This window comes from Miscanthus floridulus, chromosome 11 (genome assembly GCF_019320115.1).
Source record: "Miscanthus floridulus cultivar M001 chromosome 11, ASM1932011v1, whole genome shotgun sequence".
Classification (NCBI taxonomy): domain Eukaryota; kingdom Viridiplantae; phylum Streptophyta; class Magnoliopsida; order Poales; family Poaceae; genus Miscanthus; species Miscanthus floridulus.
The window spans coordinates 98,557,577-98,629,665 of NC_089590.1; the positions used below are offsets into that span (position 1 = coordinate 98,557,577).

Below are 72,089 nucleotides of genomic sequence, written 5' to 3' on the forward strand. Positions count from 1 at the left end.
TGGTCTGACACCATTAATGCCTTCATCTTCGGCCATGGTATGATGACCATCACTCTAGCCGATGTGTTCATGATGACTGGCTTGAACGTGTCACTACCAGTATACCCTCATAAGTACAAGAGCAAAAGTAATCAAAGAGCCGTCAGCTCCGGATGTGGATGGGTCAAATACATCCAGAACTACATGAATGCATCTGGCACCATTTTTGACAAAGAGTTGAAAGCCTTCATGAATATGTGGCTATGCAGATTCATCTTCTGTGGAAAATCCAATGAACCAACTCTTAATCACATGGTGATGGCTGAAGACTTAGCTGTAGGCACTCAGATCCCACTAGGCAAATATCTCTTAGGGTCTATTTATCATATGATGCATCAGATTACTCTTCAGATGCGCCAAGGTGGAGAAATCTCTTGTGTGAATGGTCCCTGGTGGCTAATTCAAATGTGGCTCCAGCTATACATGCATCAGATAACCCCTGTGAGCTTCTTCAATCTAAGTTTTCCTTCAGTTAACTATGCTGAAGGCAGTACAGCAAAGGTTAAGGCTTGTCAGACTTATGGGGAAGCAGCATCATCTATCAGCATTGACATAGACATTGGTCATTTCTTCAAGCTGTTTTTCAAAGGATTCGGCAATGTACTCTGGTTCCCTTACAGAGAAAATGAAAATTTGACTTTGCCCTGCAAGTTTAGCTATGAAATTGGTTGTTCAGGTCAAGAATCCACGGAGATCTTTAACTCCTTTATCAAACCTTGCACTCTACCAGCCGAATTTCATCATGGGAGGTTAGTGCAGTCCACCTATGAATTCTACTATCCAAATATGGTGGCCAGACAATTAGGATGTGGCCAGCTGCCCCCAAGATTCCTCTTCTCAACAATCATAAAGTCAAGAGAAGTAATAACAGAAAGAATGGAAGCCAAGAAAATCTTTGAATTAGGATGGGAATTGCCAACATACGAACCATCTCCATTTGGGCTAATAGATGTTGCTCATCCCTTCTTTGTCTCTTGGTGGTAAGAATGGCATGCTCATATCTTCAATATATCAGTTCATCCTTTATGCAAAAACTTGCAGCCCGATTTTACTTCTGATAGTGAGGTAATTTCATTATGCTCATCATTTCCTGCTCTTGAATTCACTTCTTATTTTAACATCTAGTTATGCACAGGATCTTGATTCTACTCCCCCTGCCGAAGCAATCCAGTACTATTCGGCTGGTCCCAAGCCTGCTCTGGGGTTTGATGCTCCAAAATTAAAGGAATTCATGAAAATTCCTGCAACTTTGGATTCAGTACCTTTAAAGGCACTCATGAGAACTCCTGCTACTTCAGTTGCTGCATCTTGAAGAGGAAAAAGCAAAAGGAAAACACCTGAAAGTTTTCTCTTACCCAAGAAACCAAGGACCAAGAAAGCCAAATTATCTCTTAAGGTATGAACCTTTTATTCTCTATCAGGTTAACAACCCCACTTAGCAGTAAACCTAACCACCTCTATATTCATTACTTCCATTGCAGCCACAAGTCGAAATTCCCAGACTAGGCAGCACCTCAGCAGCTGTAAAACCAACTCCTGAAGTTTCCACCGAAAATGAAGAAATCCATGACAGTGAAGCTTCAGAGAGTCATGAGGCTGAAGGTTCAAAGGCTCATAAATCTGATGAGACTATAGGTAACATCGTTCAACCAATTCTCTTTTTTTCTTTTTTTTAAATAACATCTATCCCTTATGCTCATTATTATTTACTTTATTGAGAATAGATGAAATCTTAGATGAACTGGTAAGGGAAACTTCTCCTGATCAAGCTCCAAACCCGTCCCTTCTGAACATTTAGCCAAGTCCTCCAGCAAGCCAGGGTATAACCCATCCTGATGATCAATCAGTTCAGCAGGTAATGCCTTGTCTTACACTATATTTTAGCAAATTCACCCAATCGACTAACACCTCCTTTCTTCTCTTTTCTTTTAGAAGAACATCACTAAACCGACCACCAGCTACTCTTTCTCTATTAAGGACTACATCATTGAGAAAGGTGAAGAGATTACTTCTCAACAAACCTTATCGCTGGAAAATCAGGCTCGGCTAAAAGAGGTGATCATTCTGCTAAACAAGGATACCATTAGTCTGGTTCAGGATGCAGATCAGATAAGAGACCTCCTTGAACTCATTGATCAAGATATCCCTTCTGCTCTCAAGGCCCCCCTAGAATCTGTAGCCCATCTTGATGACCACTTTGCCATGGTGAGAAGGGCAACCAAGAACATATCTTCGAGGGCTGCTTTGTAGAAGGATAGATCTTTGAAGAAGCTGGAGATTAAAGATCTTCACTCTCATATCCAGACTACAAGAAATTCCTTGACAACCTTGGAGCCTGAACTGAAAGCCATGGAGGATGAAAAAAGCAGACTAGAAGCTCAACTAGCCGAACTGAACGCCAAAATTCAGTCTCACAGGGCCCATATAGCTAATTTGCCGAAGAACATAGAAGCAGCTTCACTAAAGATAACTTCGGCCATCAAAGAAGATCAGCAAATCAAAACTAAGTTATCCAGCATCCAGAGTTCTGAAGATGAGGATCAGAAAGTGCTAGATAATGTTAGCCGAATCAGGACTGAAGCCATAGAGGCAATCAATCAGCTTCTGAACAAGTAGACATTGGGCTTGTAATAAACTTAAGTGTGATATCCTCTGTCCCTTGATCAATCAACTTTATGTTTACATATTTTCATTCGTTTGAAAAAGCAATCAGCCATTTTCCCTTAAATTTCTCGATTAGAATATAGCCGATTGTCTTCATTCTTCCGATAGCCGAACGAATCCTAATTTAAATGTTGTGAGGGTATAGCCGAACAATGCTGGCTCCAACAAATCAGGGAGATAGTCGAACGACGCTCGACTTAATCCATGCCTGGCCCAGCCCAGTAGCGGTCCAGCTGAAAGGGAAAAACCCTACTCCATCGTTCGGCATTCTCACCCCACGACTCCGTGGAATTCACCACGATTCTTCGCCCCGGCTTATAATAGACCCTTCCATTAGCCTTCATCGCTATCTCTGTTTAGCGTTCTCATACCTGTCTCCTCCACTTCCTTTGTTCGATTCATTCCAAAAGAAAACCCTAACCTCCACCAAAGCAAATGGTGAACAGTGGTGACCGTGGCAAGCGACCTGCCGACGGAGAGGCGGAAGGAAGCAGAGCATCGCGCTGCCGGCGCTGTGGGTACGAATCGGCTTTTTGCCCCTTGCGATTTTCTCGTTCATCTCTTAGTTTCAATTTTTTCTTCCTCATTCATCAGGATAAGGGTCATCAGCTCCAGCCAATATCATCTCCTTCCTCTGGCAACAGCAGCTCAACTGAGAACTCTATCATCCGGCTCCTCCGGATCCTCCAGCTCTTCAAGCTCCTATCATCCCAATCCTTGGGGCCCGGCGGAACCAGCAGATGCACACCATCCATATTCTCACGAGGAAGCGCTCAAGTTTCGCCAGGAGAGGGACGAGGCCCAGGAGGAGCTAGGCGACGTCTCCAAGAAATTCGGCATCGAGCAAGCCGAATGGGAGGACCAGCGGAAGCACCTCTGCGACGCCATCACCGGTTTGATATCTTCATTTGGTTTTATCATTCTGGCTTCCCCCGCTTGCTGACCCATTTTTTTCTTTTCTGCCCAGCTCTTTCTGTGGAGAACGACCGCCTGAAGGCGGCGGCGAACAAGGTTGCCGACAAGGTGAATGCCCAGGGGAAGAAATCCGAGGCACGCCTTGATGCTGTGGACAGCCGTGTTGATCAGGCCATCATCCAAGGTGTGCACCTTGGTGTTTCTCTCAGGCTGGCGGCAATGACCTCCCGAACCAACGAAGACTACTCCTTCCAGCCAGTCGGCTTCGCTGGAGGACGCCCGGACGAGATCGACGACATCGATGAGCATCTGGAGGTCTACGATGATCATGCCGTCGCCCTTGCTGAGTCCACAAATCCCCAGTCCATCCTCAACAAGTTATTTGAGGAGTAGTTTGTATTAGGATGGACTTCTGTAAATAAACTTGTCTTTTGGAAGAATACTTATTTCTTTGATTCTTTTCGGTAAAACTCTACCTGCGACTGTCAGAAAAATGCTGAAAACACCCCGGTCTTGCATAAACATTCTTGTGCTAGAGGCAATGCAAACTGCATCGGCTATCTTGTGCTAAAGGCGATATGAACAATATCGGCTATTCTCAGTTTTATTTTTTAGGCTAAAGGCGATTTCCCTTTTATCGGCTTTTCTGATCTATGTTCATGAACCAACCTCAACACTGGGGTAATATTTCTTAAGAAATCTTCCATTGATAGCTCTGGTAAACTCCTCCCCAAATAAAGTCTTCAATATGTATGCATTGCCAGGTACACATTCTACTATTTAGAAAGGACCTTCCCAATTTGGAGACCATTTGCCGAACGCTCTATCCTTTGTTCCAACTGGCAATATAGTTTTCCAAACCAAGTCTCCTTCTGTGAATTGCTTCAGCCTAACCCTTTTGTTATAATACTTGGCAACGCGTATTTTATTTTTCTCAATATTTTCCAATGCCTTGAGATGAATCAAATGTAAATCTTCCAATTCATCCATCATCAGATTCTTATAATCTTCTTCTACCAATTCTTTCTATAACACAACTCGCCTTGAACCTGACCGTAATTCCCATGGTAATACAGCATGATGCCCATAAACCAGTTCATAGGGAGACGTTTGAGTGGACCCATGACAAGCCATTCGGTAAGCCCACAATGCTTCATTAAGAACCAAGTGCCATCTCCTTGGTTTTTCATCAATCTTCTTCTAGATGATTTTAATCATAATCTTATTTGATGCTTCTGCCTGACCATTAGCTTGTGCATAATAAGGAGAAGAATTATACAACTTAATCCCCATATCTTTGGCAAAATCACAGAATTTTGAAGAAGTAAACTGAGTTCCTTGATCACTTGTTATAGTTTGAGGAATCCCGAATCTGTGAATTATATGTTCCTTAACAAAACTGATCATATTTTCTGACGTTACCTTCTTCAAAGGGATAGCTTCAACCCACTTGGTGAAATAATCCGTGGCCAAGAGTACAAATTTGTGTCCCTTACTAGAAGGAGGATTGATCTGACCAATTAAATCTATACCCCATCCTCTGAACAGCCAAGGCTTGATTATGGGATTCATAGCAGACGCTGGAACTTTTTGAATATTGCCGAATTTTTGATAATTGTGACACCCTTTGTAATATTCAAAACAATCCTCCAACATAGTCGGCCAAAAATAACCAGTTCTCCTAATTATCCACTTCATCCGATAAGCTGACTGGTGTGCACCACACAATCCTTCGTGAACCTCATACATCACTTTCTTGGCCTCTTCTTGACTTAAACATTTGAGCAATACTCCATCGATGGACTTGTAATATAACTGATCATCAAGGAACACAAATTTGAGAGCTTTGTACCTGAGTTTTCGAGAAACTTTTTGAGATGGACCTTTCAGATAATTGGTAATTTCGTATCTCCAATCACTATCTACTTGATCAGTATTTAAAACACCTTCTTCTATAGCAAAAACTTCTCGACTCTCTCGATATCTAGAAGCAGCTTGAGCTAACTTATTTGCTTCTTCATTGTACTCTCTAGAGATATGATGCAAGGTTACTACCAGAAAATTCTTCAAAAGTTCTCTACACTCCTCATAATATTCTCTTAACACATTGTTCTTGCATTCATACTGACCACTCAGTTGATTAATCACCAACTCAGAATCCCCAAAGATTTCAATAGCAACGGCCTTTACTTCTATAAGAAGCTGAAGCCCTCTAAGCAACGCTTCATACTCTACCTGATTATTAGTAACATGAAATTCAATAGGAACCGCATACTCAAAAGTTTTTCCTTGTGGGGAAATCAAGAGAATACCAGCACCACCACCTTTGTTACAAGATGATCCATCGAAGAACAAGGCCCAAGGCACAATGCTTATCGCCTCAACAGAAAGATCCCGATGTTGGGTAATAAAATCGGCAATAATTTGACCTTTTACCGCCTTTGCCGATTCGTACCTTAAATTAAATTCTGACAATGCTAAAATCCATTTGCCAATTCTTCCATTCAAAATTGGCATTGATAGCATATGTTTGATTACATCAAATCTAGAAACTACCACGCATTCGGCATTCAACAAATAGTGCCGAAATTTGGTACATGAGTAATACACACACAAGCAAAGTTTTTCTGTAGCCGAATACCTTGTTTCCGGGTCTAGCAGCTTTCGGCTAAGATAAGCTATGACTCTTTCTTTTCCTTCAAATTCTTGCATAAGGGCCGATCCTATCGTTAGGCTATCGGCCGCCACATACAACTTAAAAGGCTTATCAAGTTGTGGAGGTACCAGCACAGGTGGTGCCTTCATATATTGCTTGATCTCATCAAAAGCCTTTTGTTGTATGTCACCCCATACAAATTTTTGATCCTTCTTGAGCTTTAATAAAGGAGAAAAGGGTAAAACTCTCTCTGATAGATTGGATATGAATCTTCTTACAAAGTTGATTTTGCCTAACAATGATTGTAATTCTGTGAGATTGGTTGGCGGCACAACTTTGTCTATTGCTTCCATGCTCTTTTTCCCAACTTCAATTCCTCCTTTATGAACTAAAAATCCTAAAAACTCACCAGCCGAAACTCCAAAGGCACATTTGTTTGGATTCATCTTCAAGCCATGCTTTCTTGTGCACTCCAGAGTCTTTCTTAAATCGGCTAAATGTCCTTCATGATTTCTAGACTTGACCACTACATCATCGATGTAGATCTCTACAATCTTGCCGATCAGCTCGTGAAAAATATAATTCATAGCTCTTTGATAAGTTGCACCGGCATTCTTTAACCCAAATGTCATGACTATCCATTCAAACAAACCAATATGACCAGGACATCTGAAGGCCGTTTTTGAAATATCTTCCATTGCCATAAAAATTTGATTATAGCCAGTATTACCATTCATAAAACTAATGACTTCATAACCTGCTGCTGCATCTACTAGTAAATCGGCAACTGGCATTGGGTAACCATCCATGGGAGTGGCCTTATTAAGATTTCTGAAATCTATGCAAACCCTCATTTTTCCATTTTTCTTGTATACCGGTACTATATTTGAAATCCACTCTGCATACTTGCATGGCCGAATGAAGTTTGCTTCTATTAATCTTTCAACCTCCTTCTTCACATCGGCCAATACCTCCTCTTTGTATATCTTCCGTGGAGGTTGTTTGTAAGGACGAAATCCAGGTCTAATGGGTAATCGATGCTCAACAATGGAACGATCCAATCCAGGCATTTCCATGTAATCCCAAGCAAAACAATCTTTAAACTCTTTCAACAGATCTATCAACTTTGATTTATATTCTGGGTCTAACTTTGCACTAATATATATTGGCCTTGGCTTAGAACCATCACCAACATTAATTTCTTCCAACTTATCAGCCGACATAAAACCACGTCCCAACTTTCCTTTGTTGCCATCGACAGGATTTCCCATTAAAAATTACTATGAGAGCCGACTGCTTGGATCGGCTGTTGGCCCTCGCTGAAAACATTTACAGGACCTTCTTTCCACACTTTTCTAGAGAAACAATCGATGCCTTCATATTCCCAGTAGGTAGATTCTGTGGCAGCAACACTTACCGAATCATCAGCATGTACAACTTCAACGTCATCTCCAATCCATTGAATGAGAATTTGATGCATGGTTGAAGGAATGCAGCAATTAGCATGGATCCAATCTCTGCCCAAGAGTAGACTATATGCCCCCTTGCCATCAATGACAAAAAAGGTAGTAATCAGAGTTTTCAACCCAATAGTCAGCTCGACATGGATAGCACCTCGGGTATCGGAAGGGTTGCCAGCAAAGTCCCTAAGCACCATGTCAGTTTTCAACAATTCTTCATTAGTCATCCCAAGCTTTCTGAAGGTAGTATAAGGCATGATATTGATAGTAGCCCCTCCATCAACAAACATCTTAGTTAAAGGCTTGCCATTGACATATCCCTTTAAATAGAGTGGTCTCAAGTGACGATTCTTGATTGGTTTGTCAAAAACAGCCTGCTGTGTTAATACAAGCTGAGCCATCAAATCCTGACATTCACTTTCATCAAAATCAGAGTACACCTCTTCTTGGACATCTTGGCTTTCGGGAGCTATAAACTCTGATGGGAGGAAGAAAGCCATGCAAGCATCAACCGAAGGACCACATCCATTAGGCTTCTTCTTAGGACGCCATATTTGCTTTGTTTCGGTAACTTCCTGTTTCAACTCCCTATCCCTCAACCGTTGAACTCTTCTCTTCTGACTTTTCCTCAGGCCTGGAGGACACCACTGTCCTTTTTGCCATACGTATCTATAGGAATCAGCTTCTTCATCATGCACCCTATCATGAATCCAACCTTGACCTGCAAATCTTTTCCTTTGCTGATTCTCAAAATCATCTATTTTTAAGCGCCGATCATCTTCAGGAACCTTCGTTCCAAGTCTTTCATAGACGGGACGGCGGTTGACTCGAGATTGCCTATACTCGGAGTACTGAGCACTACACTCTGGACAATTATTTCTAGCAGGCAGCCTCAAGCCTTCATTCCAACAATGCCTAAAGAATGAACAACCCCAATGAGACTGCTCCTGTTCTGTCATGTATTCTTCTTGCTCCCTTCGGTATACCTCTTCCTCATACCTCCGGCATTCTTCCATAAACCATTGCTTCTTATAGTATTCCTTCTCTTGCTCTCTCTGCCACTTGTTTAGCAAAATACGTGATGTAACTCTGGGTTTGGAAGTTTGACCTTTCTCGGTTTGGCTATTCTGAAACCAAACTCGTTGCTGCAGCTCTCTACTGGTGACTTGCCGATCCGGGTCAACAACATCACTTTTCTTTGCTCTATCAGAAGTCAACACCTTCATCTTGCCTTTACCTTTGAGATCATTGGCAGAGACCATATTCACAGAGAAAGAAATCATATTTTGTGGAAAAGGCTGATCATCAATTCTCATCTTGCCATCAAACTTCAAATGTCCCTCTTGGATAGCTTTCTGGATTCGTATTCTGAACACTCGGCAATCATTGATAGAGTGAGAATTAGTGTTATGGAAGCCATAATACTTTTTGTCTTTCACTCCTTTAGGACGTAGCATGGGATGTCCTTCTGGCAGCTTGATGCGTCCTTCCTTCATCAATAATGCAAAAAGCCTGTCTGCCTTAGTAACATCAAAATCATAGGTTCCCTTTTGTTGTTTCAACCAGCGTTGACTAATTTGAGTAGGCTCCTTTGCCCAATTCAACTCAGCTGCAGCTATCTCATCTTCATCAATATACTCAGTCGCTTCCTCCAGAAAACCTTGATACACCTCATTAGTGGCATTGTTCTTCTGAAAGCGATTATCTCTCCTGAATCCTTGGGCCTGATTACTCATAGCTGCTAAACGCTGTGCAAGTTGGCCAAGATCATCAAACTCCATGCCGAACAACTTCTCCCTGATATTCAGCAACATTCCTGCTATAGCTATTCCAGGTAGTTGATCATCTGGTAAATTCAGAGAATAACACATATTCTTGGTCTCCCTAAATCTGCGAAGATATTCCAATGGTGTCTCATTTGTTCTCATCCTCAGACTCATGAGATCGACCAACTTCTTCTCATTAGTACCCGTGTAGAAATATGAATGAAACTTCTGCTCTAGCTCTGCCCACGTACCAATGGAATGAGCTGGTAAAGACGTGAACCACATGAAAGCTGGTCCTGTAAGAGACAAAGGAAAATATCGAATCCTCCAAGCTTCATCTGAAGCAGCTTCTCCAAGCTACATTAAGTACCGACTGATGTGCTCTATGGTACTAGTATCATCTTGACCAGAAAACTTGGTCAAATCTGTTGGAGGCTTCACCCTTGGAGGTAACGCCACTCTGTTGTACCACCCTGGATAAGGAGACTTGTATGAATAGGATTGATTTTTTGGCTTCAAGCCAAACTGATTCTGCATCATATCAGCCATCCTGTGCATCAAAACATCAATGCCTGAATCCTGATTTCTTTGTACTTGCACTCCAGAAGGCAATCCTAAAACACTCCTATACCCTGGATTTGGCACAGCATTGATAGCATTGTAATCAGTAAATTCTTGATACCCATCTCCATACATATTCTTCTGCAATCTGTTTGATGCTGGAGAAACTCTATAAGCTGAAGGTGGCACTTCTCCTGTGGTACCAAATGTTACCTGGCCATAGGTGGGATGTGATTGCTTTTCAGTGTGAGTCAATCCACCTATATTTGAAGTCGATGCTCCTTCTTTTCCAACAGGCTTCTCTTGATGCTTTGGAACATTGAAAAGTGTCGGTCCACTGAGTGGGCCAACATTTTCTTCAAAGTATTTGTCAACCATTGGACCAAAAGTACTGATCATGATTGCCCGAAAGGTATTCAGAAAAGTTGTGTGATGGTTTGTCATGGTTTCTCCCATAGCTTTATAAACCAGGGCTGCCATCTTCTGAGCATCCTCCTCTTCAGTGTAATCAGTTTGATGTGGAAGAAGAACCCTTGGCATTGACTGCTTTTGAAACACTTTGTTGCTCTTATTTTTGGAAAAAGACATCAAACACTTCCGTTGGTATTGCTCACATGCTTGTAGCACTAAATCCCTGTAATTATCTGGCAATTCTACCATGCTCACGTCCAGAACATGATCATTGTTGATCTCAAACGCCATCTTGAACTAACAGATTGTCCCACTGAGCGTGCCAAAAAGTGTGTTGACACAAAATGTGACACACTGTGCCTCACACACAGCAAGCCGGAAAGCGTGGCTTCAATCGGGTCCCTGGGTGCTTCGTGATCCGGAAACGTGCTAGTCAGTTTGACCTGAAAAAAACTAACAAGGGATAAAACAGTTAAATGCCAAACCGGAACATGTCGGGTGAGACCAGACAGTTCCATATATACGGCCCTGAAGCCACTTACAACGACATACAGCTATAGGAAGCTGTCTGCCAACAAGTTTATAAATCATTCAGCTAATCGTAAGATGAACACACGTAAAGATCCGATTGCCGAATGCATATGCATGGGAAGACATGTTTGAACAAGTGAAATTAATTATGAGTTAATGCATAACCAAGCTCAGCAGTCCAGCCGAGTTGGGGTCCATGAAGAAGGAACATGCAAATAAACACGATTAAACTAATCTAAAACCTGCATCTGCCGCACGACACCTAGTTTCGTTAAAGCTTAAACGTAATTAACATGCATGAACCCACGACATGTGACAATCTAGATTAAAATAATTCAGCCATTATGAGCATGTTATCTATTTGCAAAGATAATATGAAAAGCAATGATCATTGAAGCGCGAATAAAACCATAAGAGAGGGCCGAACAATATCAATCTAGATTGGGCAGAAGTGTGTTACAAATATATAAAATATTTAAAACATGCAACACAGGATAACTTAATGAATCTATTTAGATTTTGCCGTATCTAATAGAGCCGATAACTGTCTTGCTTTCACTAAGCATATTGAGTAAACGCCTGCCGCATGGTATCTACTCATAAACAAAGCATAAGCAAAGACTTCTTGATTGTCAAGCAAAGATCCGCCGCACGACCATTGAAAACAAACAAGACTACTTGCATCACGTCTAAATCCACCGCATGATACTAAACATGATAACAAGGTTGTCGGAACTTACGGAGGTCGACGGATCGATGACTCCTCTCGAAGAACTCGACGACACGACAAAAGGACTCGAAAGTTGACACGGGGCCGGTTGTATTGATTTGGTTGTGAACCCCTATTACAATGGTCGAGGGTCAATATTTATACCCTAGACAAAACACGAGTCCTAAAAGACTACGATTTACAAAGGAACTCTTAAACAAACTTGGAAACTACGATTCCTTGCCCTAAACTCTCAGAGTCCTTTATTATTACAACTTTCATCTTTTCGATCGGCTTTGCCTGCCATCTTCTGCTTTCCCGAATGGAGTCACCACCTTCTGAAGTAACCGACTGCACAAGCATTTAGCCGACCACTAGTTTTGTTTGCCGAATATCCTTCTTCCCGCATGCGGGTCCACCTGTCATCCTCCAAAGTCGACCAAAATCCAGTGTTAACAGGGAGGCATCATCCAAATAGGAAGGAAAAGTTGTATGTCAAAACTCTATGTGCGGTAAGTGTCATTTACTTTGGTACTCCATATATTACGTGTCTGTCAATAGCATTACTTAACATCTCCATATGCAAAACACACAGTGCCCCAAGCAGAAACCTGGAAGTCTACATTGTGGATACTACACATGTATTATGATGAGTACCATCGGTGGCTACAACAGAAACCCCAATCTGGTAAGTTTGAACCTCTTCGCTCGTAGTATGAAAAGTTCACATATGTTGTGATATAGTAAACCTAAACTTGTTCTCTTGTAGTTGGAGAAAGATAAAGACACGAGAAGGAACCCATACAAGGATGACAAGCTCTTAGAGATGATCGGCGACCTTTGCAAGTTTATAATGGACCAGATTGTGTATCATAAAGGCACTTACCATCATCTTTTTTCCGACTTAGCTAGTAATCCTCTGTATCAACACATTCGGGAGACTGATAGGTTAGCCCTAGGTCGTTGATGACAATGTGGACTTGTGGTATGATTTGGATCAGACTTTGGAACGGTTTGGACTTTGTTATAATGATGGACTTCATAATGGACTATGTTGTAATGATGGACTTTTGTGAATTATGATTTGTGATGATGGTCTTATGTTTGTGGATGTATATATATGTATATTTGTGGCGGTCAGATTTGAATTTGAATTATTTTTTTTTTGCTGAAAAATCCACTGTAGGGGTGGTTCTTGATTGAACCGCCCTTACAAATACACACAGCAGGGGCGGCTGGTGATACAGCCGCCCTTACAGAAGTCCACTACAGGGGCGGCTGATATTACCAGCCGCCCTTACAGAGATAACTGTAGGGGCAGCTGAAAACACCAGCCGCCCCTACAGAGACACCCTCTGTAGGAACACCCTGAGAAGGACGGCTGACGCAGCCGTCCCTACAGAGGCTCTAGAGCCGCTCCTACAGTAACATTCTGTAGTAGTGATACCAATATATGAGTGCATGCACCAGGCCGCTTGGCAGTTGGCTTAGTCTAATTAACCTATCTTGGTCCATGGAATAATGCACGTGGCACTGATGAGCAGCTGCATGTATGTCATATTTGTTGAAACCAACAAACGAGACATGCTGACAAAAGGAACCAATGCACGCAATGGCCTGTTCGGCTAGTATTAAAGTCGATTGAAGCTGATTTTTTGTTATAAAAAAATATTATAGATTCTAGCTAATAAGCCGGCTGATAAGTTCAAACGAACAGGTAGCACTGTATGTGGAATGAGAAGCTGCATATATGATATGGCAGCAGAAGACTTACCATCGATTTACCGATTTAAAACTCACGCGGTGCGAGTGCGACATGAAAATACCTTTACCTCCCACCACCATTTCAATTGATCCATGTTTAATTCCTTGCTGCTTTAGTCTGTACGTCTATGATAATGCAATGCAATGCAATTGAAATGCAACAAGTTGCAGGTAGTGGATCAGATCGATGAGGATTAGAGAATAGAGATGCATTCATAACCGCCTATAAATAAAGCACTACCCACCTTCTGTTGACCTGTGCAAGCCACACACCACCACACATCGTCGTGCTTGCTGCACCGGCCTGCAAGCAAGCAGAATGGCCAGGTCCAGCAGCAGCAGACCACTCGCCGCCGTGCAGCTGCTGGTGGCCATCTCAGCGCTCTGCCCCGCCCTCTCGTCGGCCACGGTGACGACAGTGAACGAGCCCATCGCCAACGGCCTCTCCTGGAGCTTCTACCACGTGTCCTCACTGCCGGAAACAGTGGTTTTGCTGTGTGCCCGACAAACAGCACACGACATATGCAATACCAGCCAACGTCTCTTTGCTAAGTGTTTTCTATCGGACATTCGGCAAATGCTTTGCCCGAGAGCTGAAATCGACGCTCGACAAAAAAAAAATTAATACAACGACACAGAGACGGTCACGGCGTCTTTGCCGAGTATCCCGAACCTGACACTCGACAAACCTGCCATCTTTATTGAGAGTCAAATCCCGAATACTCAACAAACCTAAATTCTTTGTCGAGCGTCGAATACTAGAATCTCGATAAAGTCTGACCCTAAACGTACAAGGCTCTCCGCCGCGACATCGTGAGCTGCCACGTCACCGAGGCTCTCCGCCGCGACATCGGCATCGCCGCCGGCGTCATCCGCGTCTTCTTCCACGACTGCTTCCCGCAGGTAACGACCCTTGCTGCTACGTACCGTACGTTGATGTTGACGATGACCAACACAGTGCACAGTGCCATGTACGACCCAAAACCAAATAATAATAATCCATGAACGAAACTGTGAAAACGTACCATCGATATCAGGGCTGCGACGCGTCCGTGCTCCTGTCGGGTCCCAACAGCGAGCAGATCGAGATACCCAACCAGACGCTGCGTCCCGCGGCGCTGAAGCTCATCGACGACATCCGGGCCGCCGTCCACGCCGCCTGCGGGCCCACGGTGTGCTGCGCCGACATCACCACGCTAGCCACCCGGGATGCCGTCGTCGCGGTAAGTCGCCGGCCGTTCATCACCCTATATACAAGGGCTAAGCTACGTACCTTGAATTGATCGAGTAGCCAGCTAGCTAGCTAGACAGTCACGTACTGAGTGTGTACGTTCGTGTTAGCACCGATGGGCCCAACGGTTAATTGGCCTTTAGATCCACATCCTAATGGCGAGCGTCACCGTTTTGTGGTTGGTGGGTCCTTATCGCACAGCGTCATAGAAAGAAAGATGAGGAGCCAGGGCAAAAAGCATGAGGTTCACCTAATCTGCTAGATGCCCCATCTACAGCCCCTAAACCCTAACCGATCCAAGTGGGGGTGCTGCCAGCGACGAAAAGACCGTCACCGGCCCCCGCCGTCTCTGCACCGCCGCCACCACGACAGCGTCTTCACCACCGGGCTTCACCGCGCCACCATCAAGAAACTCCATGGCTAGCTCGTCTTCTACGAAGACGGTCGATGGTTTGCACCTCCTCAACCCCTATCTCTCTCTCACTCTATCTGTTAATCACGTACTAGTACATGTTCTAGGGTTTACACTTTATCAAATGTCAGTATGTGTGCTAGATCTATGGCTAGTGATCCTGTGACGTTCTATCAATGATATCAGTCGCCTAACTAGACGTAGATCTAGCTTATCGGGGTAAAAAACCAAGTAACAACAATTAGAAGGAGGTGAGAGATCCGATTCGGATCTAAGCAGAGGGTTCACCGAACCCTAAACCCAAATCGGGTGAAGAAAAGAAGTAAGTGTCGATGCGGGACCCATAGGATACCCCGCAAAGGACAGAGAAGATCTAGTCTAACTAGGATTCTTCCCCTGTAATCTTAGTAGTATAACTATTAAGCAATCCTACTAGGATATCTCATTATAAACCGACTAGGACTCTGGCCTCCTGACTATATAAAGGAGGGCAGGGCTCCTAAGACGGGGACGACGATTGTATAACACAACACTTGACAATCAATCCAACGCAAAGGCTAAGGCCGACTGGACGTAAGGTTATTACTCGATCTACGATCGAGGGCCTGAACCAGGATAAATCGACTGTGTCTTGCGTTAACCATCGAGTTCGGCACACGCCGAAGCCCGAACATACTGCCCCGGGTACCCCCGTGGCAGGCTATCGGTGGTAAAACATCGACAGCTGGCGCGCCAGGTAGGGGCCTTCGGCGACTTTGCATCCGAGAACTCGATGGACCTCGACAACATAATCTTCCCGACGGGATCAACTTTCATCTTCGGCTCATGGATCTGCGAGGCAGACAACAACGGCAACCTTCAGGGCCATCTCCTCAGAGATCCAGATCATCATAAAGAATTTCATGTTTCATCAAAAACAACGGATCAGCTCACCAGAAGATTCGCACAGATCACAGTATCCGATTCAAATCAGATTTCACGGCCACTCGTATCCGACTCGAATTCAAACATCAAGGCGAAGTTTTATCCGAGTGCTTTCAAGAAACCGAGTTCTTTTTCGGCAAGATTCCAGAGCACATCCCAAAACAACTCGGATTACCCTCAGAGTTCTTCCAAGAAGTCGAGTTCTTTTCCATTTGGGCTCGACAACATGGCAAAATCCTATCAAGGACAGTTCGAAAGATCTTTCAATCCAAGATGCGGGATACCACTGACAGGAGCTCAGGAAGGCCTCGTACTAACAATAACATCCCAAGACTGCATCATCCACTGGCCGGGTTCTATTCCTGAAGACAGCAGTACCCAACTAGTCGGCACGACGACGACAGCAATTCTACCCTACCAAGAAGGAGACTCGATTTACGACACCGAGGCACCCGCTAAAGTTATTAGCAACTCCGACAGCATAAAAACTAACGCCAATAACAGAACGACTCATGCGCGAGAAGTACTCATGGTTCGACGACCGCGATCACCATTAAATCCCCCAGAAGCACCCGATGTCAGATCATCAGATGAATCAGAATCCAACATATCACCTTTTGCCCAAGGCTACGACGGAGAAACAGATAGTCAGAAACAAGCTAGAGAAAGAAAAAACAAGTTAAAGCAAGGGCGTCAACACCGTGCTAGACAGCGCAGGGAAGCTTGGATAAGATACGAGTCAGAATTGGCTGAGTACGACAAAAGAAAATCGCAACGAGAAGTCGAGGGGAGACGCACGGCGAATACACCTTACGATAAGATTCGAGAAGCATTAGAAGAACTCGAAAAAACTTCACACCCCAGTGAGAAGTATGAACAGCTCCAGGACTTGCTCCGATCGACGATCCCGAAAACGCATGAAGAGAGAGCTCGATCAAGACTACCCGCAAGATCAATAACCCACAGGCAAGAAGATCAAAATCAAAGGAAATCCGCTTTCGAAAGACTTGGGCCGAGTGGAAGCCATGACGAAGGAAGTAGGAAGGAACATAATCAGGGCCACCGATTTGAGCAACCAAGGAAGACTAGGAGTAAGGTACCTACCCAGACAATCTCGCAAGATCATTCCCGTCAGAACGACAGCTGGCCAGAAGAAGGTGCCGAATCCGAATTCAAAGAAACTAAGACACACGACAGATTCCCCTGTTTCGCGAACAGGCTTGCATTGGTACGATTACCTCACAAATTCAAACCGTCTAACCACTCCAAGTATGATGGCAAAACTGAACCAAGGCAATGGCTCAGAATATATTCACAATCAATTGAACTAGCCGGAGGAGATGACGATATCAAAACCCTGTTCTTTCCCATGGCACTGGAAGCCATGCCTCTCCAATGGTTCGACAAACTGAACCCAGGATCTATCAGAAATTGGGAGGATTTGCAAAAAGCTTTTTGTGAGAATTTTGCAGGAATCATTACACATCCAATCACCCATGCAGAATTAAAAGGACTCAGGCAAAAGGGAGGTGAAAGTCTCAGAAATTACTATCGACGATTCGGCGAACTACGAGCTCAAGTGCATGACATAACCGAACGAGAAGTAATTGAAGCTTTCTCTCACGGAATCATGGCTAGGTGGCAATTCCAAGACTTCTGCAAAGAAAATCCGAGAAACAATGAAGAATTCAGACGAACAGTGGAAAAAATGATTACCGCAGAAGAAAAAACACGAGAAAGGTTCCCGGACAGAAACAACCAGGACAACTCGGACAAGCAAAATCATCGAAATAGCAGACATCAAGAAAGAAAACGTAGACCAGACAATACTGTGGCAATGGCCGACAAATCAAAGAAGTTTACCAAACCCAGAAGATATGATGACATTGAAAACATACGTTGCCCATTGCACCCTAGCGGGAGGCACACCATCGGAAATTGCTATGCTTTCAAAGATCGATACACAAGAAAAGATAGAAAGGAAGACACCAAAGATGACAATCAGAAAAGAGAAGAAGACGACCACGAGGACAAAGGATTCCAAAAACCTAGAGGAACGGTAGCAGTGATTTTCTCAGGGGCTCCGGATTGCAGAAGCAAACATCAAGAAAAACTAGCACTGCGGACCATTATGACAGCAGAACCGGCTACACCAAGATACCTCAATTGGTCACAGTATCCTATCCAATTCACCAGGGAAGACCAATGGACTAGCGTGGGAAACGCAGGTCATTATCCATTGGTTCTGGATCCGACTATAGCTGGCATGACCGTCACCAAGGTACTAATCGATGGAGGAGCTGGGCTTAACATCATCTTTTCAGAAACTCTAAGAAAAATGGGACTACAACTCGCCGGGATGATTACACCAACAAGCACACCTTTTTACGGAATAGTACCCGGCAAAGCAGCCATGCCACTCGGACAAATTACTTTACCTGTTACCTTTGGAACTCCTTCAAACTACCGAACAGAGTTTATCAAATTCGAAGTCGCCGACTTCGAATCATCATATCATGCAATCCTGGGACGTCCAGCACTGGCCAAATTCATGGCAATACCACATTATCCGTACTTACTGCTTAAGATGCCAGGACCCCACGGTATCCTTTCTCTTCGAAGCGATTTAAAACGCGCTTTTGACTGCGACGTTCAGGCGATCCAAATTGCAGCCAAAGCACAAGCTGACAATGGGAGAAAAGAAATAGCCACAATCGCGGCAGAAACAAGCCAAGAAGAATTAGAAATACCAGCTAAAAAACCCAGTATCATCGCACCACCAAAGGAAGCCGATGTCAAGCAAATCGACTTAGGCACGGGCGACACCTCCAAGACAGCAACTATCAGTGCTCACCTCTCGGAAAAATAGGAACTCGCGCTCACCAACTTTCTTCGGGACAACAAAGATATCTTCGCTTGGAAGCCAGCCGACATGCCAGGAGTCCCAAGAGAGTTGGCTGAGCACAGAATTGATGTTAACAAAAGCTCCAAACCTGTAAAACAACGGCTACGACGATTCTCACCCGACAAGAAGGCAGCAATTAAAAAGGAAATAACAAAACTGATGGCAGCCGGATTCATCAAGGAGATCCTACATCCAGACTGGCTAGCAAACCCGGTCCTTGTACAGAAGAAAAACACGGACGAGTGGCGCATGTGCGTCGATTACACAGATCTTCAACAAACATTGCCCAAAAGATCCGTTCGGACTACCACGCATTGACCAGATAGTTGACTCGACAGCAGGATCTGCGTTATTATCTTTTCTCGATTGCTATTCAGGGTATCACCAGATCGCACTAAAAGAAGAAGACCAGAGCAAAACATCTTTCATCACCCCATTTGGTGCCTACTGCTACAAGACCATGTCGTTTGGACTAAAAAACGCTGGCGCCACGTACCAAAGAGCTATCCAGACTTGCCTTGGGAATCAAATCGGTAAAAATGTGGAAGCATACGTGGACGACGTGGTGGTGAAAACAAAAGACCCTAGACACCCTAATTGAAGATTTACAGCAAACGTTCGAAAATTTGAAGAAATGGAGATGGAAATTGAATCCAAATAAATGTGTATTTGGAGTTCCCTCAGGGCAACTACTCGGATTTTTGGTCAGTCAGCGCGGGATTGAAGCCAGCACCAAGCAAATTCGAGCCATAATAGAAATGGGCCCACCTAGAAGTGTCAAAGATGTGCAGAAACTAACGGGATGCATGGCGGCCCTCAACCGTTTCATATCAAGACTCGGCGAAAAGGGGTTGCCTTTCTTTAAACTACTAAAGAAGACAGACAAGTTCGAGTGGACAATAGAAGCCGACGAAGCTTTCAAAAAACTTAAAGAATACCTCACTTCATCGCCTATCCTAACACCTCCAAAGAAAGATGAAGATATGATGCTATATATCGCGGCAACTTCCACAGTAATCAGCACAGCAATAGTCATAGAAAGAGAAGAACAAGGGCGTGCGTATAAAGTACAACGTCCAGTATACTACATCAGCGAAGTACTGTCAGAATCCAAAATCCGGTACCCACATGTACAAAAACTACTCTACGCTTTACTCATTACCTCTCGGAAGCTTCGCCATTATTTCGAAAGCCACAAGATTACTGTAGTGACAGATTTTCCACTCGGAGACATCCTACACAACAAAGACGCCACAGGGCGCATATCCAAGTGGGCAGTTGAAATTGGAGCTCTGGACATCAATTTCACCCCACGGAAAGCAATCAAATCTCAAGCCCTCGCCGATTTCGTGGCCGAATGGACAGAGATTCAACAGCCCTTATCAGATACAATCCTCGACCATTGGAAGATGTACTTTGATGGATCACTCAAACTAGGCGGGGCCGGAGCGGGCGTTCTCCTCATTTCTCCAGAAGGAAAACAACTCAAGTACGTCCTTCAGATATTATGGCAAGCTACAAATAACGAAGCAGAATATGAAGCCCTCATCCACGGGCTACGAGTCGCGATTACCCTCGGAATAAAAAGATTACTCGTATACGGCGACTCAGCAGTGGTCATCAACCAAGTCAACAAAGATTGGGACTGCACCAAAGAAAACATGGGTGCTTATTGTGCCGAAATACGGAAACTTGAAAAACACTTCCAAGGATTAGAAATTTTACACGTTCTACGCGATTCCAACATTGCAGCAGATGTCCTTGCCAAGCTCGGATCAGACAGAGCAAAGGTTCCACCCGGCGTATTCATAGAAGAGCTATCAGTTCCCTCTATCAAACAACCCGGTGAAACAACACATGAAATTCAGGCTAAAGGCGTTCAGATCTTGATAATCAACACTTCATGGACTCAAGTTTTCATCGACTATATCAAAGAAAACAAATTACCAGCAGATAAGGCAGAAGCCACCCAAGTCATTCGCAGAAGCAAAAACTACGTTCTAGTAGGAGATAAACTTTACAGAAGAGCAGCATCATCAGGAGTACTCCTAAAATGTGTTTTGTTTCAAGAAGGTAAAGAGATCCTAGACGAAATACACTCAGGTTGCTGTGGAAATCATGCCGCTTCAAGGACACTAGTTGGCAAAGCATTTCGCACCGGATTCTACTGGCCAACCGCTTTGAAAGACGCAGAAGAGCTTGTCAGAAAATGCAAAGGTTGCCAAATGTTTGCAAGACAAGCCCATGTACCAGCTCACAATCTTATCTGCATCCCACCCGCTTGGCCTTTTTCCTGCTGGGGGCTAGATCAAGTAGGACCCCTGAAAAAAGCAAAAGGCGGCTTCGAGTACATCTTTGTGGCAATCGACAAGTTTACCAAGTGGATTGAATACAAACCACTCGCGAAATACAGCGCGACAAAAGCAGTCGAGTTCATCCAAGACATTATGCACCGCTTCGGCATGCCAAATCGAATCATCACAGACCTAGGCTCACCCTTCACAGCTACAGAATTCAAAAGCTGGGCTCAAGACTGTGGTTTCAGTATAGACTATGCGTCCGTTGCACATCCAGAAGCCAACGGACAAGTAGAAAGAGCTAATGGACTCATACTAGCCGGATTAAAACCAAGGTTATACGAAGAACTAGTGGACTATGGGTCCAAATGGATTGAAGAACTACCGAAAGTAGTGTGGGGACTACGAACTCAAATAAGCAGAGCAACAGGCCACTCACCTTTCTTCCTAGTTTACGGGTCAGAGGCCGTACTACCCGCCGACTTGATCTGGACATCCCCAAAAATAGAACAATATGATGAAGGAGAAGCAGAACACACAAGAAGATTAGAACTCGACAGCTCAGAAGAAATCAGAATAAACGCTACCCTCCAATCAGCTAGATACCTACAAGGTTTAAGACGGCACTACAACAAGAGTACCCAACCTCGATCACTACAAGTTGGAGACTTAGTGCTAAGAAGGATACAAAAGACTGATGGACGACATAAGCTACTCAGTCCTTGGGAAGGCCCGTTCATTGTCACAAAAGTCACCGGACCCGGCACATACAAGTTAATGACCGAAGATGGAAAAGAAGTCAGCAATACATGGCACATCAGCCAGCTAAGAAGATTCCATGCATAAAAACAACTCAGGAAAAAACAGACATGCAAGCCACAAGGGACCTACGTTCACAATCAATGAAAGACAATACTCTTCAAAAACATATGTATTAGTTTATACTCATGATCAATAAAGATGATATTCATCCACAGCATGTCTTGTCATGACTTCCAACGAGTTGTTTTCACGAAACAAAAAGCAAAATGGCTGAAAATATGCCTGAGCATTCCGGCCGAGAGCAAAATAGCAGAAAAGATGCTTGAGCCCGCCGATGAGGGTAGCTAAAAGCTAACACCCAAAACAAAAAGCAAAATGGCTGAAAATATGCCTGAGCATTCCGGCCGAGAGCAAAATAGCAGAAAAGATGCTTGAGCCCGCCGATGAGGGTAGCTAAAAGCTAACACCCGAAACAAAAAGCAAAATGGCTGAAAACATGCCTAAGCATCCCGGCCGAGAGCAAAATAGCTGAAAAGATGCTTGAGCCCGCCGATGAGGGTAGCTAAAAGCTAACACCCGAAAAAGCAAAATGGCTGAAAATATGCCTGAGCATTCCGGCCGAGAGCAAAATAGCAGAAAAGATGCTTGAGCCCGCCGATGAGGGTAGCTAAAAGCTAACACCCGAAACAAAAAGCAAAATGGCTGAAAACATGCCTGAGCATCCCGGCCGAGAGCAAAATAGCTGAAAAGATGCTTGAGCCCGCCGATGAGGGTAGCTAAAAGCTAACACCCGAAAAAGCAAAATGGCTGAAAACATGCCTGAGCATCACGGCCGAGAGCAAAATAGCTGAAAAGATGCTTGAGCCCGCCGATGAGGGTAGCTAAAAGCTAACACCCGAAAAAGCAAAATGGCTGAAAACATGCCTGAGCATCCCGGCCGAGAGCAAAATAGCTGAAAAGACGCTTGAGCTCGCCGATGAGGGTAGCTAAAAGCTAACACCCGAAACAAAAAAGCAAAATGGCTGAAAACATGCCTGAGCATCCCGGCCGAAAGCAAAATAGCTGAAAAGAAACTTGAGCTCGCCGATGAGGGTAGCTAAAAGCTAACACCCGAAACAAAAAGCAAATTGGCCAAGTCGACCGAAGTCTAACTTTAAAAGACCCTCCAGCACTTCGTTCCGAAAAGCAAGAGGCTCAGGGGCTACAACCAGATGGATGTACTTCTTCTTCAAAAGAGCACAAGCACCACTCAAGAAAGCACTCGGATGCCGAAGTTTATCAAAGCTGCATTCTATACCGAGTTGTTTTACATAGTGCGGGCGAAAGGTTGCTAACGTGAAGATCTACATCTAACAAAGTCATCACACGGACAAAGCACTCGACGAATCACAAAAGGAACGATAAAAGAAAAGTACCCGACAAATCAAGGGGCCCCGTAAGAATAACACATAGAGCCGTTTTGCGGAGCAGAGACGGGAATAGAACAAGGCACTCAACAAGTCAAATAACTTCAACCGCACCCAAGCAAAGAATACATCAACAAGAATAAAGAATCTTCATTTAAAAAGGAGTGTAATATTACAAGGGGATGCTCAAGCGAGTCAGGCATTGTCATCAGAGAGGGAAAGGTCAATATTTAGACCATCTACAATCCTACTGGCTAGATCTTCGACCTCAGGCTCCATCTTTTCAACGGCGTCAAGATATTCTTGGCTTTCAGCTTCTTCCGCTATCTTGGAGAGAGGCGCCTCCGGAGCAAGGACCCGGACCTGGGCCAGCACATTTTTGGTACATACTTGGGCGCACCTCTTCGCGAACTCTTGGAAACGAGTCGGAATCCGAGGAATGAACTGCGCCCAAGATTGCCCGTCATCCGCCGAAGTCCGGAGGACGTCGGCTACCGAATGAAAAGATTTCCACAAGGCATTCCAATTTTCGGTAGCCGTCGCCAGCTTCCCAGATAGGCCTTCAATGGTTTTTTGGGCCTGCACAAGATCTCTGTCAGCTCCACGCCTAATCAGCCTAGCGAGGGCGAGTTCTTCCTCAGCGTGAGTATTTACCTCCTCAGCTCTATTATGACTAGAACGGACAAGGGCCTTCATTTCATCAATACTCTCCGAGAGCTTCTGTTTCTCAACTCGGAGAGCTAGAACAGAACACCAAAGAACAAGTCAGCAGAAAAAGAAGTCAAAATACAAGAAGGAACAGATAGAACCCGCGGCACCTTTGTTTTCATTCTTCGCAGACTCCACCGCAGCATCTCTCTGTTTCTCCGTCTCCACAACCTGGGCGCGAAGGGCGTTCTCCTCCTTTTGGTGCAACTGACGCTCCGTCTCCAACTCAGCCCGGAGAAGGCCAAGATCGGCTTTCAGAGCGTCCACCTCCGAAGACAACTTCCTCTCATTTTCAGATGAGAAAAAGAAGCCAGAATGATCACAAGAAAAAGACTGAGCAGAAAGAGGCAAAGAGAAACGGGGCGTAAGGATAGAAGAAAAACAAGCATGCAAAAGAAAAGTGGCAGTAAAATTTACCTGGAGCTTTTCACCAAAAGAAGTCGCGAGGGTCGACAAGCTCCCCCAGGCTGCGGTCAGCTCCGATAACCGATGAGTGGCATCGAATTGTTGCACCACGTCATCGGACAGAGAAGGGCCGCTGGAGGCAAAAGAAGGGGAAAGAGAAGCCGGCCGGGGCGAAGCAGGAGCGACCAGAGCAACCTCCAGGGAAGCCGGAGCCAAATCCCCAGAAGAACTCGGCGCGACGGCCACGGTTACCTCCGGAGCGACCAAGCCCGCAACTCCGCCAGGTAGCTCTGAAGCCCCCGCCGCAACTTCATCAACAGAATGTTGTGAGTCTCGAGGCTCAGAACTCGTTGGCATGGCGGGAAGCAGAGAAGAAGTCGATGGAGAAATTAAAGAAGACGAAGCACTGAAAAAGTGATAAAAGGAAGCACCAATAAGAACCAGAGGAAGGAAGATAAAAGCCAAAAAGATGAAGCAAGAATCTACTCACCTGACTACTTTTTTCCTTGCGAAGCCAAGAGAAGGCCTCGCAGGGGGAACCACGACGGCGAAGACGTCCCCGTCACCCAGCGACGGGAGCGGGACAGCCGACAACGGAGCCACGGAAGAAGCCGGAGCTGGAGCCATGGAAGAACTCCGCACCGGAGGAGCAGTACAGCTCGGGGCAGAAGAAGCCAAAGAACTCGACCCCGGAGCTTCGGAAGAAGTCGGCGCAAGAGCATCGGAAGAACTCACACCCGACCTCCGATTACTTCAAAAAAGTTCAAGACTAAGATTAAAAACAAAGAGGAGAAATTCAATGCGACAAGAATATGAAAAACAACTCACCGCCGCGTGATAAGGGGAACTTCATCATCCTCTTCTTCCTCAGCCAGCGAAACCAGAGCACCCGCTGAAAAAGAGATGAAAAGTACTCGGTTCAAGAGAGAAACATGAAAATAAAAGAACAAAGAGTACTAAATGTGCTCACCTAAGAGCATGCTAGCAACAACTGGAGTACCTGAAGGAGTACTTGGTTTGCGAGGCTTCTTGGAGACAGGCAAGCCAGATGAAGACCCATCCATTCGCCCCCTCCTCGGGACGCTGCGAGGGCCGCGAGGGACTAGACGAGGAACATACTCTTCATATACATCATCAGATCTGAAAGATACCCCAGGAAGGGCTGTAAAAGTTTGAGACTTACTAATTACAGAAGTACCGGCTAAATAATCCCCAGCCTCCGCCACAGCAGGGAGAACATCAAGGCGGATCGGATCAACAAAGTTCCGACCGAGCACCTACAAAGAAAAGACAAAACACCAAGACGAAGAAAAACTAAGCAAGAACGGACGCAGAAAGAGTACATAAAGAACTCAAATAAAAAGAAAAAGGAGGATAGACAACTCACAGCTGGGGGCGGGTTGTTGGCCGAGTACTCAGGGACGGCAGGAGGAATGACGCTCACTCCTTTCAGCATCTTCTGGAGACGCTCGAGTACCTCCTCACCGGTCAGCTCAAGAGCTGGAACCATGCGCGAAGAATCCTCGGCCCCAGAATACTCAAAGCCGAGATGTCCCCGCTCTTTCAAGGGCTGAACCCGATGGCGAAGAAAACTTGAGACAATACCAAAGCCGGTCAATCCTTGCTGTTTCAGCGTACTAATCCTATCAAGGAGAGGTTGGATCGCCTGAATCTCAGCAGGAGACTCAAGCTTTTTGTCCCACCGGTCGTTCGCCACAGGACCAGATCCGGAGTGGACAACAAGAGAAGGGATCAAATTGACAGCGTAAAACCACTCGGCGCGCCAATCCTTGACAGAATCGACCAGGTCATAATCAAAAAACTTGATTTTAAGACCCTGGCGAAACTGAATCCCGCAACCGCCAAGGACACTGGTTTCCTCGCGGCGGGGTTGAGGTTTCAGGCGAAAGAAAAAATGAAAAAGAGATAGAGAAGGAGGAATCCCAAGGAAGGCTTCACAAAGATGGACAAAAACAGAAAGATGGAGAACGGCATTGGGGGTTAGATGGTTCAAACTAACCCCGAAATACCCAAGAAACTGATGAAGGAAGACAGAAGCAGGGAGACAGAGACCAGCGTAGACAAAAGAGACAAAAAGGACAATCTCACCAGGACCCAGGGCCAGAACCCGATGCTCGCCCGGAACTCTCCATTCAGCGATGACTTTGTTCTGGATCAAGCCATCACTAACGAGCTCGCGCAGCTGGTCTTCGCTGGTTGTTGGAGCCGGCCAAACCTTCTGAGCCGCCCTCATGGCCACGAACTCCTGGTTTTCGATCAAAGAAAGCGACGACTCCTCGTCCACAAAAGTCGCCTGAGATTTGCTTGCGGTCTTCTTCTTTCCCATGAATTGGCGGAAGCAACAAAAGCGCTAAGGAGGATTAAGCTAGAACGATGGAGCTCGGGCGATAACAACAATGACGGCGGCGGTTTTCTGAGAACTAGGGTTTAAAGGAAAGAGCTGGGTGACAAGGGAAAGAAGATAAAAGGTCTTTAAATAGATTTCTCAGTGATACAAACGGCCCACAAGGCCCGTTAAAGCACATCGTGGGAAAACAACGGTCCATTTACCGACGCAGCTAAAACGACGGAGGGCACGAATCCACACAATGGTACGAACCAACGGGCAGATTTCAGACTTATCCGCGCAGCAACACAGCAGGGTCATCAGATGACCACAGGAACAACTCGTTGAACCAAGAAGAAAGAAAGGGCTACCTCACGAGTAACAAAAGAACCCGGTTATGTAAGAAGGAACTCGGTTGTCTCATGAATGACAGGGATCACAACAGAAGAATCAAAGACAACTCAGAAGACAAGATTCGTTACATTACAAGCGACTTCAAAAATAGAAGATTACAAACCCTACAAGACCCAACGAACTCGGCACCATGAAAAGCAAAGTAGCAAAGAGGAACACGGACACGACTAGGCTCTGGAACGACTACATGTCCCAAATTGCTACTCAGAAGGACAGACCGCCATCAGCTACACTGTTTTCTTCAAAGGATGAACGCAGTGCATCCAAGGCAGAAATCGGCAGCACGGCAGGGCAACATGGAGCAGAGAAGGCCGGCGGGCATCTGTCTACCCAAGACCGATGTGATGCTGGATATGGTGTTGATCTGCACCGGACGGTCTCAAGACAGGCGACGAGGATCAACCCAGAACTGCCGGATGAAGGAACGAAGCCCACATCACAAGACTTCCTCCAACTACCACCACGTACATCCTGGCACAATGCTGTCGCGGGATTAGCCTACCTCTAATCCCTATCACAAGACTTCCTCCAGCTATGACAAGACACACAGGAACTACAAAATACACCCGGGGGCTGCTCTACTTCACAAACTACCATGTTCACAACCAAGAAGGTTTCAACAGAATGTCCAATGGATGAAAACAAGCACTCCGGGACGGTATTTATAGGCCAAAGGATCGGCGCACATGGACCAGGAGCACCAACGAAATAAGACCAACAAAGGACACAGTGAAAAGACAGGACTCAGTAATGGACAACTCAGGCGAGAAGAAGCAGTACTCGAAGACGGGCATATTCGGAAGAATATACTAGCACAGTACAACCCGTGAACAAAAGGCATTTACGCTCAACCACCACAATACAACTACATCTGGCAACAGCAGACTATCAAAGAATACGCCAAGACCTCGCATCCGAGTTCTTCCTGAAACAAAAAGAACCCGGACATAAGCTCGGAGGCTACATGCCGCGAAACTACTCGGATAACGAAATAATCCAAGTCTCGGGGACTACTTCAGAACACAAATTCTTCAAACAACATAAAAGATCAAGACCCTCCAACTTTTTGTTCCAAATAGCAAGAGGATCGGGGGCTACACTCAGTGAGTGCACTTTTTCCTCGAAAAAGCGCACGTCACCAAAAGATTTCCTCAACACAGACCACTTCAAGACATCACGACAAAAAGAACCCGAAACGATCCATATTCGAGTTCTTTAAAAAAAAACTTCAACGAACAATCAGAGCAACTTCAAGACAAGATCCTCCAGCTCCTTGTTCCAAATAGCAAGAGGCTCGGGGGCTACAACTAGATGGATGTATTTTTTCTTAAAAAAGCACTCGCGACTCAAGGATCCCAAGAAGCGCTACAAGGTTTCACTCCAGAAAGCACTCGGATGACATTTTGTTCCTACTCAACAAGACTTGAAGGAGCAGAGCGAGACTTTCAGAGCTCAACCATGAAGTGCTCGGGGGCTTGTCGATGCGGGACCCATAGGATACCCCGCAAAGGACAGAGAAGATCTAGTCTAACTAGGATTCTTCCCCTGTAATCTTAGTAGTATAACTATTAAGCAATCCTACTAGGATATCTCATTATAAACCGACTAGGACTCTGGCCTCCTGACTATATAAAGGAGGGCAGGGCTCCTAAGACGGGGACGATGATTGTATAACACAACACTTGACAATCAATCCAACGCAAAGGCTAAGGCCGACTGGACGTAAGGTTATTACTCGATCTACGATCGAGGGCCTGAACCAGGATAAATCGACTGTGTCTTGCGTTAACCATCGAGTTCGGCACACGCCGAAGCCCGAACATACTGCCCCGGGTACCCCCGTGGCAGGCTATCGGTGGTAAAACATCGACAGTAAGAAAGGGTCTCGGTTTTGAAAAGAACAGTACTCAAACCCTAACCCTAACTCGATCTAACCCTAACCCTAAACCCCAATCGAACAAGATCCGAGAAGAATAGAGCGAGATCCAATCAAAGAGAAGAAGGGGAAAGTGAAAGGGCTTGGGAGACGGCTTAACTCGCCGCTGCACCGCGCGTCGTCTCGTCGGCGCGCGAGAAGAAGGCCGAGCCGCTGCTGCTCATCTGGCTTGCACGACCTCTGGCCAAGGACGCCGTGGCTAGGCCGCTTGACGGCGGCGTGCTCACCCGCTGGGGAGCGCGCGTGCCATCACCTCTCTGCTCTCGCTCGATGGCTGCTGCTCGCTGCGCTGAGAGAGGAATGGGAGGGAGACAGAATGAGCCTAGGGTTCGGGGAGAGGCGCCGCGTGCGCCGTTTTGTTCTGTCGAGGAGCGCGCTCGACCATCGATCTGAGATGGACGGTGCAGAGCGAATAGGCCAGCATTCGACCTAGGCGGGCGTGCGCGGTGGGCGGCTTTGCTGGCCTTGGTTGCAGCCTGGGAAGGCGTAGCGTGCGTGAGAGCAAAGCAGGCTAGGCTGCTTTGCTGCTTGGGCCGAGTAAACAGTGATGCTTTGAGCCCTTTTCATTTTCTAAATTCCAGAGAATTTATTTTTTCATGGTATTTGATTAATGGCTCAAATAAAATTAGTAAAGAGAATTTTTCTGTGGGTAAAATTCACCAATTAAGTATGAGTTTTCCGCTGCAATGATCAGTTTATCCTCTGATTAATTTTTGAACTAATGAAAAAAAATTAATTGGAGGAGTAGTCATATTTGCTTAAGTTAAATTATAGTATTGTTATTTTCTGACCAACGTTGATGATAACAATATTACAATGTTTATTCATAAGTTTTCCATGCATTAATTGTATTTCTGCCCAATGATGATGTAGAATTAGTGTATAAGAATGTTGTATGTTTTAATTTTGACCAAAGTTAAATTAAAGCATGCAATTATGATGTCATATTTTCTCACTATCTCTGACGATGTTTTTCAGGACTCAACCCAATGGCTTTTATCTCGCACATACCACCTCTTGAAGGGGCAACTACAGGGTATGACCAGAGAAGTATGAACTAGCACTTGCGCTGTCTGAAAATGACCTAGCGCTTACCTCCCAATGTCCGACTGAGCCAGTAGACCCGGTGAGGGAAGATAATGAGACTGATGCTGATTTCACTACTCGGCAGCGAGATCATGCAGAAGTGCGGATGAAGTATGATCTCGAACGCAAGAAATGGGACATTTCAAACCGCAAGTGCTTGATGGTGGCTAAGTCCACAATTTCATATGCTATAAGGGGGTCTATCCCAAATTGTGATACCACCACAGAATATCTTAAGAAGGTGGAGAGTTAGTTCACTGGCTCTTCAAAGGCTTATGCCAGTATTTTGATCAAGAAATTATTCAATGAGAAATATACTGGTGGCAGTATCAGAGAGCAGATATTGAAAATGAGCAACACGGCTTCGAATCTAAAGCCAATGAATTTAGGGCTCAAGGATGAGTTCCTGATTCATTTGGTTTTTGCTTCCTTGACAAAGGAATATAAAACTTTTGTTGTTAATTACAACATGCAGCCCGATAAGTGGGATATAGAGAATCTCATCGCAATGTGTGTTCAAGAAGAGGAGAGGCTGAAATCCATACAGGGTGACTCTGCTAACTTTGTGAAAGACAACAAGAAGAAGAACTTCAATAAGAATGCCAAACCTCAAGGGAAAGCCCCTCAGAATTACCACTATCCAAAGAACAACAATGCTCAAGTTGAGAAGGATCAGTGTAAATGGTGCAAGAAGCATGGACACTACCAGAGGGACTGTCGGGTTTATAAACCCAGGGTCCCTCATGGACCGGCTTCCCAACAAGGGCTCGTCCCAACAAACAACGTTGCGAGTAACGCACAACTCATGGGCTGGCCCAAATATCTAGGCGATAGGCCAGAAGGATGATCCAATCTCCGACCGGAAGGCCTGACCGAGGAGGAACGACACCCGCTTTTGACTCTGGCCCTCCTCTCTGACCGGAGCGCTCGCTTCGGTCTCCAGCCGCCTCCGGACGGCCTCTCCGACCGAAAGGACTGGCCAAACGCCGCTTCTCCGATCGGGAATGCGTCGAACCCCTGCTTACAGCTCCTCACCGACTGGCGCAATCAGAGCCGACTAGGACTAATCGACCGGGGTCGCCCGCCCGATAAGGACCAGGGAACGGACGGAGAAAGTAAGGCAGGGCACTCAAGTTAACCGCAATACCAAGGACCGTACCCTGTACACCTACAACATAGTACCATGCGACATCCCTGACATAGCAGAACCCAAGCAGTGTTATAGGCGTCGACATTTTCCCCTATAGTATTGTGGGCACCATTAAGTCCCATACGGTAAGGCTCCCCCCACGTGCCTCTAGGCATCAACAGTGTTGTGGGCGCCGACATTTACCGTACAAGGCGAACATGGTAAAAACCATTGCATGCCTCCAGGTATCAACAGTGTGGTAGGCTTCAACGTCTGCCATACCTGAAGAAGACAACACAACCTCCCACGTACATCTGACATTCAATAGTATTGTGGGCGTCTACCATCGTCCTGTACCCACCGGCGTGGGCAACAAGGCTTAGTAGCATACGTACTCTCTCCCTCTCACTTATAAGGCCATCCCCTTCATCTATAAAAGGGGATGCGCACTCTCCCACTAGATAGATTCATTTAGATCGATCAAGTTCACTTAGCACATAGCGGAGCTCCCATCACTCTTGGCCCCTCTGACTAGAGTCCGACCGGACCTCTCGTACCCCCATCTTTCTCCTTCTCATTTGTAACCCCATAGCAAACTTCGATCACCTAGGCTCAGGAATAAAGTCACTGACTGACTCAAACTGGACGTAGGGCACGTTGCCTGAACTAGTATAAATCCTATGTTATTGAGTGCTAGGCCACCTCTGATCACAACGTACGACAACACTACAAATATTTATGTGTTGATCACTTTCTGCATCGACAATTGGCGCTGTCCGTGGGGAAGACGTTGTACGTTCAACACTTTTTAGACATCGGATGGCCCACTTTTCTGCCACCTTCGCCATAGCGGGCTCAAGCGATACTACTCGCCTCGGCCCACTAGAGTTTCCCGCACTCCCACCTGTTGGGATGTGGGTTCCACCCATCTCCGAGCCATCCCAGGCCTTCCTCTCTAGAAGCCTAGACTTCATCGCCGACCGGCTCGACGTACTACACCTCCGCGAGGAGGCACTTGTTCCACATGCCCGTCGGAGGGGCACCCTCCATCGGCTCTGGGACACACGATGACTTCAACGACGAGGCATCTGCGCTTCATTCCGAGCAAACTCTCTACTCAAACCCCGCTGTGAGTAACGTACATGTTGTTATTTACTTGCTATTATTTATCTTCCACCGATTATCTGGAGGGGCCCGTTGTCTCCGCCGCGACCGCCATGCGACCGATTCCCCTTTGGCCTCATGTCCCCCACGGATGCGTACACCCAGGGGCTCCGAAGGATACTGGCGCCGCCGCCTCTCACGTCCGAATTCATGGGGATGGCGAGGTATGCTCCCACCTATTTCCTCGGCCTCATAGATGACGATGTTGAGAGTGACGGCACCAGCATCGACGATGTGGCGCCTAACCACCATCCGTCCTAGGAGTGCGCTATGGCGGATGCCCCAGGACAGACACCAGTGGTAATAGAGTCCTTGCAGACTCACACCCCTCTAGACCCTCGTACAGAGACCCCCGTGCTCACATGGGAGCACGATGAGGAGCTACGACAACAGCGGCTGAACCAGCCACCGACTACGCCAGCGCGCTCGGTGCACCACACTATGCCCCGTGCGCATAAACCGGCGAGCGGCATGTAAGGTTGCGCCCGTCGGGTCCAGCGCAACACCATGGATGGGGGGAATGATCCCCCACAGTTTGCTCAGGCCAATCACAACATCGTCGCTGTGGCAATGCTTCTGCACGGCCATCTCGAGCCGAACGACCCCCAAGAATAGGCGATCCACCAAAACCTCTGGGCACTAGAGGAGACTGCCGCCAATCAATAGACGGAGAGCTCTGCATCGCGACACCGACTTGCAGCCTCTCTCCCCACCAGGGGAGTGGGGACACACCAAACGAATCTCTCCACCCGCTCACCGCTACAGCCGCCGAGTGTATCTCAGGAGGCCGCATCTGTGCCTTGTCTTGACTTAGCGACCGCTCCGCACCAACCGCCTGTACACGAGCGGCTCGGGGCGAACCAAGATGCTCGTAGCGTCATCAGCAACCAGAGTACCAGCCCAGATGGCCCAGGACCATGGGCATTTGTCCGACGCATCTAGGGAGGGCCGCTCCCATAGCGCTCCAACAGAGGCCGATGTAAAGGCAAGGCCAAGCGCCAGGATCAGGACGAGGGCCCCTCCATGCAGAGGGGAAAAAAGAATAGAAAAGATCGCTGCTGACCGGCCAACTCCGCGTTGGTCGTCACGGCTGATCACATGGGCAAGTAGCCCCAACAGGACCTTCTGGGCCACTTCAATGAGCTCATAGAGAGCCCATGCACCAACCACGCCTACCCCATCAAATACCACTACAAGGACTGCAAGCTCCTCAAGCGCCTTCTGCGACAGGCCGACGGGCCGAAGGAAGAAAAAGGCGAAGAAGTAGCGGCCAAGAAAGGGGGTGTAGCGGGCAAGGATCTAGAAGACTGAAGGTCGAGGTGATCCGACGGATGCCTACCGACTGAAGGACGACCACGACGACATTCTTACCAATGCTTGGAACAGCTATGTCATTTCTTTCCCTAAAATTCAGTCTTACCATTGTTTACTTAACGTTTGCTCCTATAAAAGCGCCCTGACCCGAACACTTTCGGCCCAGGTCGCTCGGGGGCTCCACGGGGGTGCACTACTACATCTCTTTTCGTTTACTATCATATGGTAAAACTCCTTCCTACCCGAACAAAAGGGTAGTTTGTTCCTTTAAATTACCTTACGTAGCTTTGCTTTAAAAATATTCCGACTGATCGCACCCCGCCTCTACGTACGGCACGCCTGGGCTCCTAAGGTTGCAGCCTATGGGACAAACGGGCAAGTATGAAAAAGAAAGAATAAAAAACAAAATTATGCTAAGGTAAAACTATGGAATGAATGTGACAAGTTTCCCCGAATGGAGTGACTCTATCACAAAAAACGAAACCAATTGTAGTCATTGAGTACACAAAAACGTTTGCACAGGGGTTCCCCCATGAACTTAACTTTTTACATCTACTTCTACTCTAGAAATTCTACTGTGGCTCCCTAGCGACATCGGCTATCAGTGCAACCGACAAGGGCATGTGTTGCTCGCTCTCTGGTCGGACGACATTCGGTTCCTTCGGAAGTGGGGTGACGTTTATCTCCGACCCAGGCTCCACTCCGTCTATAGGATGGGCGATGTCCTCTTGACGCGCGCCATCAGCCAGGTCCATACGGCGGACATCCATCACCCACTGCGTGAAGACTTGCTCTGCCACCAACTTTGCGTGTGGTAGCAAGGTCTCCCCGAGCGATTGGATGTCCTCTGTGCTCAAGCCGTTGGTATACCCGCTTTAGATAGTGGCAAAGTCTAGGTCCAGGTGGTACATCGCCACCAAAGTCAACACCCTCAACCCTTCGTAGAACAGCCCATGTGTGATAAGGGCTTGAACCTCATCCGAAACCTTCGCCAGTTGGATGGTGGGCGCACTAGTACTTGGCGCCGACCCGAAGACCTCCGAGATGATAAGCTGGGCAACATTGCATATCTGGTCAAATTCCCCCTCGAGAAAACATCGCTCTTCAAGGAACTTGGCCAGCGCCTTCGTATTCTGGCCAAAAGTCACATTGGCCGTCTCCAGGTCCTGCTCCAATGATTCCACCTTTCCAGCTCTAGAAAAAGGATGACAAGCTCAGAGCCAAGCTAAAGGAAGGAAACCACCTCGTCGGGCCAAGGTTGTGGGAAATCCTCTCTCCCGAGAGCCCTCCAGTGCACCACCTCCTTCGGCGGCAGAAAAAACCCTTCACGGCGAAGGCCTCCAGCACTGACTACCTCACAGTGGATGACCTCTAGCCCGACATTTCGCTCCATGTTCATGGATGGATTTGTGAGTTTTCACCTCTCCCTCGCTCTCCCCCTTTTCTTTTCTCTCCTAGGAACCGTCATGGCTCTCAAACGCTCTCGGCAAGAAGGAAGATGAGAAGAGGCGGCAGATGAGGAATAGGCAAAAGAACAGGGCGAAAGCCTTCTCCCTTCTCCTACTTAAGGAAAAGGGCACAGCAGTTGGGGAAGGCGCGCCAATCAGGAAAAGGTGAAACGACGGGGGCAAAAAAATCCTCTCCCTTCCCCATTTAATGCGGATGGGATACGACGGGACGCGCCCTGACCGAAGAGACGCACCCTGCCCGATGGAACGGTGCCTGATCAGACAGGACGTGGCCTAGGTATGGCCCACCACTACCGCATGACTGGGCATGAAAAACACAGCACCACCACGCGCAGGCGGCCCTCCGCCTTCCCAGGCGGGACTTGAAAAAACCCAAACAACGGGAACTCCGCCAGGAGAAACCATTAGGCTTCCTAAGTTGATCGAATGGCTCAGGAAAACACCGAGAGATAGGTAAGGAGCAAAAGGATGCCCCATGTAGGCCATGCTAACTCCATCACGAATGATGAGCACGGGTCTCGGTCGGACATTTTTTATTGGAGCTCTTCAAACCCCATCACTCGAGTAATCAAGGTAATACTACCGACCCCCGCTATTTCTTTATAATCATTTCATACATCCATACATGTATTCATTCCATAAGCCTATGCCCCACAGACGATTCGGGCCCTAAATTGCCTAGGGGCTCTCGGGAACTAAACCATCGCACATGCGGCGAAATGCATCAGAACGCTCCATGTTGCGTCATGAAGCGATAGTTGCCTCATTCAAACATGAGCAAACGACCGATCGGGGTTCGAAGGTCGGCCCACAAAGGGCTCAAGGCCACCCCATGTCAAACATAGCTAGGGGAGAAAATGCAGATGAGACTCGTGTGGCCCTCACCTAGTCTACCCCAAAGTAAGCAGGGTCATCTCAACCTTCTCGTTCGATCCTAAACCTCTCGCCAAGCCCACAGAATCTCCATCGAGGGGAGGCCAGTAGGCCACCCAAGTCGGTGTCTAGAATGACCCAGGCATCTACCGGGTTGCAGGTAAAGGAGCAGTGGAATGTCACAAAGAGGGCTATGTTGACCCCGTAACAAACGACAAACCCAGATTCCACTCGATCATACCTGTTAGCGAGCTCACCGAGCATATCACTCAAGCCCGAGCGATCGAGGCAAGCGACAAAACTTAGCCCCTCTGATTGTGAGAAATCGAGGATGGGGTAATGCACACAACTCAAACCGACCCCTACCAAGCCCAACGTGGTTCGAGGGCTCAAGACAATCCAAACATCTGGGTCTGTGACCCCAAACTCGCCCTATCCCTCGACTACGCTTCGACTGCATACCAAACGCCTAGGTCTATGACCCCGAACTCGCCCCATCAGGATCCACGACTCTAGCTCATCTGGTCCCATGACGCGCACCGATGCCAGGATCCATGAGCTCCATCTCGTCTGATCCCTAAACTAACTGCCTCGGCTACGTGTGCTGCATCAAGGCTAGGATCCACGACTTTGACTCACCCGATCTCATGGTGCGCACCGACGCTAGGATCCATGAGCTCTGTTTCATCCAATCCCTAAACTAGCTACCTTGGCTGCACAAGCTACACCGAGGCCAGGATCCATGACTCCAACTCACCCGATCCCATAGTGCGCACCGACGCCAGGATCGGCGAGCTTCGTCTCGTCCGATCCCTAAACTAACTGCCTCGGCTACGCCCGCTGCACCGATGCCAGGATCCACAACTCTGACTCGCCCGATCCCACGGTGTGCACCGACGCTAGGATCTGCGAGCTCCGTCTCATCCGATCCCTAAACTAACTACCTCGGCTGCGCCTGCTGCACCGACGCCAGGATCCATGACTCTAACTCGCCCAATCCCACAGCGTGCACCGACGCTAGGATCTGCGAGCTCCGTCTCTCCCAATTCAAAAACTAACTGCCTCGGCTGCGCGGGCTACACCGAGGCCAGGATCCACAACTTCGACTCGCCCGATCCCATGGCGCGCACCGATGCTAGGATCCATGAGCTCCGTCTCATTCGATCCCTCAATTAACTGCCTCGGCTGCGCCTGCTGCACCGATGCTAGGATCCACAACTCTGACTCGCTCGATCCCACAGTGCGCACCGATGCCCGGATCCGTGAGCTCTATCTCGTCCGATCCCTAAACTAACTACCTCGGCTGCGCCCGCTGCACCGACACCAGGATCCACGACTCTGACTCGCTCGATCCCACAGCGCGCACCGACGCCAGGATCCATGAGCTCCATCTTGTTCGATCCCAAAACTAACTGCCTCAGCTACACAGGCTGCACCGACGCCAGGATCCACAACTCTGACTCACCTGATCCCATGGCACGCACCGATGCTAGGATTCGCCACCTCCGTCTCGTCTGATCCCTAACCTAACTGCCTCGGCTGCGCCCACTGCACCGATGCTAGGATCCACGACTCCGACTCGCCCGATCCCATGATGCGCACCGACACTAGGATCCATGAGCTCCGTCTCGTCTGATCCCAAAACTAACTACCTTGGCTGTGCTTGCTACACCGACGCCAGGATCCACGACTCCGACTCGTCCGATCCCATGGCGCGCACCGACGCCAGGATCCATGAGCTCCGTCTCGTCCGATCCCAAAACTAACTACCTTGGCTGCGCAGGCTGCACCGATGCCAAGATCCACAACCCCGACTCGCCCAATCCCACGGCACGCACTGACACTAGGATCCACGAGCTCCGTCTCGTCCGATCCCTAAACTAACTGCCTTAGCTACACGCGCTACACCGAGGCAAGGATACACAACTCCAACTCGCCTGATCCCACGGCGCACACCGATGCTAGGATCCACGAGCTCTGTCTCGTCCGATCCATAAACTAACTGCCTCAAGCCCTCGGCCGCGCGCGTTGCACCGAGGTCAGGATCCATGACTCCGACTCGCCCGATCCAACGACGTGCACCGATGCTAGGATCCACGAGCTCCGTCTTGTCTAATCCTTAAACTAACTGCCTCGGCTACGCGCGCTGCACCGAGGCCAGGATCCACGACTCTGACTCGCCTGATCCCACGGCGTGCACCGATGTTAGGATCCGCAGCCCCCGTCTCGTCCGATCCCTAAACTAACTGCCTCAGCTGCGTGGGCTGCACCGACGCTAGGATCCACGACTCTGACTCGCCCGATCCCACGGGGCGCATCGATGCTAGGATCCACGAGCTCCATCTTGTTTGATCCTTGAACTAACTGACTCGACTAAAATAAACGCACACATGCCCGGTTGACAGGACCCCCAAGCGATTCAGCCCGAATCACCCGGGGTCTTGGGGGCTACACCTGCGGGTGCGCTCACGCGCACTCGTCGACAAAACGAAAACTTCCCCCACTGGCAACACAAAAAACCCCTAGATGATTCTACCCGAATCGCCAGGGGGCTCGGGGGCTACACCCACGGGTGCACTCGCGCCCACCCGCCGTCGAGACAAACCCCCCAGATGATTCAACCCGAATCGCCCGGGGGCTCGGGGGCTCCTATCGGGTTTATAAACCCAGGGTCCCTCATGGACTAGCTTCCCAACAAGGGCTTGGCCCAACAAACAACGTTGCGAGCAACGCGCAACTTATGGGCCGACCTAAATACCTAGGCGATAGGCGAGAAGGATGATCTAATCTCCGACCGGAAGGCCTAGCCGAGGAGGAACGACGCCTGCCTCTGACTCCGGCCCACCTCTCCGACCAGAGCGCTCGCCTTGGTCTCCAGCCACCTCCGGACGGCCTCTCCGGCCGAAAGGCCTAGCCAAATGCCGCTTCTGACTCCGACCCACTTCTCCAACTGGGAATGCGCTGAACCCTTGCTTATAGCTCCTCTCCGATTGACGCAATCAGAGCCGACTGGGACCAACCAACCAGGGACGCCCGCCCGGTAAGGACCAGGGAACGGACGGAGAAAATAAGGCAGGGCACTCAAGTCAACCGCAATACCAAGGACCGTACCCTTTTCACCTATAGGACAGTACCCTGTGACGTCCCTGACATAACAGAACCCAAGTAGTGTTGTAGGCGTCGATATTTTCCCCTATAGTATTGTGGGCGCCATTAACTCCCAAACGGTAAGGCTCCCCCATGTGCCTCTGGGCATCAACAATGTTGTGGGCGCTGGCATTTATCGTACCAGGCGAACATGGTAAAACCCCTTGCATGCCTCCAGGTATCAATAGTGTGGTAGGCGCCGACGTCTACCATACCCGAAGAAGACAACACAACCTCCCACATACATCTGACATTCAACAGTATTGTGGGCGCCTACCATCATCCTATACCCGCTGACGTGGGCAACAAGGCTTAGTAGCATACGTACTCTCTCCCTCTCACTTGTATGGCCATCCCCTTCATCTATAAAAGGGATGCGCTCTCTCCCAACAGATAGATTCATTCAGATCGATTAAGTTCACTTAGGACATAGCAGAGCTCCCATCACTCTCGGCCCCTCTGACCAGGGTCTGACCGAACCTCTCATACCCCCCATCTTTCTCCTTCTCGTTTGTTACCCCACAGCAAACTTCGAGCACCTGAGCTCGGGAATAAAGTCACCGACCGACTCAAACTGAACGTAGGGCACGTTGCCTAAACTAGTATAAACCCTGTGTCATTGAGTGCTAGGCTACCTCCGATCACAACGTACGGCAAAACTATAAATATTTACGTGTTGGTCACTTTCTGCACCGACAGGGGCTGTCCAGACTTCCTGAAAAGCCTTCTGAAGAGAGGTGAGGATTTCATTACATTCATAGATAAATCCTTGTATTTAAATTATGCAAAATCTACTTGGTCGATTGATTCAGGTGCAATTGTTCATGTTGCAAATTCATTACAGGGGTTCTGTACGAGGAGGACCCTACAAAGAAGAGAAAGAAGAATTAATATTGCAAATGGAGTTGAAGCTAAAGTTGAAGCCATTGGAAATCTATCTCTAGAAATAGATGATGGTTTTAGACTGCAGCCTTCAGATATTCTTTATGTACCATCTTTGCGTAGAAACTTGATAAGTGTTTCAAGATTAGATGATGATGGATATGATTGCCATTTTGGTAATGGCAAATGTCATATTATGATTAATAATAAGTGTGTTAGTCTTGCCTTCCAACAAGACAAGCTTTATTTATTATCACTTTCTGAGAATGTGAATGATGTGAGCACTGAGCATGAGAATGCCTCCTCGTCTATGAATGCAAGTAATAAGCGGAAGAGGGTTCATGATACATCATCGAAATTATGGCATTGTCGGTTATGCCATATTTCGAGGGGGAGAATAGAACGATTGATTAAGAAATCAATTCTTCCGCCTTTAGAATTTTCAGATTTAGAACAATGCATAGATTGCATAAAAGGAAAGTACGTTAAGAAAATAAAGAAAGATGTCAAACAAAGTGCAGGAATTTTAGAAATAGTTCACATAGACATCTGTGGTCCTTTTCCTATGAAGAGTGTAGATGGTTATGATTCATTTATAACATTCACAGATGACTATTCTCATTTTGACTATATTTACCCAATTAAAGAAAGATCAAAAGCATTGGATAAATTTAAGATATTTAAGGCTGAAGTAGAAAATTAGCACAACTTAAAGATTAAGGTAGTAAGGTCCAACCATGGCGGAGAGTACTACGGTCGACACACCCCATATGGCCAAGTTCCTAGACCTTTTGCAAGGTTCTTACAGAAAAAATGGCATAGTAGCCTAGTATTCTACACCGAGCGAGCCTCAGCAGAATAGAGTAGCTAAAAGACGCAACTGTACCTTAATGGATATGGTGAGAAGCATGCTAAGTTACTCTACCATACCGATAAGTTTATAGATAGAGGCATTAAAAACCCCCATTCATATACTTAATCGAGTGCCAAGCAAGTCGGTGCCCAAAACACCATATGAATTATGGACAGGAAAGGAACCCTCACTTAACTATTTACGTGTGTGGGGTTGTCTAGCTGAGGCAAAAGTATTTAACCCAAACATAAGGAAGCTAGACTCCAAGATAGTCATTTGCTATTTCATTGGCTATCCAGAAAAGTCAAAAGGATATCGCTTCTATTGTCCTGATAGACAAACAAAGTTTGTAGAAACAAAATATGTTGTCTTCTTGGAGGAAGATATGATCAGGGAGAGCATGGTAGCGTGTGAAATTAGTTTTGAAGAGAAGTGGGTATACGTGCCCACTCCTATAGTTTAGGAGCCATTCTTCACGCTATATGTTGTTGTTGTACCAACAGTGCAAGACACTGTAGTAACAGCACCTGTTGTTAGGTCTCCTGTGACAACAATGAATGAACATGAGGAACCTATCCTTCAGGATCCCCTAAAACCCGTTGTCACACATGAGGGAAATCAACAACAACCTCATATAGAACAAGCGTTATCTAATGAGGCCCCTAGAAGGTCTCAAAGAGTCAGGAGATCAGTTATTCCTGATGATTATGAAGTTTATGAATGTGAGGAATTTTTAATGGAGGGTGATCCCACCTCATTTGAAGAAGCCATGAGAAATGCTCACTCATCCAAGTGGCTTGAAGCCATGGAAGATGAAATAAAATCAATGAAAACCAACGCTGTTTGAAACTTAGAAACAATTCCTAAAGGAGCCAAGACGGTAGGCTATAAATGGGTCTACAAAACGAAACATGACTCCAAAGCGAATATAGAAAGGTTTAAAGCACGACTTATGGCAAAAGGTTTCACACAAAGAGAAGGTATAGATTACAATAAGACATTTTCTTTAGTCTCATGTAAGGATTCTTTTAGAATCATAATGGCGCTTGTAGCACATTACGATTTAGAATTACATCAGATGGATGTAAAGACGTCGTTCCTAAATGGGGATCTGGAGGAAAATGTTTACATGGCACAACCGAAAGGTTTTGTTGTGAAAGGAAAAGAACATATGGGATGCCGCCTAAAAAAATCTATTTACGGATTAAAACAAGCTTCAAAGACAGTGGTATTTGAAGTTTGATAGCATAATAAGAAAGTTTGGGTTTCAAGAAAATGTAGAGGACAATTGCATTTATGCAAAGTTCAAGAATGAGAAATTCATTTTTCTCGTCTTGTATGCGGATGACATCTTGCTCACTAACAGTGATGTTAATCTACTACTAGAAACAAAGAAGTTATTGTCCTCAAAGTTTGACATGAAGGATCTCGGTGAAGCTTCGTTCGTCCTAGGAATAGAGATTCACCGAGATAGAGAAAAGAGGGTTTTAGGATTATCACAAAAGACGTACTTAGAAAAAGTTCTAAATAAATACAGTATGCAAAATTGTAAGTCTTCACCTGCTCCCATAGTCAAGAGCAATAGATATGTGGAATTTTAATGTCCCAGAAACCAATATGAGATCGATCAAATAAAAGCGAGTTCAGCTGTCGGAAGTTTATAGTATACTCAAGTGTGTACTCGCCTTAACTTAGCATTTGTTACCGGGTTACTTGGCATATATCAGAGTAATCCATGAATAAAACACTGAAAAATAGTAAAGAAAGTTTTGCGTTACCTGCAAGGTATGAAGGGTTCCATGCTAACGTATAGATGATCTGATTCTCTGCACATAGAGGGATATACAGATTCTAATTATGCGGGAGATGACAGAAAATCCATGTCAGGATACATATTCACTCTCGCAGGAGGAGCTATATCGTAGAAAACTCAAAGCAACTGTCACTACATCATCCACAATGTATGCCGAGTTTGTAGCATATTATGATGCTACAGGGCAGGTGAATTGGTTGAAGAAATTCATGCCCGGGTTGAAAGTGGTAGACGACATACATAAACCACTCAAGTTATACTGCGATAATAATCCAGCAGTATGTTATGCTCACAACAATAAGTCAAGTGGTGTTGCCAAACATATTAACATAAAGTATTATGTTGTGAAAGACAAAGTCCGGGATTATATAATTAGTCTTGAGCATATAAGAACAGAAAAAATGCTCGCGGATCCGCTTACAAAAGGCTTAGCACCCAGCGTGTTTAGAGAACACTTAGCCGACATGGGTTTAAGGGAAAGCCTATGATTCCTAAAAAATAAGGGCCTAGTTGAGAATCTGTTTCAAAACAGAGAGGTGCATTGTACCTGTTTAATCTAATGGCAATTGACCATGACGGTGAGGCACGCTCTATGCACTGATATGTGATGGAATGGGAATAAGATAAAGTAAGTTGAGTTTAAGTCATAAGGTGAGATCAAAGGGAAGAATGTTACATGATCTCCACCAATTGGCCGGGCCCTTGGATCCGCGCCCTGATCAGGGGCGCCCAACCATTCCCTGGTTGGTAGGCCCCCGTCGCACATCGTCATAAAAAAGAGGTGGAGATCGGGGCACAAAGCATGAGGTTCACCTGAGCCACCAGACACCCCCACCTACAGTCCCTAAACCCTAACCGATCTAAGAGGGGGTGCTGTCAACGACGAGAAGACCGCCACCGGCCACCGTCGTCTCTGTACCTCCGCCACCACGACAGCGCCTTCACCGTCGAGCTTCACCGCGCCACCATCAAGTAATCCCATGGCCAGCTCATCTTCTACGAAGACGACCGATGGTTTACACCACCTCAACTCCTATCTCTCTCACTCTATCTATTAATCTCGTACTAATACATGGTCTAGGGTTTACACTTCAATCAGTAGCTGTGCTAGATCTATATCCATCCAGTCCAGTGGCTCCTTCTTCGATGTTCCTCTCGAGCGACACGATGGGCTGGTGTCGGCATCGAGCGACCTGGTGGGCACCCTACCGGCGCCCTTCTTCGACGTGCTGACGCTGATCGAGGCGTTCAAGAATCGTAGCCTGAACAAGGCGAACCTGGTGGCTCTCTCCGGCGCGCACACCGTGGGCCACGGCCACTGCGCCTCCTTCAGCGACCGGCTGTCGCTCAACGTGGACGACGACACCATGGACCCGGTGTTCTAGCAGAAGCTGGTGGCCAAGTGCGCGGGCGACCCCAGCAGGAACGTGGTGAGCCAGGTGCTGGACGTGTGCACGCCCAACGCCTTCAACAACAAGTACTACTTCGACCTGATCGCGAGGCAGGGGCTGTTCAAGTCAGACCAGGGCCTCATTAGCCACCCGGACACCATGCGCATGGCCACCCGCTTCGCGCTCAACCAGGACACCTTCTTTGACCAGTTCGCGAGGTCCTTCGTCAAGATGAGCCAGATGGACGTCCTCACCGGCAGCGACGGAGAGATCCGTCTCAGCTACTCCATGCGCAACACTGCCCGCGTCGATATCTCATCATCAGCCCAGCTCGACACCGCCGCCGCCGGCGACGAGGGGCTCGCGGCTGACTCGTGAATGAGTAGCTACGTACTCCGTATCTAGCTAGTTCCGCGTATCTCTTCTCAGTGTTGTGTACTAGTGAAAGGCGCGCGCCATTGCGCGCGTTCGTAGGGATAGGTAAGTTCACAGTCGAAAATATATATTGAAACATTCGATCTACAACCGAGTTAACAGTCAAGTAGACAGGTATGTAGTTGGTAACATTACACAGCCAAATATAGATTAAGAACAACTGTAGATAGAGTAAATAGTTTGTGAACCTATCTGAAATTTTAACAACTGATAAAACTCAATGTAAGGAAACTAGAGATACACAACCAATTTTCTAAACCAAACTGTTATTTCGCAATCCAAGCCCTGATGCTAACATGCAAGTATTTGATATGGAGAAAAAAACTTGGTTAATCTGCACTTTCATTTGATCCTCCTGGTATCAGTTGGGAAACAATGAATCATACGATCCGATCCTTTGATGGACTCCTTTCGGGAAGTATGCACATGGAACACATCCTCTGTCCTGCCAGATTATCTTTCTCAGAACCTAGTTAAGGCTATTGGAACGCATGTACCTAATGATCTGCTATTAAAATCATGTGCACTCAAATCAAGACATCTCAAAAATAACCTTCCGATCAATTGTGTGCATGTATGCTTGCAAGAGAAGGTTGAGCGAAATTAGAATTTGGATAGAAATAAACGGAGGGAGGCAAATTGAGGGGTACCTATTACTCTTTGATGTTCAGGAATGATGGTTGCCTTGTCTAGGAGGGATTTACATATGATTCATGAACTGCACTTGACCCCAGCCAGATCTGAACACCTAGCAATGGGAGAAGCCTGTAGTGACTCCTTCAGTAAAAACCTGGATTGTCAGTGGCAACACAGAAAGGAAAATGGACGCCAACCTCTTAGAGAATCTACCGGAAAGGGAACTTTCACTCTTCTCACACTTTTCATGATCAGACACCGCTGGTTCAATGGCACGATTCTTGTTCGCAGATAAAGATGTTGAACTTGGTTGGCTTGGGTACATTTTATCCAACGATATAGGATTCTTTCTTTGTAGCATGCCCTTGGCTTTTGCGTTTATTCAAAAATAATTGCATTCATAATTTCCTCATAGTAGTTTGAAGAGAAAGATGCGTACAGACTAAGAAGTCACAAAAAAGGTGAGAAAGGAAAAAAAAGCGTCATACCTGGCCATAATTATTACTGGACATAGCTTGGAACAATATGTGGGCAATTATTACTGGAAGCAACTTGGAACGCTATATGTTGTCCACGTATTCTGCCAGCTCATCTTCCAGACCTAGAAACAAATGACACATAACAAATGAATCACAATTTGTATCAGTGAAAAACAGTTACAGATTCTACGACTGTTTTATTCTAATTGATATTCCACACGGATAGCACGCATTTCCCAATATAAAGCCACTAACCCATGACATTTGCCTAAAGTCTTCCAATGCACCTTTTGGCACTGTCAAACATGCAAGGTTAAGAACGGTAATGATAGCAAGAATGGAAAAAGAAACCTAGAACATGGTATGCCATGATTTTCTTTGGTCTCTAAATGAACATCAATGACATGGAGAACAATGTAGTGATTGACCCACATCTGGTGACAACTAAAATCGATTTTTTAGAGTTGGGCTATGTTACGACATCCGCATTTCATGTAACATATGAGGGGCATGAAGGCACTGTACCTTGGAAACTACCACACTATGCTTAAGCTCAGTGCAAATTTGGTGTGGCATGCGTGTGGGCTGCTGTTTCCAATTCAAAACATGAGCAAAGAGGTAACATTAGCCGAACACATATGAATAAGATAAATATCGACGACATGAATATAGCAGGATCTATCTGGTCCAAAAAAGCATGGATGGCTATAGCAGTACCTACCTGGTCCAAAAAAGCAAGGGACAAAAGCAAAGAAGGTGACATTAGCTGAAGACATCTGAGGGGAGTAAAAATTTCACAGCACTGATCTCAGCAAGCAGCAGGCGTAAATAGATGGAAAAATAGAAAAGGTCGACATAAATGAGAGGAAGCCTAAATGACCCACAAGGTAGCAACAGGTGACATGCATATGAAGGAATCCAACATGGAGTGGAGACACAAATACTGTTAATAATGCAAGTACGCAACAAAATGAAGAAATACCAACCTGTGCAGGAAGAAAGCAAAAAATATTCAGAAAAAAATATAAGCAGTCTGAGTACAAATTAACCATAGATTGGAAGCAGATATCATAGTGGAGCAAAACAATCTCAGTTCAATGCAACGTAGGTGAACGTATGCCCACCAAAAGATGACTGAAACCAGGGAACAATCAAATAACCCTTAAATTTAAATTCAGTATGTACTTCTTTGAAACCTAAAGAACAAAGGATTTTTTATTCTACTCACAGGGCTCGTAAATAATTAGTGTTCCTAGAAACAACCCTCAGTATGCATTTATATTGGCTGAAGAACTGTCTTTTTCTTTTCTCTTAATTAGTACGAACCACAAGATGAATTGGAACTAAATGCAAAGAATAAATATCACAGTTAGTTTGTCAGATCGTTTTGTGAAGTCATATGTTTGTTCTTCCAATTGGAAGCTGGACAGTAGCAATCTAAAACTGCAGCAAAAATGACATTGTCCTATCTGACAAACGCAGCACCTTGCCGTATGTGCTGACCCTTGGTGTCTACCTCTGAACCTACAATATCACCCGACATGGCCTACTCCTATATATGTATATAAGAAGAATACATTGACAGTCAGTCTACATATATCGACAAAGGGAAACTACACAAGAAAATCAACGTTGACTATGAAAAGGCATAACAACTGTTATAAGTACCTGAATTTGAATCATGCTGGAAGCCAAAAAAAAAAAGAGTCACTATAGAAAAAATGAAGCAACATTTTTGTAACCATAAAGCTACACCTTCTAGGGCTAGTAGTCATGTGGACCAAGATCATCAAAACCGAGAAAAAGATAATTTGCCATGTCAATAGCAAAACCAGTCTTATTTTAAAAACATAATTCAAAGGAAAAAGGCTGCTGCAGGCAGTATTACTGGCCATGATAGGCTGTCTCCATGAGATAACTATACATATAATCAAATATATGAAGTGGCACACACCTGCAATCAGAATAAAGTTGTTAAGCCTAGGAACCCATCAGCCTACTTGTACCTAAAAATAAATATGAAGGTATAATCTTATTTATGCAATGGCTATCATATGGGAACATCGGTCAAGAAGAAGCTAAGTAGGAAAGCGCGCATCGCACCCAAGCAGCATATTTCTGTGGAGAAACAACATATAGAAGTTGATGGCTGTACTCACCTGGACATCCACTAAGTTTGGTCTTGTGATCTTGTCGACAAGGTCCTCAGCAGGCAATATTATCGCGTAGTACCCAAACCCAATTAGCGATTAGCAGGATATTCGCAGGCAGTGATCATAAGCAAGTAAGCAGGCAACTATCATTGGTGCCCTCAAAAATACACAAAACAGAGTAGGTAGAAAGAGATGCCAAAAAAACAGGAATAACCAATTGACCAAAGTAGAAAGAAAATGAAAAAAATGGACGTGGAAAGCGCTATAGAAATAGGATATACAACTGCAGCGCCTATATAGATCAAGAGAAAACTACGACATAAATAATAGTAATTCTAGTGACATTTCTGTTTGCAAACCACCACGGCTGTGCATAGTCATATGGGAGAATGTCAACAGTTTATCAGATCATATAAACTATGAACTTTTTATATAGATTCATAGTTTAAACCAACACGTCTGTGCATAGTCATTGTTGGCACCGTAGTGAACCATCGAAATGGTCCAATTGGAATAGACTGCTTCTCAAGAAGATGGAAGCTAATTGCTTGATGATCCAATTTTTCATTCACAGCAGCATCATGTAATCAAGTGTTTTTATTGCAGATTTAGTTAATCTGGAGGAACAACAAAATGAGCTAATAATCTGAGCATTAAAAAAAACTCCACGCAAGGTTTCTACCAGGACCTGCAGTAATGACAATAGGTTAATCTATATTGGCCTTGCCATTGTAAAGGAACAACCAATCTTCAAATGAACTGCAACCAATCTGTGGGGGTATGGCCCCCAAGACGTGGGCCGCACCATCGGAGGTGGCCCGGCCCACAAGATCAAGGCGTGCACGGCGCTGCTCGGCGTGCACCGCAAGACATTGTATAGTACTAAATAGGATACTTTACGTGTAACCCTGCCCCTCCAGATTATATAAGGAGAGGCAGGGGTCCTCTACTTGACATCATGTATTCAATACAATACACCAAAGACACAAGACGTAGGGTATTAGTCGATCAGACGGCCCGAACCTGTCTAAATCGTTGTCTCTGCGCCTTGTGTCACCATCCGGTTCCTGATTACGCGCATCCCCACCGACAAATCTACCATCGCGGGATACTCCTCGGTGGACTGCCGAGCATATTCTGTCGACAGTTGGCGCGCCAGGTAGGGGTGTGCGCTTGATCCATGGCGAGCCAGATGGATCTCAAATCAACAACGCGTTCTCGTCGTCAATCTCGTGGAGATCCATCCTGGTCCATGACGATGATTCATCGCTGCTACACTAGCCCCAGCGACAGCAGATCTGATCTCGGAACCACCTCCGAGGTCGTCTTCACCAACAACTCGCCGTTGCTGCTCTCGTCAGCCCTCGCCGACCACTCGCCGTCGCTGCCCTCATCAGCCCTCGTCAATGACTCGCCGCCGCTGCCCTCGTCGACGACTCGCCACCGCTGCCCTCGGCGGCCTTCACCGACAGCCCTCGTCAACATCTTTTGCCGACGTCCCCTCGTCGATGACTTACCGCCGCTGCCCTCGGTGGCCTTCGCCGATAGCCTTCGCCGACGTCCCTCGCCGTCGACTCGTCGTCACCGCTCGGCGGCCTTCGCCGACATCCTTCGCCGACGTCCCTCGCCGTCGACTCATCGTCACCGCTCGACGGCCTCCGCCAACGTCTCTCGCCATCGACCTCGTCGTCACCGCTCGCGGCCCTCGCCGATATCCTTCGCCGATGGCCCTCGCCGTTGTGTCGTCGTCATTACTCGGCGACCCTCACTGACATCCCTCGTCGCCGTCGAGCTGCAAGCGAGCTACCCGCATCGCCGATCAGATAACGCCATACGCCGCTGACCAGACATTCTATCTAAAGCTAAGTCATGTTTTAATATTCTTTTAAATATTCTCCAATCTCCGTATATCGTCATAATGTTTCTCCAAACTGTTTTCTCCATGTTTGCTCTCCAAACGATTTTCCGAACCCCTGAACAGTCCTGTTGATGCTCGGACGCCTCTAGAGACGGCCCTGTCTCTGGCTCTTCCCTACACGTGCTATGGGCTCCGCGCTCTGCGTTATGGGTGGTTGGCAGCGGCTCCTTAGCGACGCCTGTTCCTCCTACATGTGCACGGGCTCCGCGCTCGACGTTATGGACTATGGGCTAGCTAGGGCTGGAGACTCAGCTACACACTAATTGTTTGGGCGGTTTATATTAAACATAAATATATTTTCATGCCAATTGATCGCCGAACTGCATATGCCATTTCATCACCATTACTGATTTTTCTCCGGAGTTTATTTATTTTTACATCATGTACTACCCGTTCTACATGTTTGTATTGCAGGATCATCGTCCAGGTGATCGGACCACCTGGTGCTCGGACTTCTCCACCGATCAACTGGTTGGGACCGCTTGGTTCATGGACTCCGTCACCGACCAGTTGATCGGACTGTTCGCCGCTCATGCTTCATCGCTAGCTACGCCGGTTACTCCTCGGCCCTCGGATTCTTCGTGCTCGAGGACTAAGTGGGCACACTTCACCGCACGGATGTTGTTAGCTACATCGGTGCTCAGACCTTGCCGCCTACGCCGGGCACTCCTCGGTGCTCGGACCTCGCCGCCTACGCCAAGGACTCCTCGGTGCTCGGACATCGCCGCCTACACCGGGGACTCCTCGGTGCTCAGACCTCGCCGCCTATGCCGGGGACTCCTCGTTCCTCGGTGCTCGGTCATCGACAGCAATGCCGGGGACTCCTTGCTCCTCGGTGCTCGGTCATCGCTAGCGACGCCGGGGACTCCTCGGTGCTCGGTCATCGACAGTGACGTCGGAGACTCCTCGCTCCTCGGTGCTCGGTCATCGCCAGCGACACCGGGGACTCCTCGCTCCTCGGTGCTCGGTCATCGCCAGCTACGCTGGGGACTCCTCGCTCCTCGGTGCTCGATCATCGACAGCGACGTCGGAGACTCCTCGCTCCTCGGTGCTCGGTCATCGCCAGCGACACCGGGGACTCCTCGCTCCTCAGTGCTCTGTCATCGCCAGCTACACCGGGGACTCCTCACTCCTCGGTGCTCGGTCATCGACAGCGACGCCGGGGACTCCTCGCTCCTCGGTGCTCGGTCATCGCCAGCGACGCCGGGGACTCCTCGCTCCTCGGTGCTCGGTCATCGCCAGCGACATCGGGGACTCCTCGGTGCTCGGACATCGCCGCCTACGCCGGGGACTCCTCGCTCCTCGGTGCTCGGTCATCGACAGCGACGTCGGGGACTCCTCGGTGCTCGGACATCGCCGCCTACGCCGGGGACTCCTCGCTCCTCGGTGCTCGGTCATCGACAGCGACGACGGGGACTCCTCGCTCCTCGGTGCTCGGTCATCGCCAGCGACGCCAGGGGACTCCCTTGCTGTTCGGATCTTGCTACGTCTCGTCGGTGTGCTATCAAGCTACTCCATGCTGTTCGGATCAGGGTGCTGATCTTGGGCAGCACGTCTGGGGTCTTGATACGCGTATGTCAGACGACGTTGGCAAGCTTTCGAACTTCTTTGACCCTGCTACAAGATTCATTCTTCATCTTCCAGCAGGCTCGGGGACTAAGTGGGCACACTTCACCTTGTGGTGAATGTGCTTGTTCTCATCTTGAGGCTACGCCCAGGGACTGGCTGCCTGCTCGGCTGGTCTTCTACTTTATGACCCTGGCACCACGTGACTGCATCACCTACTGTCAGGCTCGGGGACTAACTGTGGGGGTATGGCCCCCAAGACGTGGGCCGCACCATCGGAGGTGGCCCGGCCCACAAGATCAAGGCGTGCACGGCGCTGCTCGGCGTGCACCGCAAGACATTGTATAGTACCAAATAGGATACTTTACGTGTAACCCTGCCCCTCCAGAGTATATAAGGAGAGGCAGGGGTCCTCTACTTGACATCATGTATTCAATACAATACACCAAAGACACATGACGTAGGGTATTACGTCGATCAAACGGCCCGAACCTGTCTAAATCGCTGTCTCTGCGCCTTGTGTCACCATCTGGTTCCTGATTACGCGCATCCCCACCGACAAATCTACCATCGCGGGATACCCCTCGGTGAACTGCCGAGCATATTCTGTCGACACAATCCATCGGTAGTTGTGAGCTTTAAACATTTGGTACTAAACGGAATGCATTATTACTAGCTAAAAAGATATGCTGATTATATATGAATTCGAATAGCATTTGCAGGTAGGGAAAAATATACCAGACCAAAGCGTGGCAAGGCAACAGGTAGTGCCTTTGACTTTGTCCGCAGCGCCAATCCTGCAAAAAGATTTATTACGAACTCACTCCAAAACTATGAATCTTGACTCTCTAAGGAAAACTCTGTTCACTGCAAAACTGTAGAAATGACAAAGCACTATTCTCACTATTGAACATGTATGAAATCAAACTTGAACCCACCAAAATAAATACGAATCATAGATGAAACCATGAAGTAACCAAATTGAGACAATATGATAGGAATGAACTTGAAAATATGTGCTGAATCTTTTTTACCTGTGCTGCCCAGACACTTGATGAACCTAAAAATATGGACAGGACGACATTGACCTTCATTAACATAATGAACTGATGTGTATGAAAAGAACTATAGAAATAATGTTTGTGGTCCAATAATAAAAAGCAGTAACATGGAGACAATCGTAGATAAGAGTCCCAACTTTTTTAAGCAAATGCAATGGACTAAATAGCTGATTGATTGGAGTTGAACCTCTTTTTTGTGTGTAGGACCAGTAATTATTGGAATTGCCTGGGCTTGAAATTGCTTCTCATTCTCATAGTGTGAAATGTACTTAGACTCAAATATTTTAGAATTGTAGATGGTACCATATATTCAAACTTCAAAGAACCACTATATATACATATACCTTGTTTGAGTAGAGTTGCTAAAATGTAAAAAAGAGCTTATAGTCTGAGTTAGATGAAGCGTACCCTGGAAAACAAAGGAAGGAATATACACCTCTTTAACAGTGGAAAACAAAGGAAGGAAAATACACCTCTTTAAGGAGCCTAGCTGAAATCTAAAAGAAATATGAGTCTAGCTGAAATCTGAAGGAAATATATAGAAATAATAACATTGTGTAACACGTAACCAGAAATAGCATTGTGAAAAAGGAAAAGAAAACAAATAACAACAGAAGGAGGAGGCATGCAAGAAAGATACCGCACATAAAGTAATCATATTGTGGCTACACGGCACATCACAATTTATCTACATGTGAGCTGCATAGACAACAATAAATAGGCACAATAAGTTAAATTGTTAAGTAAACAAACAGACCTAAATTGATGGCATAAAATTCTAGAAACAACGGTTAAGTGGAACATATATTTATCATTTAACTGCTCTCTTCACATGGCAAGAAGCTAAATTGGGGGGGCTAGATGTACACCAATGGACAAACTTTTGGATAAAAATGACAGCAACATGAACCTGACATGGGAGAAAAAAATTTAGTTGACAGCCATGATGTGGCTGTACACATGGAGGGTGACCTATTTTTTATCATAGATACACAAATCTAGGGAAGCACACCTAAATTGATGGCATAAAATTCTAGAAACAACAGTTAAGTGGAACAGATATTTATCATTTAACTGCTCTCTTCACATGGCAAGAAGCAAGATCCATAGTAATGTGTATAGTATAAAAAACCCCAAAAGGAGTGCAATAGATATCTAAGAATCAACAATAACTGAACATACTTTAGCAAGGCTACACACACCTATATGTATTGCCTGTAGCTCCATTGGTTTCCAAAGGAATGAGATTTACCACAACCTGTCCACATAAAAAACATGTATAAAAAACAGCACCGGGAATTAGCACTACTTCAAATATTCTATTTACTAATAACGCTCATTGTATTGAAAATAACTAAGGAATTTGTTATTGACACATCCATGATAAATAAATTATGCATAAGCACCGTCTCAAACGTTCTATTTATTAATGAATATCCTTGTGTTGAAGATATAATTATGAAATTTATGCTTGACATATCATGCTAAATAAATAGATTATACATATAAAAACGGGCACTATATCATGAAAACAACTATTAGGGGCAAAGCAAGCATGCACATACACATATAATTTGAAAAGAAACTTCAGTCTCATACATAGGAGCATCAAAATTATGCTACAGCACCAATAATCACTCGGTCATGCTGTAGATTGAAGAACACTTGGTAACTAAAGGTAAATCATATAATACTGAACGCATTTAGAAATACTTATCTATGAAACTGGAAGAAGTCCATGCTGCAGATAGAAGAATACTTACAAATTATGACGAGGACTATATATTTCCTCCCCAAAGACAAAGAAGGTACAGACAAATCTGTCATCTGAAACCACCATAACCCATATCCCAACAATCTTGGGCGTGCAACCAGGACACCCGCAATCGCGACCAACCTCCACGAGCATGGAAAGCGAAAGGGTCAGAGAGAGATAGAGGATGTCGTACCTCCATACGAGGATATCGATGGCGCAGCTAGGGTTTGGTCGGTCACGCCATCAAAAGGAAAGGAGAGAGAGAAAGGGGAGGGGAAAACGGAGGTGAGAGGCAGCCTAGGTTGGACGGAGGAGGAGGAGGAGGCGAAGGAGGGCGGCGCCCGCCGCCGCACAGCAGTCGCATCCGGTGGTGCCGTTGTCGCCCCTCCGTGCGTCGGGACAGAGAGAGACCGATGGGGAGAGAGGAGGAAGCCAGGAGAAGAATCTGGAATGAGGGAATGAGAAGCGGGAGCCAGGTATATATTAGTGGCTGGGGTCCTGACGAGAAGCTGCAGAAGCTAGCCAGAGCAACTGCGACGACGAGGAGTTATAAGAAGTTGATTCTAACGGAAGCGGCTATAAACAATCTTGGCCATACGATGACAGATCGGACGGTGGTGGGAATTTCGGGCGACGTGGACAGCGCTCCTGGCGGAGGAGCATGCCCCCCTTGTCTGGGTAAAAGTGTCAGGTAGCTAGCATGCGTGCTGTTGTCTTGTACTCGTGGTGGTGTGATAACTTTTGAAGCTTTGTTACGTCGAAATAAGCCAGGCCTAGCTGAGTTTGTTTTCTTCTTCTGTTTTTCTGGTTTTCTTGGCTACTACTTTTTCCGTTGAGTTTCTTGACGGCCGACTTGTCTCTGTCTGTGTGCTCGGCCGGACATCTCCCTGTTTTATCTCTCTTTTTTTCTTTTTTTCCTCGACTAATACATCTTACACACAGCAAATCTCTTGCCATGCTTTTTTCTAAAAAGAACCGTCATTCATTCATGGGACGAAAGAAAATGTTCTTTCCCACTAAGAAAAACAACAATCATTTCAGTTTTTCTTCTGAAGAAACCTCTTCGAAGAGGTAGAGAGTTCCTCCTGTTCACTTAGGAATGAAAATTGGACCCCGAAAACCTTATAACCACATGGTTTATTGGAGGAAAACTAGGGGGGGGGACTGAATACGGCAGCCCACACGACTAATCCTGAGCAACCCCAAACACATAATAGCCCTCAAAGACGGAGCCTGTAGTTGAGGCCCATGCTCATATCATTTTCCTAAGGAACCCAGACAGACAATCACAGTTTTTCTATTTTGACCACTCGTATTTTTCTTAAAAACATGATTAGATGCTTCAAAATCTCCATGTTACACATAATTTATTATGCAACATACATAGCCAGTACGTATTGCACATTCTAGAGTATGTAGGATTATTTAGCAGAAAAAAAAAAACCGATGATCGAAGTTCCTACAATAAATTTTGTGACAAGTAAAACCCAAACGGAGTGAAGTTTCCCAAGTCTTTAGCAAGGCCTTGGAGGTAAACCAACTCATCCTCAAAACCACACTAGCGCTCAACTGTGCATGCACGCACAAACAAACGCTAGTACCTCAGTCATGACCTTGAGCACAGCCAAAATCAGCACCACAAAAGACTGCTTCCATATTCAGGTCCGGGATTCTCTTCCAAAATACAAAATGTACAGGTGCAGAGAACGAACGAGCCGGCAGAATTTCAGCAGCAGTGACATGGGATGAGATTAGATTCTCAAATCAAAATTTTGGCAGCGCATGGAGGCTGCTAGAGCCAGGGAACCACAACCACAAGGGACCAAAAGATAATAATAATAATAAATTAGAACAAAAAAAATCTTGCCTATTGACCAAGAAACATCCAACGTGCACACTGCACCAGTAGGTTAGTACAGGAAAGAAGAGGTCCATACAAAAAACATGCACATTGACCAGCTCACATGACTCCATTTCTCGAACAACCCTTGAATACTTCAACTCCGCAAGGGTTTATGCAGAGTTGACTCAGCTCAAGGGCAATCAAATGTCATGTAACAAATTGATGTATCCTGGCAACAATATAAGTCAGAACTCCGTCTAAACAACCCATGTTACCTGACCACCCAAGTTCTGCCTTACTGACATCTCTAGAACCAACAAATGTTTCTGAAGAGCAGTTTCATACAGGATGTAATGTGATAAACCTACCAATTTCACTAAGCACTTTGAAATACAACAGTACTTCTGTATATCTCTTGTTAACTATAGTCCGTGTTCAAGAATAGAACACATATCAAAGATATAATCAAATTTAAACACGGAACCAGACAAAGGTTCCGTTCACCCAAATTAGTTCATTGACAAAGAAATTAACTACTCCTTTCCAAATTCTAAGACATTTTGGCTTTCCTAGGTACATAGCTTTTGCTATGCACTTAGATATGCACTATGTCTAGATACATGATAAAAGTAGTGTATCTAGAAAAGCCAAAAAGTCTTATAATTTAGAAGAACGGACGAAGTATGTCAGTTGTTTCTGCCCATTTGCCTTCTTTCCCCAATATAGAGTTACAGACAACAATATCAGTGGCAAAGCATGCATTTGATGTGTTCATTTGAAACGCAAAGTCTAAACACACAAAAACAGGATGGAAGAAACAAGCAGCATTGCTATGGACTAAGCCAACATAAGTTAATGTTGAGTGATCAATTAAGTGTCAGGATGGAGGAAACAAACAGCATTGCTATGCACTAAGACAACATAAGTTAATGTTGAGTGATCAATGAAGTGTCGTCTCCATTATGATCAGACTATATACATTTGCTAATCTTTGGACATAAAAAAATGGTGGTGGTGTGAATAGCATCACCTCACAATCTCTCAACACTTCCAGCATAGCATAGCACCATAAGCCTGTTTTGTTTCTGTTTTGGCACAGACGCTAACCATATGAACATTAACTAATCAACAAAGTGACTGGCATTACCACATCAAACCAGATGAAAAGAATGGAACAAATAGTATTAGACCATTACTACGAAGCACTGCCAAGTAAGGATTCACAATCTACAAAGACGAGAAAATGAAATGAAAAAATGAAGAAACCAATTTATCAAACAGAAGGACAAGCCTCTATGAAGACACATGTATATGATGTAGTAGTTGCTAACTTATGCAGAGAAAAGCTACCTCATCTGAACCGGGCTCACCACTGCTGCTGCATTTCACACAATGTTTCGTCATAAGCGGCATCGCAGCAAGCAAGCAAGTGTGGCTTCCCAGTTTCCCTGCCTATCTCTGTATCTTCTCATCACTGGGTGCCATGTGGCTTACTCAAGCAGTCAAGGATTTCTGTGCGTGTGCGCACAATCCGGTGGAACATCTGCCTGACCTCGCGCTCGAGCGGGTCGAGCCCTTCCTTGATGGTTTCGCACAGGTGCACAAGGTCCTGCGCGGCCTCCCGCACCTGGGCATCCTTGTCCTCGTGCAACGGGAACTCGGCGGCGTCAGTGATCTCCATGAGGTGCCTGGAGGAGAGCTCAATCTGGTGGATCTCCTTGAGCAGGCCGCACGAGTTCTTGCGCTCCTTCTTCTTGGACTCGTCGAGGATGCGTTCGTAGAGCGTGGTGATGGGGACCGAGCAAGGGAGATTCCTGGGCACGGAGAAATGCGTGTGGAGGCCGCGGTCCTGGCACGGGATGGCGGCGACGAGCGCGAAGGCGACGATGAAGAGCACGGCGCCCATGGTGTAGACTGCCGAGGCGAGGCCTCCCGTGGCGGCGTTGTCCTGAGGGCGGGGCACGGGCAGGCCTCCCCCGATGGCCTGCAGCTGGCGCGCGGCGGACCAAGCCCGGGACACGCTCCAGGACAGGGACCTGAGGTGGGTGCCGGAGCCGGAGCCGGAGCTCCCGCCGCTGCTGCTCCGGCGGTGGTGGCCCTGGCCCTGGCCGTGGCCGCGGGCGGCTTTTTCGTTGGTGGCGTTGGCAGGGCGGCCGAAGGAGCGGTTTCGCTGGCCGACGACGCCCCCGCCGTCCCTGTCGTCGAGCATGAGGATGGTGAGGTCGGTGAGCGCCTTGCGGGCGCGGCGGATCTGGGCCTCCCCGAGCGGCGGCAGCGCGGAGGAGGCGGAAGGAGAGGAGGCGAGGACGGCTGCGGCGATGGCGAGGTGCTTTCGCCACTGGCGGACGAGGTCGAGGCCGTCGCGGACGGCGTTGCAGAGGTCGAGCGCCTTGACGGCGCGGTCGAAGAAGTCGGCGACGAGGCGGTCGAGCGGGGGCCTTGCGGCGGGCGAGTCCCCGGAGCCGAAGAGCAGGGCGCGGAACTCCTCGAGGCAGAGGAGGAAGGCGTCGAGGAGGCGGCGCGTCCAGGCGAGGGAGAGGACGTCGTCGGCGGCCGGGGGCGCGAGGAGGTTGGTCAGGAGCTCGGCGGCGCGGCGCTGGAAGGCGTCGGTGGCGTCGTCGGGCGGCGGCGGGAAGGAGTGGATCTGGTTCTGCTCCCGGCGGAGCGACCAGCCGATGGAGCGGCCGATGGAGGACAGCGGCGCCGCCGCCGGCGACGAGGAATCGGTGGCCGGCATTGTGCCTCGCATCGGGGGCTGGGGGAGGGGAGCGTCTGTTGGGCTGGGCGACTGGCTGATTGCTTTGATTAGCTGCTGATGCGGCCGCCGCTGGGAATCCAAATCGACGGAGGCGGAGGCAGCGGGGCGGCGGCGGCGGCGGATACTAGTGCAAAACTGCAAATGCACTACTCGTGACTAATGGGCGACTGGCTCATCTGCCTTTCCTTTCCTTTCCTTTCCTTCTAGGTGCTAGAGTATTATAAGCTTGCTATGCGGAAGGAAAATGGAATTATGGATATGGAGGGCCACGGGGGACGCGTAGCGAAATTATAGACCGCTGTCTGCTGCCACCTCCCCTCCCAAACCCAGGCCGCGAATTGCTGGCTACGCCTGTATTCCTGCTGGCCTGCCCTCTTTCTGCCTTCTTCCGAGTATAATTTGGCAAGTGCTAACCCCTTTTGGTACCCTGCTATGCTATTTTTAGAAGAAATCATTCCTCCTCCGATGGGAGATATGGCCCTGGTATCCCACAAATTTCATCCTTAGGGCGTCTCTCCGACGTCACAAATGAACCATCCCTAATCATCAATGGACCATTATTAGATAGCAATGATTCCACTCCAATGGCCCCGTTCGCTTCGCTGAAAAAACAAATCGAAACATGTTGTGAGGGAAAAATACTGTTCCGACTGAAAAAGACGGATTATAAGAGAAGCGAACAGGGCATCGTTTTCAATGTTATTGATGGAGAAAATTTTTGTAGATCACCACTAATTCATCCCTAATACACATATATCCATAGGAGGGAGCTTATTTAATTTTTTCTTATCTCATTCCTCTTCTACTCCTCTGCTCCCGTACTTCTTATCCACGCCACTCTCTCTTCACCCCACCCACTCCTCCCCACATCTGCCTCCTCCTTCCTCGGTAGACCCGCCACCATCTTCGTCCACAAGCATCGTCCACGTCAAGCTCCACTGCCCTCCCCTCAGTTCCCTGTGTCGACACAACTCCTCGCCTCTATCACCAAGGACGCCAATGAAGACAACATCGTTGGCCTCCCGGAGGAGCTCCTCACCCTTGTCTTTGGCCTCTTCAGCTCCGATAACCCCCAAGCTACTTCCCCGTCTACCACAGCTAGTACACCGTAGAGGCCACCTATCGCCTTCGGCTTGTGCTCAACGACAACAAAGTCTCTAATCTTGCGGTCACTGACAAAGGGGCATCGTCCTCGAAAGTTGGTGGCCTACAAAGTGAGGACGTTAGCCCTTGTTTCCTCCGTCTTGACCGTTGCATCCCATGGATCTTTGTCGAAATACAGGTGTGAGGGAGCTACATGAGTGGAAGCAACCCATGCAATAAAAGGAGTGTAGTAGGCGGGGCTTTCCGTTTACGGTGCCCTAGCAATGCATCAGTGGGCGGACGATGATGCTTTACCAATGTTCGGACGTGCCGCGGAGATGTCTGAGTGGGGGCATGAGGAAAAGAAGGGACACTTGGGATTTGGAAAATGTACATGGGGACTTGCATCTCCTCCTCCATTTGAGGTGAGCTTGGGGATAATCAACAACGAGGGATGGAAAGGGGATCTGTTGGAGTAAGAAAAAAATCATATCTCGCCTAATACATGTAGTTTTTTTAGGAAGGGGTCCGTTAGAGATGCTCGTAGGACCTTAACATGTCTTCAGTAGGGAATATTATTTTGACAAATGTGGTAAGAAAATTGTAGTTTTATGAGTTTCTATATTAATCTATAATAATGCTTTCCAAACTATAAGATGTGCTTGGATCATCCAACCGTAAACAAATTTTGTATCAAAACAAACAAGAATAAGATTTACCGTACCATTACCTTTTTTTATTGATCACCAAGTATTAAAATTTTCACATAAATATTATCGTTTTTATTGCCATAAAGATCAATACATATCAATAAGCAATCTAATCTCAACTACTTCCTCGTAGAAGAACCCAAAATTTCTTAAACTAGTGTCAGGGCGCGCGCATTCGTGCGCCCGGGGATAAGTGTGGGTGCAGAATGTGATGCACGCGCTCGGGGATAAGTGTGGGTGCAGAATGTGCCATGAAGCAGCCGGATAATGTGGTTTGCAATGTACATAGGGATTACACAGTTGTCTTTAGCACTAAACACACAAGACTCAGAAGTTAGTATGTAAAGTCGCGCGTCAATTTTGAGTCATCTTGCGAAAACTAAAAAGGCAAATGTTGGAATGGAACATGGAGGCCCGTGTAAACTGAGACACTCCATGGAATTGAGCTAAGGAAAACATGTAGAATTAGATACGATCGGATATGTAAGACAAATAGGTTGGCAGTAGTAGCGGCAGACGGCATGGTTTTGGCGTAGCTGGAATTGGAACCATATGTATCAACCTGCAGGAACCACAATCAAACAGTTGTATTATGAGCAGAGGATACATAAATTGTTCTAAGTCAACCAAATGTAGCAAATGCAGTGGACATAGGCCATGGATAGGCCTCTGGGTGTTAAAATAAACGGGAAGCATTCATCCATAGAAGAAGGGTATTGTGTGGCAAAAAAAAGAAAAAGAATTTGGCTTGGAAGCAAAATAGAAGTGCTAGATGTAAATAATAGAAGGCAAGATAAAGTGATGTACACTTAACATCTAGTCGTTCAGCAGCTATAGCGGATAAAGGGGACAATTTCCTACAAACTCAGGTATTTCTTGGCGCTTTCTTAAATAATTGATAAACGGTAATGCATTTTTGTAAAAAAAATGACGTGCAAAATTAAGCAAAGCAAGTCACTACCTGCAGCACAATTAATAGTAGTGCCTTTTTTCACTCACTGTGTTGTGGCCATTCATAACTGAACATCTAAGAAGTAAAAATGAGGGAGCAAGAGAGATTGTGCCAGTTTATGCAGGTTTTGTTCAGTGTGTAATAACAGGTTGTGTTCAGGAGGACACATGCAGCCAAGCCAATTTATTCAATCAGACTTGAATGTATAGAAGTCATCATGAAATAGATATGAAGAAGCAGGCAGCCATACCTTACAAATAAACTGCCAATCAAATTATATGTGAACCAGAAACAAGATCCGTCAGATCAGATACTCTTTCTCCAACTATTCCGCTGTCGTTGTATATCACCAGTGGATTGCTGAAATGGGCTATGTAGATAAGTCTGAAACCAATGAAAAGAAATTGCAGCACCTAGACCATAGTAATTGAATTTAAATTTAGTCAAAAAGTTAGACGTCGACAATTTCTAAGATTGAGGTTTGGCCCCAACATTTATGAAAGCAGAGATGATAGACATTGTAAGATGTAAATTGAGGTGGCTAGCTGTATGAATGGGAACTCATTCTATAGAATCCAGAGCACCGAAAGAAACCTCTAAAGATATAGTAGCAGGTATGTATCAGTATAAAAATTGTCAAGTTCCCATTTGTCATAGCCTTTCTTTAAACATGTAGGGGAATAGAACCTGTTTTTTTTTCTAATAAAAACAAACACTTGTAGCTATACATCATCATAGGGAATGTGAGTGATAGGTGGCCTTCACATTCTAATGGCAAAGGCCCAATACCTATTTAACTCGATCATATAAGCTAAGAGATTTGACGCCTAAAAGTATACTCGACTAAACAGAAACCACCTGATGCATGAACTTTAGGCATCTTCAGGCCACCTCTCGAGCCGTTGTTGAAGGTTAGTTCATACTAAAACGATGCCTTTTTAAGGAGATCATAGCTTAACACTATATGTAACCATTCAAAACGCGTCGGTACACTTGTAGTTGTTATCGGTAGCTACTGAACCAAAATCTGCTAGCATAGGAAACCTGGCATAGAAATGGTTATTTCAGTCCTAATTCATTAGTGCCACTCTACAGAGCTTATGAAATCAAAGCACGCTGACCAGAAAAATAAATGTGAAGCTTTGGGTCCTATTGTTAAAAATTGCATATTGATACTTAGTAACTGAGCAAATTTATCTGTTTCCTAATTAACTCCAAACACCTCTGACAAACATTATTGTACATATAAAAATGATTGGAGATGCCAAGAGCCAGAACCAAGACTTTAAAAGGTTCAATTGAAGTACAGGCATTATCTTTTCCTAGTTAATAAGATTGAGTCTTGAAAGTGAAAAATGGCAGGCATGATACACATAACAAAATGCTTGATCTATGTTTGAATGAGGTATACTACCGGAGCACAGATCAAAATGTGAAGCTTCATTATTTGAGCATACCATTTCGCTCCAGGTAGGTTTATAAAAATAAGATCGTCATGGTCAACTTAAATCACTTTGTGAGACCTAGCTGGAGCTGGCACATCCTTCTGTGTTAGTCATTAGTCAATGACGATGATGGATTAGTTCACCCAAATTACTATCTTGGAAAAAACTATAGTAGGATGTACAAATCGACATGCAAAGGAATGAAACAAGGCCAAATCTAAACGACAATCTTGCTTGTCATTACCTAAGCAGTGTAGCAGTCAAATAATTGATAACGAAATAATTTGTGTACTATGCTTTAAAACATATCAGATCATACAGGAAAGGGCCAACAATTCATGGCCATAAATTATGAAGTGTAATTATGTGACACACATAACAAATTGCTTTATGTATGTCTGAATGAGGTATATTACTGGAGCATGAAGCCAAATCTGAAGCTTCATTATTTGAGTGTATTATTTCGCTTCAGGTAGGTAAAACAATAAGATAATCATGATCAATCTGAATCATTTTGTGAGACCTAGCTGATGCTGGACTGTAACAATTCAATATTATTGTTTGAGCATGATCTAACCTGAATTTGGCTGTAATTTGTTGTAGAAAGCAGGTCCTTTTGCGGTAGTCAACGACAACGATCGATCGCCTCACCCAAAGTATCATCTAGATAAACTATAGTAGAGGACGTACAAATCAGCCTGCAAAAGCATGAAACAAGGCTAAATACAAACAACGATCTCGCTCGTCAATACTTAAGCAATATAGCAGTCTAGCAATCAATATCGAAATTATACGTGCATTGCACTTCGAAATTTATCAGATCATATGGGAGAATGTCAACAGTTTATCAGATCATATAAACTATGAACTTTTTATATAGATTCATAGTTTAAACCAACACGGCTGTGCATAGTCATTGTTGGCACCGTAGTGAACCATCGAAACGGTCCAATTGAAATAGACTGCTTCTCAAGAAGATGGAAGCTAATTGCTTGATGATCCAATTTTTCATTCACAACAGCATTATGTAAGCAAGTGTTTTTATTGCAGATTTAGTTAATTTGGAGGAACAACAAAATGAGCTAATAATCTGAGCATCTAAAAAAATCTCCAAGCAAGGTTTCTACCAGAACCTGCAGTAATGACAATAGCTTAATCTATATTGGCCTTGCCATTGTAAAGGAACAACCAATCTTCAAATGAACTGCAACTAATCCATTGGTAGTTGTGAGTTTTAAACATTTGGTACTAAACGGAATGCATTATTGCTAGCTAAAAATATATGTTGATTATATACGAATTCGAATAGCATTTGCAGGTAGGGAAAAATATACCAGACCAAAGCGTGGCAAGACAACAGGTAGTGCCTTTGACTCTGTCCGCAGTGCCAATCCTGCAAAAAGATTTGTTACGAACTCACTCCAAAACTATGAATCTTGACTCTCTAAGGAAAACTTTGTGCACTGCAAAACTGTACAAACGGCAAAGCACTATTCTCAATATTGAACATGTATGAAATCAAACTTGAACCCACCAAAGTAAATACGAATCACAGATGAAACCATGAACTAACCAAATTGAGACAATATGATAGGAATGAACCTAAAAATATGTGCTGAATCTTTTTTACCTGTGCTGCCCAGGCACTTGATGAACCTAAAAATATGGACAGGATGACATTGATCTTCATTAACATAATGAACTGATGTGTATGAAAAGAACTATAGAAATAATGTTTGTGGTCCAATAATAAAAAGCAGTAACATGGAGACAATCGTAGATAAGAGTCCCAACTTTTTTAAGCAAATGCAATGGACTAAATAGCTGATCGATTGGAGTTGAACCTCTTTTTTGTGTGTAGGACCAGTAATTATTGGAATTGCCTGAGCTTGAAATTGCTTCTCATTCTCATAGTGTGAAATGTACTTAGACTCAAATATTTTAGAATTGTAGATGGTACCATATATTCGAACTTCAAAGAACCACTATATATACATATACCTTGCTTGAGCAGAGTAGCTAAAATGTAAAAAAGAGCTTATAGTCTGAGTTAGATGAAGCGTACCCTGGAAAACAAAGGAAGGAATATACACCTCTTTAACACTGGAAAACAAAGGAAGGAAAATACACCTCTTTAAGGAGCCTAGCTGAAATCTAAAAGAAATATGAGCCTAGTTGGAATCTGAAGGAAATATATAGAAATAATAACATTGTGTAACACGTAACCAGAAATAACATTGTGAAAAAGGAAAAGAAAACAAATAACAACAGAAGGAGGAGGCATGCAAGAAAGATACCACACATAAAGTATTCATATTGTGCCTACACGGCACATCACAATTTATCTACATGTGAGCTGCATAGACAATAATAAATAGGCACAATAAGTTAAATTGTTAAGTAAACAAACAGACCTCTCAAATAGTGGAGGAATCACGAATCCAACCTGAATAAAATAGTTTGAAATAGTAATCGAATCATGAATCCAACCTACATGAATCCAACCTACATAAAACAGGTAGTCAACCTAAACAAATAGTACACAAAAATGGCTGCTAGGGATTCATTGAACAAAACACACCACATCCATCCAATCAAAGATCACATAGCCGAAAACATTTAGGGTGACGTGGATGTGTGTTCTGTAAGGATCTCTACGGTAAAGAGAGACAATGTATCTTCACCTAGTTCGCGTCGCTGGCCTCCCATGTAAAAAAGTAGCACAACTCAACTATACAAATTAACAAATCAAGACATACCTAGGGTTTCCTGTAGCACAACAAGACACACGGAGGAGAGGGAGGAGGCGGCGGTGCTAGGAAGCAGCGACGCCGGCGGGATGGAGATGGGAGAGGCGCCACCAGGAAGCAGCTATGTAGGCGGGATGGAGGTGGGAGAGGCGCCGCCCCGCTCACGTGCAGCGGCGGCCGTTGGCGTGACCGCGGCGGGAGAGGCAGCGAGCAAAGAGACAGGGAGAGAGGAGGAGGAGGGCACGACGTGGGAGAAGGGAGGAAGAGGACGGCGTGGGTGGAGAGGAGGAGGCCGCTACCGCCGCCACTGCCCTGCGCTGTCGGCGCCGTCGCCCGTGACCGCATCCGTGGAGAGGGAGAAACGAACCGTGAGAGAGAGGAAGAGTAAAGAATAATCTGGATAGAGAAGTAGAAGCTGTGTTTATATTTGTTTCACCAGATTCGGATCAGAAGTTAAAGAAGCGGAAGAGAAGCCGAAGATAAGGTGAGAAGCAGGACGAGAAGCTACTTCGCTGGGAAGCCGCTTCAATAAATCTAGACCGTCCAATAAAAAATCCAATGGCCAAAAATATTTTGGGCAACGTGGATGGTGCTCCTGCTCGAGGAGCAGGCCACCCTTGTCGACGGTCCAATCGAAAATCCAATGGCTAAAAATATTTTGGGCAATGTGAATGGTGCTCTTGCTCGAGGAGCAGGCCACCCTTGTCTGGGTAAATGCTGAGCCGCCGTGAAATCACTGGCACCGTCTTCAATACGCATGCCTTGATACTAATAGAATGCATTGTGGTACATCATTTTAAAACACTATTTTGTGTGATTTATTTCCTAACAAAAATAGCTAACTTATATGTGGCCCTTTTCAAAATGCAGGACATGGTTTGGCCTTCTGTAGTCTTCCACTTGTCATATATTTCATGTGTCTATTTTTTTAGTTCAACCAACATGAAATTTTTGCCATTGTTTCACTTTATTAAAAAAATACGAATTATTTCTTATGAAGTGACCTTTTAATTGTACTAGTTAATTGTCTGAGATTGTTATATGAAATTCAACTTCTAGTAGTCTTCAGGATCAGGCTTTGAATGTTGATATCTGATATACTATAGGCCCTGTTCGTTTCTCTTATAATTCGTCTTTTTCAGCTTGTTTTTTCAGCCGAAACAGTGTTTTCTCCTCCAGCAAATTAGCCAGAATAGTGTTTCAGTTTATTTTTTCCGCGAAGCGAACGGGACCTATATTGTTCGTGGCTACGAAATTAACACCATATGAATGTACTTTCGAATAGTATAAGAAGAAAATGACACCATCAGGCCAGGCAGGAGGAGGAGGAGGAGGACGTCACGTGCCGGGAATGGAGGCCAGGTCAAAAGTCACGTGACGTTTGACCATTGATTGGCTTGGCTTGGCTGAATGGCTGTTGTTGGCCTGTTGCTGCTCCTGGACCAGGAATCGCGGTGGGTCTCTGACAGGTGCGCCCCAGTACAGGAACAGGACACACGAATACAGCACGTGCCAGTTGGCTGTGTCGCTCAAACGGAGGTTGAGCTAACCAGCGACCATCTTGCAGCTGCAATGTGCAGACTGTAGGAGTAATCCTAATCCTAATCCTCTGCTTCGTTTGTTTAATCCGCCTCACCGAATTGAAAATTAAACACGACAGGACAACAATAATCGCAGGCAGCTGCTGCAACTGCAATGCAATTCTGGTCCCGTCGGCTTGCCCATTTCCGTCCGCTTCGACGGGTTCAATCATTCGTTATTTACTTAGTATATCTCTGTCCATAGCATATCTCTATCTATGTTTATATACAATGTTTTTTCTTTCGTCTAATGCACTCCTCCATCGGTCCGAGTCTCACTCGATCTTCTTCTGTTTGTCGTGTGTCCTCACTCTCTCCTTCGTTCGTCCGACTCACACTTCTCTTCTATTCTTTTTTTTTTCTTAAGAAATCCCCCTCCATTCATTGATTGTTGTTCCTTCTCATTTGTTTTTATTTGGCAAAAATTGTCCAATTATGGACTATTTAGGCTTAAAAGATTCGTCTCGTCAATTACGGGCAAACTGTGCAATTAGTTATTCTTTTTACCTACATTTAATGCTCCATGCATGTGCCGCAAAATTTGATGTGACAGAGAATCTTAGGAAACTTTGGATTTTAGGTGAGATCTAAACAGGGCCTAAATTTGGAGTCGCATCTCTCGTTGATGTCGCATCACTCATGTCATAGCTGGCCGTGGGTGCTGCTCATCTTCTAACTTTTTAAAACTCATAACAAATTTTAGATCAGACCAAGGCTCTGTTCGGCTAACCTATATTCGATTTGTTCGATTTTTTTTTTCAGCTGAAGCTGTGTTTTTCTCTCACAACAATTCAGCAGGAATCGTGTTTTTTAACCAGTTTCAGCCAAATTTCAAACCAGCAAACGGGCCCAAATCCAACTAAATCTAACAAAATTGCTAGATTATATTATTATAGGCACAAACAACTGACAACAAATTATTCGCATGGTTTGCTGGTCAGCTATTTCCGGATTGAAATGTTACAGCCTCCGACATCGTGGGTCCCGTGCTAACCAGCGCGGGCGATCAGTCGCAATTCGCACCCGCTAGTCTACAGCTGCCGCCGAGTGCACATGGCGACACTACCTGAAAATGCGAATGCTCCTTACGGCAGCCCTGCTGATCCGATGCAGGGATCCAGCCTGTTCGTTTGGTTATATTTGATTTATAAGACATAGCTTATTAGCTAATAAATAGTATTTTTCTCTTATATTAAATTAGTTAATAGTATTTTTAGTCGTGGCTTATAAATCAAACAAGTCCAAACAAACGGAGCGGATCACATTATACTAGCCGACTAGGATTATGAGGTCGATGTTAGGTTACGTGTTCTCGTTGCTTGGTCGTTGCTGGCTCAATCATCAAATAGCTCTTTTTTTTCCATATTATGGACCAGTAGTACCTACTAGTTTAACGTTGCTTTCAGCGTGCCTGCCTATTAATCATCGTGATGCTGAAATCTCTATAGATCTAGATAGCGACTCAAATCTCCATGCAAACCCAACGCAATCTGTACTCGGCGGCAGCGATGCGAGTATCGCCATCTGCACTCGGCTGCGAAGCGAGTGCAGGAGGCTCAGGCGATTAACAGCGGAGGTTGTCGATGCGAAAGCGAGAAGACGAAGTACGGAACCCTAGGGACGAACCTCTTGGTTTTATAGGGGCGACGGATGCGAGAAGAGCAACCGCCCACCTAGGTCTTCGAGCCTGCCACGATACACCGCCGCGTCACATCGCGGGATATGCGCCCACGATCCCAATCCTTTCCCACCAAAATCACGTCGGACATTTCGCCTTTCCCAGGCAGACTAGGACTCTTTTCCCACAGAGGGGATACGGGTCAAAAAGCTTTTCTTTGGCCCGCCTAGGCCCAGGAGTTCAAGGGCTGGCCCAACAGTCTCGACGGCCGTCCCAACGAGCGACCAGAACTCAGGCACACAAGCCTCAAGGGAACCTCGATGCGCAATCAAGTCTCAACTGGGCTAACCCTGGACGAATCCTCATGAACGGGATACCAGGGTTTTCTTTAAATTGTCCAGTTGACAAAAACCGAATCTCACAACCATACCCGCGAATGGTCCAAAATTAACCCCCGGGCGATTCTATCCGAATCACCCGGGGGCTCGGTGAAAGGTCCTTGTGTGGTTTTGGTAATTGAGTGACAACCCTAGGTGGACTAATTGTGTTTATGTGAGATACACAGGTGATTAGTCCACAAGTACATGTGTGTGAGCAACATATGTCGTGAAGGTGAAAATGATTTGGAGATGTTGCAAAGCTCACACATGTGATGATGAAGGAGCTTATTACACACGAGACATGACATTGAGTCATGTGATCAAGGTGAAGAAGATCAAGACAAGACTTGGCTTGATGGATCGGTTGCAAGCGTGAAGGATAAGTCAGAGGCTTTGGAGCGATGGACCGTGTGGCGGTGAAGCTTGAGCAAGACTTGGCGCCAATGGACGAAGACAACGGTGAAAAGCAAGTGAAGTCAAGATCGATGAACCAATATGATCATGTGATGATATAAAGTGGATCATATCATTATTGATCGTGTTGGTGTATGTGTTGCATCGACATTGGAGGAGATGGAATGGAATGCGCAAGGCAAAGGTATAACCTAGGGCATTTCATTTCACCGGTCATAGGTGTGTAGAGAAGTTTGTGACCGGGTTTAGGATAGATGGCCGTACTATCAAGAGGGGCAAACTTGTTTGCATATCGGTCATCTAGTGCCACTCGAGTGATCTAACTTTGCATCATCGTTAGGATTGAGTGACGTGGCAAGTTGAGTGGCTAATCCTTTAAAAAATGATTGTGAAAATACTAACACACATACACATAGTGGTGTACACTTGGTGGTGTTGGCACATTCATAAAGGAGATGAAGTTGGAGTTGATGTGGATTAACTCGGTGATGGAACGGAGGTGAGAAGGGTTCGAAACTCCACCGGCTGAGTGTCCGCCCATAGAGTACGGACAGTCCGACGATGCCATCAGCGCCCTATACAGAAAAGACAGGGTCTCACAGAGTGCACCGGACGCTGGTCATGCAGTGACCGGACACTGGGGTCCTACGTTCGGTCAGTGGCAGCAGAGCGCGCGCAGGCATCGGTCTTCGACTGGATGCTAGCGCTGAAAGTGACCGAACGTTGGTTGGGTGCGTCCGGTCAGACTGACGTACGGTGATGTAGACAACAAAGAAAAGTTGGAGAAGGACCGGACGCTGATGCTGTGTCCGATCGTGTCCGACCGAACGTGTCCGGTCGCGACTAGAACCTTACTGGAAACGGCCGGACGCTGGGGTTCTACGTCCGGTCACTTTGAGCAGCTGCGTCCGGTCATCACTTGACCGTTGAGATCAAGCGACTGAGGTTGAACGGAGGCAATACGTGGCGAGCATCCATTGAATGGACGCTGAAGTCCAGCGTCCGGTCGATATGACCGACGCGTCCGGTCAACCCGAAAAACACCCACTGAAGGGGTAACAACTAGTTTAGCCTGTGGGGCTATAAATAGAAGGGGGTCTTGGCCATGGCTAGTGCTGAGCACCTCAGGGGACTTTGTGTCCATGCTTAAGAGTGCTTGGGAGCCCTCTATCTCACATATGCTTGATAGTGATCATCCAATTGTGTGAGAGAGCGATTCTAGTGCAATTGCATCGTGAGGTTACATCAAGTGGCACTAGGTGATTGAGTTGTAAGCCGGTGGTACTTGTTACTCTTGGAGGTTGCCACCTCCTAGACGGCTTGGTGGTGGTCTCCGTCGAAGCCCGCAAGAAGCTTGTGCGGTGCTTCGGAGAAGAGCTTTGTGAGGGGCATTGTGCTCGCCCCGTGGGAGCCGCGAAGAGCAACTCTAGTAAAGCGTGTCATTGAGCTACCATCACTTTTGGGGTAGGTTCTTGCGGTGCCCGACGTGCAGGCTTGACGGGTGATGCCAATTAGCCGCCGAACCACCAAGTGAGCGGTCGACACAACGGGGACTAGCGTGTTGGCAAGCACGTGAACCTTGGGAGAAAAATCACCATGTCAACCTTATTCTTCCCGTTGGTTTGCAATTCCCTTTCACAAGCTTGTATTTATATTTCATATGCATTGTGCTTGTGTAGTTGCTCTTGTAATTAGTTAGCTTGTGTAGCTTACTAGTTACATTCTTGCTTATGTAGCATAGAAGTAGCTCCCTTGCGTGGCTAATTTGGTTTGTGTAACCTTGTTAGTCACATTACTTAGTTTGTGTAGCTAAGTAATTGTGCTCTCTAATTTGGCATTGGTTGCCTTGTTATTAAGCATTGCTAGTGAGCTTAGGTGGCTCTGTGCTTTTGCTTACTAGCTTGTGTAGGAGATCCCTTGTTGCTTGAAGTACTAGTGACATAGGTTTGTGTGACCTTACTTCTAGAATTGGTTAGATGAGCTCTAGCTAGCCCGGCACCTTTGTTGCTGAATTAGTATCTTTGGAAGGTGCTAGAGAACATAAATAAAGGGGTGTAGTCTTGGCTAGACCGATAGTTTTAATTCCGTATCTGTTTCGGTTAGCCGACATGATTAATTTTAGAAAGGACTATTCACCCCCCCTCTAGTTCGCCATCTCGACCTCACACTCGGGGGGCTACACCCAATGGGTGCGCTCGCGCACACCCT

At 46.2% G+C, this 72,089-nt stretch overlaps 1 protein-coding gene and 2 pseudogenes across 1 annotated transcript; 2 read left to right on the forward strand and 1 right to left on the reverse strand.

Annotated features, from left to right (window-relative positions):
• Nucleotides 1-1,837, forward strand: part of LOC136492526 (uncharacterized) — a 5,794-nt pseudogene extending 3,957 nt beyond the window's left edge.
• Nucleotides 1,838-13,789: 11,952 nt separating this feature from the next.
• On the forward strand, nucleotides 13,790-44,722 carry LOC136492795 (peroxidase 12-like; annotated as a pseudogene).
• Nucleotides 44,723-56,888: 12,166 nt separating this feature from the next.
• Nucleotides 56,889-59,178, reverse strand: LOC136494171 (protein BYPASS1-LIKE-like). The gene has a single exon (XM_066490330.1). It carries the CDS (start codon nucleotides 58,938-58,940, stop codon nucleotides 57,663-57,665), a length of 1,278 nt encoding a protein of 425 aa, XP_066346427.1. The 5' UTR covers nucleotides 58,941-59,178; the 3' UTR covers nucleotides 56,889-57,662.
• Nucleotides 59,179-72,089: the final 12,911 nt, after the last annotated feature.

Bases quoted from the DNA above. Each gene is read 5' to 3' on its own strand.
- LOC136494171 (XM_066490330.1), bottom strand. From the start codon at position 58,940: ATGCGAGGCACAATGCCGGCCACCGATTCCTCGTCGCCGGCGGCGGCG.